This window comes from Lissotriton helveticus, chromosome 3_1 (assembly GCF_964261635.1).
Source record: "Lissotriton helveticus chromosome 3_1, aLisHel1.1, whole genome shotgun sequence".
Lineage (NCBI taxonomy): Eukaryota > Metazoa > Chordata > Amphibia > Caudata > Salamandridae > Lissotriton > Lissotriton helveticus.
The window spans coordinates 1,559,023,742-1,559,095,830 of record NC_136061.1 but is presented as its reverse complement, the minus strand read 5'-3'; positions in this window follow the sequence as shown (position 1 = coordinate 1,559,095,830).

Below are 72,089 nucleotides of genomic sequence, written 5' to 3'. Positions count from 1 at the left end.
TGGTGCAGTGAGCAAGGGACTCACATCTGAGCATACCCTGCCACTCCTATAGTGGCCAAAACGATTCAGAAAAGGGGGTGGTGATGGACAGAGCATCTGAGTTAAACAGAACACTCATACCCAGTCAAAAGATCAGGGCTTGATCCATCACCGTTTTTTAGCTCACTGCACCATCCCAGCTCAGAACCTGGTTATATGCAAATTAGTCTGACCCTGGCCCAGTGCATCATGGGAACAGGGCAGACCAAGCTACCAAGCCAATTCTTTACTGGAAAGGAAACAAGCTTCCGGGGACCGGTTTCTGACATTACAGCCGTCTTCGGCCCGGCTTGCTTGAATCCTGATGGTGCAGTGAGCAAGGGACTCACATCTGAGCATACCCTGCCACTTCTATAGTGGCCAAAACGATTCAGAAAAGGGGTGGTGATGGACAGAGCATCTGAGTTAAACAGAACACTCATACCCAGTCAAAAGATCAGGGCTTGATCCATCACCGTTTTTTAGCTCACTGCACCATCCCAGCTCAGAACCTGGCTATATGCAAATTAGTCTGACCTTGGCCCAGTGCATCATGGGAACAGGGCAGACCAAACTACCAAGCCAATTCTTTACTGGAAAGGAAACAAGCTTCCGGGGACCGGTTTCTGGCATTACAGCCGTCTTCGGCCCGGCTTGCTTGAATCCTGATGGTGCAGTGAGCAAGGGACTCACATCTGAGCATACCCTGCCACTCCTATAGTGGCCAAAACGATTCAGAAAAGGGGGTGGTGATGGACAGAGCATCTGAGTTAAACAGAACACTCATACCCAGTCAAAAGATCAGGGCTTGATCCATTACGTTTTTTAGCTCACTGCACCATCCCAGCTCAGAACCTGGCTATATGCAAATTAGTCTGACCCTGGCCCAGTGCATCATGGGAACAGGGCAGACCAAACTACCAAGCCAATTCTTTACTGGAAAGGAAACAAGCTTACGGGGACCGGTTTCTGGCATTACAGTCGTCTTCGGCCCGGCTTGCTTGAATCCTGATGGTGCAGTGAGCAAGGGACTCACATCTGAGCATACCCTGCCACTCCTATAGTGGCCAAAACGATTCAGAAAAGGGGGTGGTGATGGACAGAGCATCTGAGTTAAACAGAACACTCATACCCAGTCAAAAGATCGGGGCTTGATCCAAAACACGTTTTTTAGCTCACTGCACCATCCAAGCTCAGAACCTGGCTATATGCAAATTAGTCTGACCCTGGCCCAGTGCATCATGGGAACAGGGCAGACCAAACTACCAAGCCAATTCTTTACTGGAAAGGAAACAAGCTTCCGTGGACCGGTTTCTGGCATTACAGCCGTCTTCGGCCCGGCTTGCTTGAATCCTGATGGTGCAGTGAGCAAGGGACTCACATCTGAGCATACCCTGCCACTCCTATAGTGGCCAAAACGATTCAGAAAATGGGGTGGTGATGGACAGAGCATCTGAGTTAAACAGAACACTCATACCCAGTCAAAAGATCAGGGCTTGATCCATCACCGTTTTTTAGCTCACTGCATCATCCCAGCTCAGAACCTGGCTATATGCAAATTAGTCTGACCCTGGCCCAGTGCATCATGGAAACAGGGCAGACCAAACTACCAAGCCAATTCTTTACTGGAAAGGAAACAAGCTTCCGTGGACCGGTTTCTGGCATTACAGCCGTCTTCGGCCCGGCTTGCTTGAATCCTGATGGTGCAGTGAGCAAGGGACTCACATCTGAGCATACCCTGCCACTCCTATAGTGGCCAAAACGATTCAGAAAAGGGGTGGTGATGGACAGAGCATCTGAGTTAAACAGAACACTCATACCCAGTCAAAAGATCAGGGCTTGATCATCACCGTTTTTTAGCTCACTGCACCATCCCAGCTCAGAACCTGGCTATATGCAAATTAGTCTGAACCTGGCCCAGTGGATCATGGGAACAGGGCAGACCAAACTACCAAGCCAATTCTTTACTGGAAAGGAAACAAGCTTCCGGGGACCGGTTTCTGGCATTACATCCGTCTTCGGCCCGGCTTGCTTGAATCCTGATGGTGCAGTGAGCAAGGGACTCACATCTGAGCATACCCTGCCACTCCTATAGTGGCCAAAACGATTCAGAAAAGGGGGTGGTGATGGACAGAGCATCTGAGTTAAACAGAACACTCATACCCAGTCAAAAGATCGGGGCTTGATCCATCACCGTTTTTTAGCTCACTGCACCATCCCAGCTCAGAACCTGGCTATATGCAAATTAGTCTGACCCTGGCCCAGTGCATCATGGGAACAGGGCAGACCAAACTACCAAGTCAATTCTTTACTGGAAAGGAAACAAGCTTCCGGGGACCGGTTTCTGGCATTACAGCCGTCTTCGGCCCGGCTTGCTTGAATCCTGATGGTGCAGTGAGCAAGGGACTCACATCTGAGCATACCCTGCCACTCCTATAGTGGCCAAAACGATTCAGAAAAGGGGGTGGTGAAGGACAGAGCATCTGAGTTAAACAGAACACTCATACCCAGTCAAAAGATCAGGGCTTGATCCATCACCGTTTTTAGCTCACTGCACCATCCCAGCTCAGAACCTGGCTATATGCAAATTAGTCTGACCCTGGCCCAGTGCATCATGGGAACAGGGCAGACCAAACTACCAAGCCAATTCTTTACTGGAAAGGAAAGAAGCTTCCGGGGACCGGTTTCTGGCATTACAGCCGTCTTCGGCTCAGCTTGCTTGAATCCTGATGGTGCAGTGAGCAAGGGACTCACATCTGAGCATACCCTGCCACTCCTATAGTGGCCAAAACGATTCAGAAAAGGGGGTGGTGATGGACAGAGCATCTGAGTTAAACAGAACACTCATACCCAGTCAAAAGATCAGGGCTTGATCCATCACCGTTTTTTAGCTCACTGCACCATCCCAGCTCAGAACCTGGATATATGCGAATTAGTCTGACCCTGGCCCAGTGCATCATGGGAACAGGGCAGACCAAACTACCAAGCCAATTCTTTACTGGAAAGGAAACAAGCTTCCGGGGACCGGTTTCTGGCATTACAGCCGTCTTCGGCCCGGCTTGCTTGAATCCTGATGGTGCAGTGAGCAAGGGACTCACATCTGAGCATACCCTGCCACTCCTATAGTGGCCAAAAACGATTCAGAAAAGGGGGTGGTGATTGACAGAGCATCTGAGTTAAACAGAACACTCATACCCAGTCAAAAGATCAGGGCTTGATCCATCACCGTTTTTTAGCTCACTGCACCATCCCAGCTCAGAACCTGGCTATATGCAAATTAGTCTGACCCTGGCCCAGTGCATCATGGGAACAGGGCAGACCAAATTACCAAGCAATTCTTTACTGGAAAGGAAACAAGCTTCCGGGTACCGGTTTCTGGCATTACAGCCGTCTTCCGCCCGGCTTGCTTGAATCCTGATGGTGCAGTGAGCAAGGGACTCACATCTGAGCATACCCTGCCACTCCTATAGTGGCCAAAACGATACAGAAAAGGGGGTGGTGATGGACAGAGCATCCGAGTTAAACAGAACACTCATACCCAGTCAAAAGATCAGGGCTTGATCCATCACCGTTTTTTTAGCTCACTGCACCATCCCAGCTCAGAACCTGGCTATATGCAAATTAGTCTGACCCTGGCCCAGTGCATCAGGGGAACAGGGCAGACCAAACTACCAAGCCAATTCTTTACTGGAAAGGAAACAAGCTTCCGGGGACCAGTTTCTGGCATTACATCCGTCTTCGGCCCGGCTTGCTTGAATCCTGATGGTGCAGTGAGCAAGGGACTCACATCTGAGCATACCCTGCCACTCCTATAGTGGCCAAAATGATACAGAAAAGGGGGTGGTGATGGACAGAGCATCCGAGTTAAACAGAACATTCATACCCAGTCAAAAGATCAGGGCTTGATCCATCACCGTTTTTTAGCTCACTGCACCATCCCAGCTCAGAACCTGGCTATATGCAAATTAGTCTGACCCTGGCCCAGTGCATCAGGGGAACAGGGCAGACCAAACTACCAAGCCAATTCTTTACTGGAAAGGAAACAAGCTTCCGGGGACCGGTTTCTGGCATTACATCCGTCTTCGGCCCGGCTTGCTTGAATCCTGATGGTGCAGTGAGCAAGGGACTCACATCTGAGCATACCCTGCCACTCCTATAGTGGCCAAAACGATTCAGAAAAGGGGGTGGTAATGGACAGAGCATCTGAGTTAAACAGAACACTCATACCCAGTCAAAAGATCAGGGCTTGATCCATCACCGTTTTTTAGCTCACTGCACCATCCCAGCTCAGAACCTGGTTATATGCAAATTAGTCTGACCCTGGCCCAGTGCATCATGGGAACAGGGCAGACCAAGCTACCAAGCCAATTCTTTACTGGAAAGGAAACAAGCTTCCGGGGACCGGTTTCTGACATTACAGCCGTCTTCGGCCCGGCTTGCTTGAATCCTGATGGTGCAGTGAGCAAGGGACTCACATCTGAGCATACCCTGCCACTTCTATAGTGGCCAAAACGATTCAGAAAAGGGGTGGTGATGGACAGAGCATCTGAGTTAAACAGAACACTCATACCCAGTCAAAAGATCAGGGCTTGATCCATCACCGTTTTTTAGCTCACTGCACCATCCCAGCTCAGAACCTGGCTATATGCAAATTAGTCTGACCCTGGCCCAGTGCATCATGGGAACAGGGCAGACCAAACTACCAAGCCAATTCTTTACTGGAAAGGAAACAAGCTTCCGGGGACCTGTTTCTGGCATTACAGCCGTCTTCGGCCCGGCTTGCTTGAATCCTGATGGTGCAGTGAGCAAGGGACTCACATCTGAGCATACCCTGCCACTCCTATAGTGGCCAAAACGATTCAGAAAAGGGGGTGGTGATGGACAGAGCATCTGAGTTAAACAGAACACTCATACCCAGTCAAAAGATCAGGGCTTGATCCATCACGTTTTTTAGCTCACTGCACCATCCCAGCTCAGAACCTGGCTATATGCAAATTAGTCTGACCCTGGCCCAGTGCATGATGGGAACAGGGCAGACCAAACTACCAAGCCAATTCTTTACTGGAAAGGAAACAAGCTTCCGGGGACCGGTTTCTGGCATTACAGTCGTCTTCGGCCCGGCTTGCTTGAATCCTGATGGTGCAGTGAGCAAGGGACTCACATCTGAGCATACCCTGCCACTCCTATAGTGGCCAAAACGATTCAGAAAAGGGGGTGGTGATGGACAGAGCATCTGAGTTAAACAGAACACTCATACCCAGTCAAAAGATCAGGGCTTGATCCATCACCGTTTTTTAGCTCACTGCACCATCCCAGCTCAGAACCTGGTTATATGCATATTAGTCTGACCCTGGCCCAGTGCATCATGGGAACAGGGCAGAACAAGCTACCAAGCCAATTCTTTACTGGAAAGGAAACAAGCTTCCGGGGACCGGTTTCTGACATTACAGCCGTCTTCGGCCGGCTTGCTTGAATCCTGATGGTGCAGTGAGCAAGGGACTCACATCTGAGCATACCCTGCCACTTCTATAGTGGCCAAAACGATTCAGAAAAGGGGTGGTGATGGACAGAGCATCTGAGTTAAACAGAACACTCATACCCAGTCAAAAGATCAGGGCTTGATCCATCACCGTTTTTTAGCTCACTGCACCATCCCAGCTCAGAACCTGGCTATATGCAAATTAGTCTGACCCTGGCCCAGTGCATCATGGGAACAGGGCAGACCAAATTACCAAGCAATTCTTTACTGGAAAGGAAACAAGCTTCCGGGTACCGGTTTCTGGCATTACAGCCGTCTTCCGCCCGGCTTGCTTGAATCCTGATGGTGCAGTGAGCAAGGGACTCACATCTGAGCATACCCTGCCACTCCTATAGTGGCCAAAACGATACAGAAAGGGGGTGGTGATGGACAGAGCATCCGAGTTAAACAGAACACTCATACCCAGTCAAAAGATCAGGGCTTGATCCATCACCGTTTTTTTAGCTCACTGCACCATCCCAGCTCAGAACCTGGCTATATGCAAATTAGTCTGACCCTGGCCCAGTGCATCAGGGGAACAGGGCAGACCAAACTACCAAGCCAATTCTTTACTGGAAAGGAAACAAGCTTCCGGGGACCGGTTTCTGGCATTACATCCGTCTTCGGCCCGGCTTGCTTGAATCCTGATGGTGCAGTGAGCAAGGGACTCACATCTGAGCATACCCTGCCACTCCTATAGTGGCCAAAATGATACAGAAAAGGGGGTGGTGATGGACAGAGCATCCGAGTTAAACAGAACATTCATACCCAGTCAAAAGATCAGGGCTTGATCCATCACCGTTTTTTAGCTCACTGCACCATCCCAGCTCAGAACCTGGCTATATGCAAATTAGTCTGACCCTGGCCCAGTGCATCAGGGGAACAGGGCAGACCAAACTACCAAGCCAATTCTTTACTGGAAAGGAAACAAGCTTCCGGGGACCGGTTTCTGGCATTACATCCGTCTTCGGCCCGGCTTGCTTGAATCCTGATGGTGCAGTGAGCAAGGGACTCACATCTGAGCATACCCTGCCACTCCTATAGTGGCCAAAACGATTCAGAAAAGGGGGTGGTAATGGACAGAGCATCTGAGTTAAACAGAACACTCATACCCAGTCAAAAGATCAGGGCTTGATCCATCACCGTTTTTTAGCTCACTGCACCATCCCAGCTCAGAACCTGGTTATATGCAAATTAGTCTGACCCTGGCCCAGTGCATCATGGGAACAGGGCAGACCAAGCTACCAAGCCAATTCTTTACTGGAAAGGAAACAAGCTTCCGGGGACCGGTTTCTGACATTACAGCCGTCTTCGGCCCGGCTTGCTTGAATCCTGATGGTGCAGTGAGCAAGGGACTCACATCTGAGCATACCCTGCCACTTCTATAGTGGCCAAAACGATTCAGAAAAGGGGTGGTGATGGACAGAGCATCTGAGTTAAACAGAACACTCATACCCAGTCAAAAGATCAGGGCTTGATCCATCACCGTTTTTTAGCTCACTGCACCATCCCAGCTCAGAACCTGGCTATATGCAAATTAGTCTGACCCTGGCCCAGTGCATCATGGGAACAGGGCAGACCAAACTACCAAGCCAATTCTTTACTGGAAAGGAAACAAGCTTCCGGGGACCGGTTTCTGGCATTACAGCCGTCTTCGGCCCGGCTTGCTTGAATCCTGATGGTGCAGTGAGCAAGGGACTCACATCTGAGCATACCCTGCCACTCCTATAGTGGCCAAAACGATTCAGAAAAGGGGGTGGTGATGGACAGAGCATCTGAGTTAAACAGAACACTCATACCCAGTCAAAAGATCAGGGCTTGATCCATCACGTTTTTTAGCTCACTGCACCATCCCAGCTCAGAACCTGGCTATATGCAAATTAGTCTGACCCTGGCCCAGTGCATGATGGGAACAGGGCAGACCAAACTACCAAGCCAATTCTTTACTGGAAAGGAAACAAGCTTCCGGGGACCGGTTTCTGGCATTACAGTCGTCTTCGGCCCGGCTTGCTTGAATCCTGATGGTGCAGTGAGCAAGGGACTCACATCTGAGCATACCCTGCCACTCCTATAGTGGCCAAAACGATTCAGAAAAGGGGGTGGTGATGGACAGAGCATCTGAGTTAAACAGAACACTCATACCCAGTCAAAAGATCAGGGCTTGATCCATCACCGTTTTTTAGCTCACTGCACCATCCCAGCTCAGAACCTGGTTATATGCAAATTAGTCTGACCCTGGCCCAGTGCATCATGGGAACAGGGCAGACCAAGCTACCAAGCCAATTCTTTACTGGAAAGGAAACAAGCTTCCGGGGACCGGTTTCTGACATTACAGCCGTCTTCGGCCCGGCTTGCTTGAATCCTGATTGTGCAGTGAGCAAGGGACTCACATCTGAGCATACCCTGCCACTTCTATAGTGGCCAAAACGATTCAGAAAAGGGGTGGTGATGGACAGAGCATCTGAGTTAAACAGAACACTCATACCCAGTCAAAAGATCAGGGCTTGATCCATCACCGTTTTTTAGCTCACTGCACCATCCCAGCTCAGAACCTGGCTATATGCAAATTAGTCTGACCCTGGCCCAGTGCATCATGGGAACAGGGCAGACCAAACTACCAAGCCAATTCTTTACTGGAAAGGAAACAAGCTTCCGGGGACCGGTTTCTGGCATTACAGTCGTCTTCGGCCCGGCTTGCTTGAATCCTGATGGTGCAGTGAGCAAGGGACTCACATCTGAGCATACCCTGCCACTCCTATAGTGGCCAAAACGATTCAGAAAAGGAAGTGGTGATGGACAGAGCATCTGAGTTAAACAGAACACTCATACCAAGTCAAAAGATCGGGGCTTGATCCAAAACACGTTTTTTAGCTCACTGCACCATCCAAGCTCAGAACCTGGCTATATGCAAATTAGTCTGACCCTGGCCCAGTGCATCATGGGAACAGGGCAGACCAAATTACCAAGCCAATTCTTTACTGGAAAGGAAACAAGCTTCCGTGGACCGGTTTCTGGCATTACAGCCGTCTTCGGCCCGGCTTGCTTGAATCCTGATGGTGCAGTGAGCAAGGGACTCACATCTGAGCATACCCTGCCACTCCTATAGTGGCCAAAACGATTCAGAAAAGGGGGTGGTGATGGACAGAGCATCTGAGTTAAACAGAACACTCATACCCAGTCAAAAGATCAGGGCTTGATCCATCACCGTTTTTTAGCTCACTGCACCATCCCAGCTCAGAACCTGGCTATATGCAAATTAGTCTGACCCTGGCCCAGTGCATCATGGGAACAGGGCAGACCAAACTACCAAGCCAATTCTTTACTGGAAAGGAAACAAGCTTCCGTGGACCGGTTTCTGGCATTACAGCCGTCTTCGGCCCGGCTTGCTTGAATCCTGATGGTGCAGTGAGCAAGGGACTCACATCTGAGCATACCCTGCCACTCCTATAGTGGCCAAAACGATTCAGAAAAGGGGTGGTGATGGACAGAGCATCTGAGTTAAACAGAACACTCATACCCAGTCAAAAGATCAGGGCTTGATCCATCACCGTTTTTTAGCTCACTGCACCATCCCAGCTCAGAACCTGGCTATATGCAAATTAGTCTGACCCTGGCCCAGTGCATCATGGGAACAGGGCAGACCAAACTACCAAGCCAATTCTTTACTGGAAAGGAAACAAGCTTCCGGGGACCGGTTTCTGGCATTACATCCGTCTTCGGCCCGGCTTGCTTGAATCCTGATGGTGCAGTGAGCAAGGGACTCACATCTGAGCATACCCTGCCACTCCTATAGTGGCCAAAACGATTCAGAAAAGGGGGTGGTGATGGACAGAGCATCTGAGTTAAACAGAACACTCATACCCAGTCAAAAGATCGGGGCTTGATCCATCACCGTTTTTTAGCTCACTGCACCATCCCAGCTCAGAACCTGGCTATATGCAAATTAGTCTGACCCTGGCCCAGTGCATCATGGGAACAGGGCAGACCAAACTACCAAGTCAATTCTTTACTGGAAAGGAAACAAGCTTCCGGGGACCGGTTTCTGGCATTACAGCCGTCTTCGGCCCGGCTTGCTTGAATCCTGATGGTGCAGTGAGCAAGGGACTCACATCTGAGCATACCCTGCCACTCCTATAGTGGCCAAAACGATTCAGAAAAGGGGGTGGTGAAGGACAGAGCATCTGAGTTAAACAGAACACTCATACCCAGTCAAAAGATCAGGGCTTGATCCATCACCGTTTTTTAGCTCACTGCACCATCCCAGCTCAGAACCTGGCTATATGCAAATTAGTCTGACCCTGGCCCAGTGCATCATGGGAACAGGGCAGACCAAACTACCAAGCCAATTCTTTACTGGAAAGGAAAGAAGCTTCCGGGGACCGGTTTCTGGCATTACAGCCGTCTTCGGCTCAGCTTGCTTGAATCCTGATGGTGCAGTGAGCAAGGGACTCACATCTGAGCATACCCTGCCACTCCTATAGTGGCCAAAACGATTCAGAAAAGGGGGTGGTGATGGACAGAGCATCTGAGTTAAACAGAACACTCATACCCAGTCAAAAGATCAGGGCTTGATCCATCACCGTTTTTTAGCTCACTGCACCATCCCAGCTCAGAACCTGGATATATGCAAATTAGTCTGACCCTGGCCCAGTGCATCATGGGAACAGGGCAGACCAAACTACCAAGCCAATTCTTTACTGGAAAGGAAACAAGCTTCCGGGGACCGGTTTCTGGCATTACAGCCGTCTTCGGCCCGGCTTGCTTGAATCCTGATGGTGCAGTGAGCAAGGGACTCACATCTGAGCATACCCTGCCACTCCTATAGTGGCCAAAACGATTCAGAAAAGGGGGTGGTGATGGACAGAGCATCTGAGTTAAACAGAACACTCATACCCAGTCAAAAGATCAGGGCTTGATCCATCACGTTTTTTAGCTCACTGCACCATCCCAGTTCAGAACCTGGCTATATGCAAATTAGTCTGACCCTGGCCCAGTGCATCATGGGAACAGGGCAGACCAAACTACCAAGCCAATTCTTTACTGGAAAGGAAACAAGCTTCCGGGGACCGGTTTCTGGCATTACAGCCGTCTTCGGCCCGGCTTGCTTGAATCCTGATGGTGCAGTGAGCAAGGGACTCACATCTGAGCATACCCTGCCACTCCTATAGTGGCCAAAAACGATTCAGAAAAGGGGGTGGTGATGGACAGAGCATCTGAGTTAAACAGAACACTCATACCCAGTCAAAAGATCAGGGCTTGATCCATCACCGTTTTTTAGCTCACTGCACCCTCCCAGCTCAGAACCTGGTTATATGCAAATTAGTCTGACCCTGGCCCAGTGCATCATGGGAACAGGGCAGACCAAATTACCAAGCAATTCTTTACTGGAAAAGAAACAAGCTTCCGGGGACCGGTTTCTGGCATTACAGTCGTCTTCGGCCCGGCTTGCTTGAATCCTGATGGTGCAGTGAGCAAGGGACTCACATCTGAGCATACCCTGCCACTCCTATAGTGGCCAAAATGATACAGAAAAGGGGGTGGTGATGGACAGAGCATCCGAGTTAAACAGAACACTCATACCCAGTCAAAAGATCAGGGCTTGATCCATCACCGTTTTTTAGCTCACTGCACCATCCCAGCTCAGAACCTGGCTATATGCAAATTAGTCTGACCCTGGCCCAGTGCATCATGGGAACAGAGCAGACCAAACTACCAAGCCAATTCTTTACTGGAAAGGAAACAAGCTTCCGGGGACCGGTTTCTGGCATTATAGCTGTCTTCGGCCCGGCTTGCTTGAATCCTGATGGTGCAGTGAGCAAGGGACTCACATCTGAGCATACCCTGCCACTCCTATAGTGGCCAAAACGATTCAGAAAAGGGGGTGGTAATGGACAGAGCATCTGAGTTAAACAGAATACTCATACCCAGTCAAAAGATCAGGGCTTGATCCATCACCGTTTTTTAGCTCACTGCACCATCCCAGCTCAGAACCTGGCTATATGCAAATTAGTCTGACCCTGGCCCAGTGCATCATGGGAACAGGGCAGACCAAACTACCAAGCCAATTCTTTACTGGAAAGGAAAGAAGCTTCCGGGGACCGGTTTCTGGCATTACAGCCGTCTTCGGCTCAGCTTGCTTGAATCCTGATGGTGCAGTGAGCAAGGGACTCACATCTGAGCATACCCTGCCACTCCTATAGTGGCCAAAACGATTCAGAAAAGGGGGTGGTGATGGACAGAGCATCTGAGTTAAACAGAACACTCATACCCAGTCAAAAGATCAGGGCTTGATCCATCACCGTTTTTTAGCTCACTGCACCATCCCAGCTCAGAACCTGGATATATGCAAATTAGTCTGACCCTGGCCCAGTGCATCATGGGAACAGGGCAGACCAAACTACCAAGCCAATTCTTTACTGGAAAGGAAACAAGCTTCCGGGGACCGGTTTCTGGCATTACAGCCGTCTTCGGCCCGGCTTGCTTGAATCCTGATGGTGCAGTGAGCAAGGGACTCACATCTGAGCATACCCTGCCACTCCTATAGTGGCCAAAACGATTCAGAAAAGGGGGTGGTGATGGACAGAGCATCTGAGTTAAACAGAACACTCATACCCAGTCAAAAGATCAGGGCTTGATCCATCACGTTTTTTAGCTCACAGCACCATCCCAGCTCAGAACCTGGCTATATGCAAATTAGTCTGACCGTGGCCCAGTGCATCATGGGAACAGGGCAGACCAAACTACCAAGCCAATTCTTTACTGGAAAGGAAACAAGCTTCCGGGGACCGGTTTCTGGCATTACAGCCGTCTTCGGCCCGGCTTGCTTGAATCCTGATGGTGCAGTGAGCAAGGGACTCACATCTGAGCCTACCCTGCCACTCCTATAGTGGCCAAAACGATTCAGAAAAGGGGGTGGTGATGGACAGAGCATCTGAGTTAAACAGAACACTCATACCCAGTCAAAAGATCAGGGCTTGATCCATCACGTTTTTTTAGCTCACTGCACCATCCCAGCTCAGAACCTGGCTATATGCAAATTAGTCTGACCCTGGCCCAGTGCATCATGGGAACAGGGCAGACCAAACTACCAAGCCAATTCTTTACTGGAAAGGAAACAAGCTTCCGGGGACCGGTTTCTGGCATTACAGCCGTCTTCGGCCCGGCTTGCTTGAATCCTGATGGTGCAGTGAGCAAGGGACTCACATCTGAGCATACCCTGCCACTCCTATAGTTGCCAAAAACGATTCAGAAAAGGGGGTGGTGATGGACAGAGCATCTGAGTTAAACAGAACACTCATACCCAGTCAAAAGATCAGGGCTTGATCCATCACCGTTTTTTAGCTCACTGCACCATCCCAGCTCAGAACCTGGTTATATGCAAATTAGTCTGACCCTGGCCCAGTGCATCATGGGAACAGGGCAGACCAAATTACCAAGCAATTCTTTACTGGAAAGGAAACAATCTTCCGGGGACCGGTTTCAGGCATCACAGTCGTCTTCGGCCCGGCTTGCTTGAATCCTGATGGTGCAGTGAGCAAGGGACTCACATCTGAGCATACCCTGCCACTCCTATAGTGGCCAAAATGATACAGAAAAGGGGGTGGTGATGGACAGAGCATCCGAGTTAAACAGAACACTCATACCCAGTCAAAAGATCAGGGCTTGATCCATCACCGTTTTTTAGCTCACTGCACCATCCCAGCTCAGAACCTGGCTATATGCAAATTAGTCTGACCCTGGCCCAGTGCATCATGGGAACAGGGCAGACTAAACTACCAAGCCAATTCTTTACTGGAAAGGAAACAAGCTTCCGGGGACCGGTTTCTGGCATTACAGCCGTCTTCGGCCCGGCTTGCTTGAATCCTGATGATGCAGTGAGCAAGGGACTCACATCTGAGCATACCCTGCCACTCCTATAGTGGCCAAAACGATTCAGAAAAGGGGGTGGTAATGGACAGAGCATCTGAGTTAAACAGAACACTCATACCCAGTCAAAAGATCAGGGCTTGATCCATCACCGTTTTTTAGCTCACTGCACCATCCCAGCTCAGAACCTGGCTATATGCAAATTAGTCTGACCCTGGCCCAGTGCATCATGGGAACAGGGCAGACCAAGCTACCAAGCCAATTCTTTACTGGAAAGGATACAAGCTTCCGGGGACCGGTTTCTGGCATTACAGCCGTCTTCGGCCCGGCTTGCTTGAATCCTGATGGTGCAGTGAGCAAGGGACTCACATCTGAGCATACCCTGCCACTCCTATAGTGGCCAAAACGATTCAGAAAAGGGGGTGGTGATGGACAGAGCATCTGAGTTAAACAGAACACTCATACCCAGTCAAAAGATCAGGGCTTGATCCATCACCGTTTTTTAGCTCACTGCACCATCCCAGCTCAGAACCTGGCTATATGCAAATTAGTCTGACCCTGGCCCAGTGCATCATGGGAATAGGGCAGACCAAACTACCAAGCCAATTCTTTACTGGAAAGGAAACAAGCTTCCGGGGACCGGTTTCTGGCATTACAGCCGTCTTCGGCCCGGCTTGCTTGAATCCTGATGGTGCAGTGAGCAAGGGACTCACATCTGAGCATACCCTGCCACTCCTATAGTGGCCAAAACGATTCAGAAAAGGGGGTGGTGATGGACAGAGCATCTGAGTTAAACAGAACACTCATACCCAGTCAAAAGATCAGGGCTTGATCCATCACGTTTTTTAGCTCACTGCACCATCCCAGCTCAGAACCTGGCTATATGCAAATTAATCTGACCCTGGCCCAGTGCATCATGGGAACAGGGCAGACCAAACTACCAAGCCAATTCTTTACTGGAAAGGAAACAAGCTTCCGGGGACCGGTTTCTGGCATTACAGTCGTCTTCGGCCCGGCTTGCTTGAATCCTGATGGTGCAGTGAGCAAGGGACTCACATCTGAGCATACCCTGCCACTCCTATAGTCGCCAAAATGATTCAGAAAAGGGGGTGGTGATGGACAGAGCATCTGAGTTAAACAGAACACTCATACCCAGTCAAAAGATCGGGGCTTGATCCATCACCGTTTTTTAGCTCACTGCACCATCCCAGCTCAGAACCTGGCTATATGCAAATTAGTCTGACCCTGGCCCAGTGCATCATGGGAACAGGGCAGACCAAACTACCAAGCCAATTCTTTACTGGAAAGGAAACAAGCTTCCGGGGACCGGTTTCTGGCATTACAGCCGTCTTCGGCCCGGCTTGCTTGAATCCTGATGGTGCAGTGAGCAAGGGACTCACATCTGAGCATACCCTGCCACTCCTATAGTGGCCAAAATGATACAGAAAAGGGGGTGGTGATGGACAGAGCATCCGAGTTAAACAGAACACTCATACCCAGTCAAAAGATCGGGGCTTGATCCATCACCGTTTTTTAGCTCACTGCACCATCCCAGCTCAGAACCTGGCTATATGCAAATTAGTCTGACCCTGGCCCAGTGCATCATGGGAACAGGGCAGACCAAACTACCAAGCCAATTCTTTACTGGAAAGGAAACAAGCTTCCGGGGACCGGTTTCTGGCATTACAGCCGTCTTCGGCCCGGCTTGCTTGAATCCTGATGATGCAGTGAGCAAGGGACTCACATCTGAGCATACCCTGCCACTCCTATAGTGGCCAAAACGATTCAGAAAAGGGGGTGGTAATGGACAGAGCATCTGAGTTAAACAGAACACTCATACCCAGTCAAAAGATCAGGGCTTGATCCATCACCGTTTTTTAGCTCACTGCACCATCCCAGCTCAGAACCTGGCTATATGCAAATTAGTCTGACCCTGGCCCAGTGCATCATGGGAACAGGGCAGATCAAGCTACCAAGCCAATTCTTTACTGGAAAGGAAACAAGCTTCCGGGGACCGGTTTCTGGCATTACAGCCGTCTTCGGCCCGGCTTGCTTGAATCCTGATGGTGCAGTGAGCAAGGGACTCACATCTGAGCATACCCTGCCACTCCTATAGTGGCCAAAACGATTCAGAAAAGGGGGTGGTGATGGACAGAGCATCTGAGTTAAACAGAACACTCATACCCAGTCAAAAGATCAGGGCTTGATCCATCACGTTTTTTAGCTCACTGCACCATCCCAGCTCAGAACCTGGCTATATGCAAATTAATCTGACCCTGGCCCAGTGCATCATGGGAACAGGGCAGACCAAACTACCAAGCCAATTCTTTACTGGAAAGGAAACAAGCTTCCGGGGACCGGTTTCTGGCATTACAGTCGTCTTCGGCCCGGCTTGCTTGAATCCTGATGGTGCAGTGAGCAAGGGACTCACATCTGAGCATACCCTGCCACTCCTATAGTGGCCAAAATGATTCAGAAAAGGGGGTGGTGATGGACAGAGCATCTGAGTTAAACAGAACACTCATACCCAGTCAAAAGATCGGGGCTTGATCCATCACCGTTTTTTAGCTCACTGCACCATCCCAGCTCAGAACCTGGCTATATGCAAATTAGTCTGACCCTGGCCCAGTGCATCATGGGAACAGGGCAGACCAAACTACCAAGCCAATTCTTTACTGGAAAGGAAACAAGCTTCCGGGGACCGGTTTCTGGCATTACAGCCGTCTTCGGCCCGGCTTGCTTGAATCCTGATGGTGCAGTGAGCAAGGGACTCATATCTGAGCATACCCTGCCACTCCTATAGTGGCCAAAATGATACAGAAAAGGGGGTGGTGATGGACAGAGCATCCGAGTTAAACAGAACACTCATACCCAGTCAAAAGATCAGGGCTTGATCCATCACCGTTTTTTAGCTCACTGCACCATCCCAGCTCAGAACCTGGCTATATGCAAATTAGTCTGACCCTGGCCCAGTGCATCATGGGAACAGAGCAGACCAAACTACCAAGCCAATTCTTTACTGGAAAGGAAACAAGCTTCCGGGGACCGGTTTCTGGCATTACAGCCGTCTTCGGCCCGGCTTGCTTGAATCCTGATGATGCAGTGAGCAAGGGACTCACATCTGAGCATACCCTGCCACTTCTATAGTGGCCAAAACGATTCAGAAAAGGGGTGGTGATGGACAGAGCATCTGAGTTAAACAGAACACTCATACCCAGTCAAAAGATCAGGGCTTGATCCATCACCGTTTTTTAGCTCACTGCACCATCCCAGCTCAGAACCTGGCTATATGCAAATTAGTCTGACCCTGGCCCAGTGCATCATGGGAACAGGGCAGACCAAATTACCAAGCAATTCTTTACTGGAAAGGAAACAAGCTTCCGGGTACCGGTTTCTGGCATTACAGCCGTCTTCCGCCCGGCTTGCTTGAATCCTGATGGTGCAGTGAGCAAGGGACTCACATCTGAGCATACCCTGCCACTCCTATAGTGGCCAAAACGATACAGAAAGGGGGTGGTGATGGACAGAGCAACCGAGTTAAACAGAACACTCATACCCAGTCAAAAGATCAGGGCTTGATCCATCACCGTTTTTTTAGCTCACTGCACCATCCCAGCTCAGAACCTGGCTATATGCAAATTAGTCTGACCCTGGCCCAGTGCATCAGGGGAACAGGGCAGACCAAACTACCAAGCCAATTCTTTACTGGAAAGGAAACAAGCTTCCGGGGACCGGTTTCTGGCATTACATCCGTCTTCGGCCCGGCTTGCTTGAATCCTGATGGTGCAGTGAGCAAGGGACTCACATCTGAGCATACCCTGCCACTCCTATAGTGGCCAAAATGATACAGAAAAGGGGGTGGTGATGGACAGAGCATCCGAGTTAAACAGAACATTCATACCCAGTCAAAAGATCAGGGCTTGATCCATCACCGTTTTTTAGCTCACTGCACCATCCCAGCTCAGAACCTGGCTATATGCAAATTAGTCTGACCCTGGCCCAGTGCATCAGGGGAACAGGGCAGACCAAACTACCAAGCCAATTCTTTACTGGAAAGGAAACAAGCTTCCGGGGACCGGTTTCTGGCATTACATCCGTCTTCGGCCCGGCTTGCTTGAATCCTGATGGTGCAGTGAGCAAGGGACTCACATCTGAGCATACCCTGCCACTCCTATAGTGGCCAAAACGATTCAGAAAAGGGGGTGGTAATGGACAGAGCATCTGAGTTAAACAGAACACTCATACCCAGTCAAAAGATCAGGGCTTGATCCATCACCGTTTTTTAGCTCACTGCACCATCCCAGCTCAGAACCTGGTTATATGCAAATTAGTCTGACCCTGGCCCAGTGCATCATGGGAACAGGGCAGACCAAGCTACCAAGCCAATTCTTTACTGGAAAGGAAACAAGCTTCCGGGGACCGGTTTCTGACATTACAGCCGTCTTCGGCCCGGCTTGCTTGAATCCTGATGGTGCAGTGAGCAAGGGACTCACATCTGAGCATACCCTGCCACTTCTATAGTGGCCAAAACGATTCAGAAAAGGGGTGGTGATGGACAGAGCATCTGAGTTAAACAGAACACTCATACCCAGTCAAAAGATCAGGGCTTGATCCATCACCGTTTTTTAGCTCACTGCACCATCCCAGCTCAGAACCTGGCTATATGCAAATTAGTCTGACCCTGGCCCAGTGCATCATGGGAACAGGGCAGACCAAACTACCAAGCCAATTCTTTACTGGAAAGGAAACAAGCTTCCGGGGACCGGTTTCTGGCATTACAGCCGTCTTCGGCCCGGCTTGCTTGAATCCTGATGGTGCAGTGAGCAAGGGACTCACATCTGAGCATACCCTGCCACTCCTATAGTGGCCAAAACGATTCAGAAAAGGGGGTGGTGATGGACAGAGCATCTGAGTTAAACAGAACACTCATACCCAGTCAAAAGATCAGGGCTTGATCCATCACGTTTTTTAGCTCACTGCACCATCCCAGCTCAGAACCTGGCTATATGCAAATTAGTCTGACCCTGGCCCAGTGCATGATGGGAACAGGGCAGACCAAACTACCAAGCCAATTCTTTACTGGAAAGGAAACAAGCTTCCGGGGACCGGTTTCTGGCATTACAGTCGTCTTCGGCCCGGCTTGCTTGAATCCTGATGGTGCAGTGAGCAAGGGACTCACATCTGAGCATACCCTGCCACTCCTATAGTGGCCAAAACGATTCAGAAAAGGGGGTGGTGATGGACAGAGCATCTGAGTTAAACAGAACACTCATACCCAGTCAAAAGATCAGGGCTTGATCCATCACCGTTTTTTAGCTCACTGCACCATCCCAGCTCAGAACCTGGTTATATGCAAATTAGTCTGACCCTGGCCCAGTGCATCATGGGAACAGGGCAGACCAAGCTACCAAGCCAATTCTTTACTGGAAAGGAAACAAGCTTCCGGGGACCGGTTTCTGACATTACAGCCGTCTTCGGCCCGGCTTGCTTGAATCCTGATGGTGCAGTGAGCAAGGGACTCACATCTGAGCATACCCTGCCACTTCTATAGTGGCCAAAACGATTCAGAAAAGGGGTGGTGATGGACAGAGCATCTGAGTTAAACAGAACACTCATACCCAGTCAAAAGATCAGGGCTTGATCCATCACCGTTTTTTAGCTCACTGCACCATCCCAGCTCAGAACCTGGCTATATGCAAATTAGTCTGACCCTGGCCCAGTGCATCATGGGAACAGGGCAGACCAAACTACCAAGCCAATTCTTTACTGGAAAGGAAACAAGCTTCCGGGGACCGGTTTCTGGCATTACAGTCGTCTTCGGCCCGGCTTGCTTGAATCCTGATGGTGCAGTGAGCAAGGGACTCACATCTGAGCATACCCTGCCACTCCTATAGTGGCCAAAACGATTCAGAAAAGGGGGTGGTGATGGACAGAGCATCTGAGTTAAACAGAACACTCATACCCAGTCAAAAGATCAGGGCTTGATCCATCACGTTTTTTAGCTCACTGCACCATCCCAGCTCAGAACCTGGCTATATGCAAATTAGTCTGACCCTGGCCCAGTGCATCATGGGAACAGGGCAGACCAAATTACCAAGCAATTCTTTACTGGAAAGGAAACAAGCTTCCGGGTACCGGTTTCTGGCATTACAGCCGTCTTCCGCCCGGCTTGCTTGAATCCTGATGGTGCAGTGAGCAAGGGACTCACATCTGAGCATACCCTGCCACTCCTATAGTGGCCAAAACGATACAGAAAGGGGGTGGTGATGGACAGAGCATCCGAGTTAAACAGAACACTCATACCCAGTCAAAAGATCAGGGCTTGATCCATCACCGTTTTTTAGCTCACTGCACCATCCCCGCTCAGAACCTGGCTATATGCAAATTAGTCTGACCCTGGCCCAGTGCATCAGGGGAACAGGGCAGACCAAACTACCAAGCCAATTCTTTACTGGAAAGGAAACAAGCTTCCGGGGACCGGTTTCTGGCATTACATCCGTCTTCGGCCCGGCTTGCTTGAATCCTGATGGTGCAGTGAGCAAGGGACTCACATCTGAGCATACCCTGCCACTCCTATAGTGGCCAAAATGATACAGAAAAGGGGGTGGTGATGGACAGAGCATCCGAGTTAAACAGAACATTCATACCCAGTCAAAAGATCAGGGCTTGATCCATCACCGTTTTTTAGCTCACTGCACCATCCCAGCTCAGAACCTGGCTATATGCAAATTAGTCTGACCCTGGCCCAGTGCATCAGGGGAACAGGGCAGACCAAACTACCAAGCCAATTCTTTACTGGAAAGGAAACAAGCTTCCGGGGACCGGTTTCTGGCATTACATCCGTCTTCGGCCCGGCTTGCTTGAATCCTGATGGTGCAGTGAGCAAGGGACTCACATCTGAGCATACCCTGCCACTCCTATAGTGGCCAAAACGATTCAGAAAAGGGGGTGGTAATGGACAGAGCATCTGAGTTAAACAGAACACTCATACCCAGTCAAAAGATCAGGGCTTGATCCATCACCGTTTTTTAGCTCACTGCACCATCCCAGCTCAGAACCTGGTTATATGCAAATTAGTCTGACCCTGGCCCAGTGCATCATGGGAACAGGGCAGACCAAGCTACCAAGCCAATTCTTTACTGGAAAGGAAACAAGCTTCCGGGGACCGGTTTCTGACATTACAGCCGTCTTCGGCCCGGCTTGCTTGAATCCTGATGGTGCAGTGAGCAAGGGACTCACATCTGAGCATACCCTGCCACTTCTATAGTGGCCAAAACGATTCAGAAAAGGGGTGGTGATGGACAGAGCATCTGAGTTAAACAGAACACTCATACCCAGTCAAAAGATCAGGGCTTGATCCATCACCGTTTTTTAGCTCACTGCACCATCCCAGCTCAGAACCTGGCTATATGCAAATTAGTCTGACCCTGGCCCAGTGCATCATGGGAACAGGGCAGACCAAACTACCAAGCCAATTCTTTACTGGAAAGGAAACAAGCTTCCGGGGACCGGTTTTTGGCATTACAGCCGTCTTCGGCCCGGCTTGCTTGAATCCTGATGGTGCAGTGAGCAAGGGACTCACATCTGAGCATACCCTGCCACTCCTATAGTGGCCAAAACGATTCAGAAAAGGGGGTGGTGATGGACAGAGCATCTGAGTTAAACAGAACACTCATACCCAGTCAAAAGATCAGGGCTTGATCCATCACGTTTTTTAGCTCACTGCACCATCCCAGCTCAGAACCTGGCTATATGCAAATTAGTCTGACCCTGGCCCAGTGCATGATGGGAACAGGGCAGACCAAACTACCAAGCCAATTCTTTACTGGAAAGGAAACAAGCTTCCGGGGACCGGTTTCTGGCATTACAGTCGTCTTCGGCCCGGCTTGCTTGAATCCTGATGGTGCAGTGAGCAAGGGACTCACATCTGAGCATACCCTGCCACTCCTATAGTGGCCAAAACGATTCAGAAAAGGGGGTGGTGATGGACAGAGCATCTGAGTTAAACAGAACACTCATACCCAGTCAAAAGATCAGGGCTTGATCCATCACCGTTTTTTAGCTCACTGCACCATCCCAGCTCAGAACCTGGTTATATGCAAATTAGTCTGACCCTGGCCCAGTGCATCATGGGAACAGGGCAGACCAAGCTACCAAGCCAATTCTTTACTGGAAAGGAAACAAGCTTCCGGGGACCGGTTTCTGACATTACAGCCGTCTTCGGCCCGGCTTGCTTGAATCCTGATGGTGCAGTGAGCAAGGGACTCACATCTGAGCATACCCTGCCACTTCTATAGTGGCCAAAACGATTCAGAAAAGGGGTGGTGATGGACAGAGCATCTGAGTTAAACAGAACACTCATACCCAGTCAAAAGATCAGGGCTTGATCCATCACCGTTTTTTAGCTCACTGCACCATCCCAGCTCAGAACCTGGCTATATGCAAATTAGTCTGACCCTGGCCCAGTGCATCATGGGAACAGGGCAGACCAAACTACCAAGCCAATTCTTTACTGGAAAGGAAACAAGCTTCCGGGGACCGGTTTCTGGCATTACAGTCGTCTTCGGCCCGGCTTGCTTGAATCCTGATGGTGCAGTGAGCAAGGGACTCACATCTGAGCATACCCTGCCACTCCTATAGTGGCCAAAACGATTCAGAAAAGGGGGTGGTGATGGACAGAGCATCTGAGTTAAACAGAACACTCATACCCAGTCAAAAGATCAGGGCTTGATCCATCACCGTTTTTTAGCTCACTGCACCATCCCAGCTCAGAACCTGGATATATGCAAATTAGTCTGACCCTTGCCCAGTGCATCATGGGAACAGGGCAGACCAAACTACTAAGCCAATTCTTTACTGGAAAGGAAACAAGCTTCTGGGGACCGGTTTCTGGCATTACAGCCGTCTTCGGCCCGGCTTGCTTGAATCCTGATGGTGCAGTGAGCAAGGGACTCACATCTGAGCATACCCTGCCACTCCTATAGTGGCCAAAACGATTCAGAAAAGGGGGTGGTGATGGACAGAGCATCTGAGTTAAACAGAACACTCATACCCAGTCAAAAGATCAGGGCTTGATCCATCACGTTTTTTAGCTCACAGCACCATCCCAGCTCAGAACCTGGCTATATGCAAATTAGTCTGACCGTGGCCCAGTGCATCATGGGAACAGGGCAGACCAAACTACCAAGCCAATTCATTACTGGAAAGGAAACAAGCTTCCGGGGACCGGTTTCTGGCATTACAGTCGTCTTCGGCCCGGCTTGCTTGAATCCTGATGGTGCAGTGAGCAAGGGACTCACATCTGAGCATACCCTGCCACTCCTATAGTGGCCAAAACGATTCAGAAAAGGGGGTGGTGATGGACAGAGCATCTGAGTTAAACAGAACACTCATACCCAGTCAAAAGATCGGGGCTTGATCCATCACCGTTTTTTAGCTCACTGCACCATCCCAGCTCAGAACCTGGCTATATGCAAATTAGTCTGACCCTGGCCCAGTGCATCATGGGAACAATGCAGACCAAACTACCAAGCCAATTCTTTACTGGAAAGGAAACAAGCTTCCGGGGACCAGTTTCTGGCATTACAGCCGTCTTCGGCCCGGCTTGCTTGAATCCTGATGGTGCAGTGAGCAAGGGACTCACATCTGAGCATACCCTGCCACTCCTATAGTGGCCAAAACGATTCAGAAAAGGGGGTGGTGATGGACAGATCATCTGAGTTAAACAGAACACTCATACCCAGTCAAAAGATCAGGGCTTGATCCATCACGTTTTTTAGCTCACTGCACCATCCCAGCTCAGAACCTGGCTATATGCAAATTAGTCTGACCCTGGCCCAGTGCATCATGGGAACAGGGCAGACCAAACTACCAAGCCAATTCTTTACTGGAAAGGAAACAAGCTTCCGGGGACCGGTTTCTGGCATTACAGCCGTCTTCGGCCCGGCTTGCTTGAATCCTGATGGTGCAGTGAGCAAGGGACTCACATCTGAGCCTACCCTGCCACTCCTATAGTGGCCAAAACGATTCAGAAAAGGGGGTGGTGATGGACAGAGCATCTGAGTTAAACAGAACACTCATACCCAGTCAAAAGATCAGGGCTTGATCCATCACGTTTTTTTAGCTCACTGCACCATCCCAGCTCAGAACCTGGCTATATGCAAATTAGTCTGACCCTGGCCCAGTGCATCATGGGAACAGGGCAGACCAAACTACCAAGCCAATTCTTTACTGGAAAGGAAACAAGCTTCCGGGGACCGGTTTCTGGCATTACAGCCGTCTTCGGCCCGGCTTGCTTGAATCCTGATGGTGCAGTGAGCAAGGGACTCACATCTGAGCATACCCTGCCACTCCTATAGTTGCCAAAAACGATTCAGAAAAGGGGGTGGTGATGGACAGAGCATCTGAGTTAAACAGAACACTCATACCCAGTCAAAAGATCAGGGCTTGATCCATCACCGTTTTTTAGCTCACTGCACCATCCCAGCTCAGAACCTGGTTATATGCAAATTAGTCTGACCCTGGCCCAGTGCATCATGGGAACAGGGCAGACCAAATTACCAAGCAATTCTTTACTGGAAAGGAAACAATCTTCCGGGGACCGGTTTCAGGCATCACAGTCGTCTTCGGCCCGGCTTGCTTGAATCCTGATGGTGCAGTGAGCAAGGGACTCACATCTGAGCATACCCTGCCACTCCTATAGTGGCCAAAATGATACAGAAAAGGGGGTGGTGATGGACAGAGCATCCGAGTTAAACAGAACACTCATACCCAGTCAAAAGATCAGGGCTTGATCCATCACCGTTTTTTAGCTCACTGCACCATCCCAGCTCAGAACCTGGCTATATGCAAATTAGTCTGACCCTGGCCCAGTGCATCATGGGAACAGGGCAGACTAAACTACCAAGCCAATTCTTTACTGGAAAGGAAACAAGCTTCCGGGGACCGGTTTATGACATTACAGCCGTCTTCGGCCCGGCTTGCTTGAATCCTGATGGTGCAGTGAGCAAGGGACTCACATCTGAGCATACCCTGCCACTTCTATAGTGGCCAAAACGATTCAGAAAAGGGGTGGTGATGGACAGAGCATCTGAGTTAAACAGAACACTCATACCCAGTCAAAAGATCAGGGCTTGATCCATCACCGTTTTTTAGCTCACTGCACCATCCCAGCTCAGAACCTGGCTATATGCAAATTAGTCTGACCCTGGCCCAGTGCATCATGGGAACAGGGCAGACCAAACTACCAAGCCAATTCTTTACTGGAAAGGAAACAAGCTTCCGGGGACCGGTTTTTGGCATTACAGCCGTCTTCGGCCCGGCTTGCTTGAATCCTGATGGTGCAGTGAGCAAGGGACTCACATCTGAGCATACCCTGCCACTCCTATAGTGGCCAAAACGATTCAGAAAAGGGGGTGGTGATGGACAGAGCATCTGAGTTAAACAGAACACTCATACCCAGTCAAAATATCAGGGCTTGATCCATCACGTTTTTTAGCTCACTGCACCATCCCAGCTCAGAACCTGGCTATATGCAAATTAGTCTGACCCTGGCCCAGTGCATGATGGGAACAGGGCAGACCAAACTACCAAGCCAATTCTTTACTGGAAAGGAAACAAGCTTCCGGGGACCGGTTTCTGGCATTACAGTCGTCTTCGGCCCGGCTTGCTTGAATCCTGATGGTGCAGTGAGCAAGGGACTCACATCTGAGCATACCCTGCCACTCCTATAGTGGCCAAAACGATTCAGAAAAGGGGGTGGTGATGGACAGAGCATCTGAGTTAAACAGAACACTCATACCCAGTCAAAAGATCAGGGCTTGATCCATCACCGTTTTTTAGCTCACTGCACCATCCCAGCTCAGAACCTGGTTATATGCAAATTAGTCTGACCCTGGCCCAGTGCATCATGGGAACAGGGCAGACCAAGCTACCAAGCCAATTCTTTACTGGAAAGGAAACAAGCTTCCGGGGACCGGTTTCTGACATTACAGCCGTCTTCGGCCCGGCTTGCTTGAATCCTGATGGTGCAGTGAGCAAGGGACTCACATCTGAGCATACCCTGCCACTTCTATAGTGGCCAAAACGATTCAGAAAAGGGGTGGTGATGGACAGAGCATCTGAGTTAAACAGAACACTCATACCCAGTCAAAAGATCAGGGCTTGATCCATCACCGTTTTTTAGCTCACTGCACCATCCCAGCTCAGAACCTGGCTATATGCAAATTAGTCTGACCCTGGCCCAGTGCATCATGGGAACAGGGCAGACCAAACTACCAAGCCAATTCTTTACTGGAAAGGAAACAAGCTTCCGGGGACCGGTTTCTGGCATTACAGTCGTCTTCGGCCCGGCTTGCTTGAATCCTGATGGTGCAGTGAGCAAGGGACTCACATCTGAGCATACCCTGCCACTCCTATAGTGGCCAAAACGATTCAGAAAAGGGGGTGGTGATGGACAGAGCATCTGAGTTAAACAGAACACTCATACCCAGTCAAAAGATCAGGGCTTGATCCATCACCGTTTTTTAGCTCACTGCACCATCCCAGCTCAGAACCTGGATATATGCAAATTAGTCTGACCCTTGCCCAGTGCATCATGGGAACAGGGCAGACCAAACTACTAAGCCAATTCTTTACTGGAAAGGAAACAAGCTTCTGGGGACCGGTTTCTGGCATTACAGCCGTCTTCGGCCCGGCTTGCTTGAATCCTGATGGTGCAGTGAGCAAGGGACTCACATCTGAGCATACCCTGCCACTCCTATAGTGGCCAAAACGATTCAGAAAAGGGGGTGGTGATGGACAGAGCATCTGAGTTAAACAGAACACTCATACCCAGTCAAAAGATCAGGGCTTGATCCATCACGTTTTTTAGCTCACAGCACCATCCCAGCTCAGAACCTGGCTATATGCAAATTAGTCTGACCGTGGCCCAGTGCATCATGGGAACAGGGCAGACCAAACTACCAAGCCAATTCATTACTGGAAAGGAAACAAGCTTCCGGGGACCGGTTTCTGGCATTACAGTCGTCTTCGGCCCGGCTTGCTTGAATCCTGATGGTGCAGTGAGCAAGGGACTCACATCTGAGCATACCCTGCCACTCCTATAGTGGCCAAAACGATTCAGAAAAGGGGGTGGTGATGGACAGAGCATCTGAGTTAAACAGAACACTCATACCCAGTCAAAAGATCGGGGCTTGATCCATCACCGTTTTTTAGCTCACTGCACCATCCCAGCTCAGAACCTGGCTATATGCAAATTAGTCTGACCCTGGCCCAGTGCATCATGGGAACAATGCAGACCAAACTACCAAGCCAATTCTTTACTGGAAAGGAAACAAGCTTCCGGGGACCAGTTTCTGGCATTACAGCCGTCTTCGGCCCGGCTTGCTTGAATCCTGATGGTGCAGTGAGCAAGGGACTCACATCTGAGCATACCCTGCCACTCCTATAGTGGCCAAAACGATTCAGAAAAGGGGGTGGTGATGGACAGATCATCTGAGTTAAACAGAACACTCATACCCAGTCAAAAGATCAGGGCTTGATCCATCACGTTTTTTAGCTCACTGCACCATCCCAGCTCAGAACCTGGCTATATGCAAATTAGTCTGACCCTGGCCCAGTGCATCATGGGAACAGGGCAGACCAAACTACCAAGCCAATTCTTTACTGGAAAGGAAACAAGCTTCCGGGGACCGGTTTCTGGCATTACAGCCGTCTTCGGCCCGGCTTGCTTGAATCCTGATGGTGCAGTGAGCAAGGGACTCACATCTGAGCCTACCCTGCCACTCCTATAGTGGCCAAAACGATTCAGAAAAGGGGGTGGTGATGGACAGAGCATCTGAGTTAAACAGAACACTCATACCCAGTCAAAAGATCAGGGCTTGATCCATCACGTTTTTTTAGCTCACTGCACCATCCCAGCTCAGAACCTGGCTATATGCAAATTAGTCTGACCCTGGCCCAGTGCATCATGGGAACAGGGCAGACCAAACTACCAAGCCAATTCTTTACTGGAAAGGAAACAAGCTTCCGGGGACCGGTTTCTGGCATTACAGCCGTCTTCGGCCCGGCTTGCTTGAATCCTGATGGTGCAGTGAGCAAGGGACTCACATCTGAGCATACCCTGCCACTCCTATAGTTGCCAAAAACGATTCAGAAAAGGGGGTGGTGATGGACAGAGCATCTGAGTTAAACAGAACACTCATACCCAGTCAAAAGATCAGGGCTTGATCCATCACCGTTTTTTAGCTCACTGCACCATCCCAGCTCAGAACCTGGTTATATGCAAATTAGTCTGACCCTGGCCCAGTGCATCATGGGAACAGGGCAGACCAAATTACCAAGCAATTCTTTACTGGAAAGGAAACAATCTTCCGGGGACCGGTTTCAGGCATCACAGTCGTCTTCGGCCCGGCTTGCTTGAATCCTGATGGTGCAGTGAGCAAGGGACTCACATCTGAGCATACCCTGCCACTCCTATAGTGGCCAAAATGATACAGAAAAGGGGGTGGTGATGGACAGAGCATCCGAGTTAAACAGAACACTCATACCCAGTCAAAAGATCAGGGCTTGATCCATCACCGTTTTTTAGCTCACTGCACCATCCCAGCTCAGAACCTGGCTATATGCAAATTAGTCTGACCCTGGCCCAGTGCATCATGGGAACAGGGCAGACTAAACTACCAAGCCAATTCTTTACTGGAAAGGAAACAAGCTTCCGGGGACCGGTTTCTGGCATTACAGCCGTCTTCGGCCCGGCTTGCTTGAATCCTGATGATGCAGTGAGCAAGGGACTCACATCTGAGCATACCCTGCCACTCCTATAGTGGCCAAAACGATTCAGAAAAGGGGGTGGTAATGGACAGAGCATCTGAGTTAAACAGAACACTCATACCCAGTCAAAAGATCAGGGCTTGATCCATCACCGTTTTTTAGCTCACTGCACCATCCCAGCTCAGAACCTGGCTATATGCAAATTAGTCTGACCCTGGCCCAGTGCATCATGGGAACAGGGCAGACCAAGCTACCAAGCCAATTCTTTACTGGAAAGGATACAAGCTTCCGGGGACCGGTTTCTGGCATTACAGCCGTCTTCGGCCCGGCTTGCTTGAATCCTGATGGTGCAGTGAGCAAGGGACTCACATCTGAGCATACCCTGCCACTCCTATAGTGGCCAAAACGATTCAGAAAAGGGGGTGGTGATGGACAGAGCATCTGAGTTAAACAGAACACTCATACCCAGTCAAAAGATCAGGGCTTGATCCATCACCGTTTTTTAGCTCACTGCACCATCCCAGCTCAGAACCTGGCTATATGCAAATTAGTCTGACCCTGGCCCAGTGCATCATGGGAATAGGGCAGACCAAACTACCAAGCCAATTCTTTACTGGAAAGGAAACAAGCTTCCGGGGACCGGTTTCTGGCATTACAGCCGTCTTCGGCCCGGCTTGCTTGAATCCTGATGGTGCAGTGAGCAAGGGACTCACATCTGAGCATACCCTGCCACTCCTATAGTGGCCAAAATGATTCAGAAAAGGGGGTGGTGATGGACAGAGCATCTGAGTTAAACAGAACACTCATACCCAGTCAAAAGATCGGGGCTTGATCCATCACCGTTTTTTAGCTCACTGCACCATCCCAGCTCAGAACCTGGCTATATGCAAATTAGTCTGACCCTGGCCCAGTGCATCATGGGAACAGGGCAGACCAAACTACCAAGCCAATTCTTTACTGGAAAGGAAACAAGCTTCCGGGGACCGGTTTCTGGCATTACAGCCGTCTTCGGCCCGGCTTGCTTGAATCCTGATGGTGCAGTGAGCAAGGGACTCACATCTGAGCATACCCTGCCACTCCTATAGTGGCCAAAATGATACAGAAAAGGGGGTGGTGATGGACAGAGCATCCGAGTTAAACAGAACACTCATACCCAGTCAAAAGATCGGGGCTTGATCCATCACCGTTTTTTAGCTCACTGCACCATCCCAGCTCAGAACCTGGCTATATGCAAATTAGTCTGACCCTGGCCCAGTGCATCATGGGAACAGGGCAGACCAAACTACCAAGCCAATTCTTTACTGGAAAGGAAACAAGCTTCCGGGGACCGGTTTCTGGCATTACAGCCGTCTTCGGCCCGGCTTGCTTGAATCCTGATGATGCAGTGAGCAAGGGACTCACATCTGAGCATACCCTGCCACTCCTATAGTGGCCAAAACGATTCAGAAAAGGGGGTGGTAATGGACAGAGCATCTGAGTTAAACAGAACACTCATACCCAGTCAAAAGATCAGGGCTTGATCCATCACCGTTTTTTAGCTCACTGCACCATCCCAGCTCAGAACCTGGCTATATGCAAATTAGTCTGACCCTGGCCCAGTGCATCATGGGAACAGGGCAGATCAAGCTACCAAGCCAATTCTTTACTGGAAAGGAAACAAGCTTCCGGGGACCGGTTTCTGGCATTACAGCCGTCTTCGGCCCGGCTTGCTTGAATCCTGATGGTGCAGTGAGCAAGGGACTCACATCTGAGCATACCCTGCCACTCCTATAGTGGCCAAAACGATTCAGAAAAGGGGGTGGTGATGGACAGAGCATCTGAGTTAAACAGAACACTCATACCCAGTCAAAAGATCAGGGCTTGATCCATCACGTTTTTTAGCTCACTGCACCATCCCAGCTCAGAACCTGGCTATATGCAAATTAATCTGACCCTGGCCCAGTGCATCATGGGAACAGGGCAGACCAAACTACCAAGCCAATTCTTTACTGGAAAGGAAACAAGCTTCCGGGGACCGGTTTCTGGCATTACAGTCGTCTTCGGCCCGGCTTGCTTGAATCCTGATGGTGCAGTGAGCAAGGGACTCACATCTGAGCATACCCTGCCACTCCTATAGTGGCCAAAATGATTCAGAAAAGGGGGTGGTGATGGACAGAGCATCTGAGTTAAACAGAACACTCATACCCAGTCAAAAGATCGGGGCTTGATCCATCACCGTTTTTTAGCTCACTGCACCATCCCAGCTCAGAACCTGGCTATATGCAAATTAGTCTGACCCTGGCCCAGTGCATCATGGGAACAGGGCAGACCAAACTACCAAGCCAATTCTTTACTGGAAAGGAAACAAGCTTCCGGGGACCGGTTTCTGGCATTACAGCCGTCTTCGGCCCGGCTTGCTTGAATCCTGATGGTGCAGTGAGCAAGGGACTCACATCTGAGCATACCCTGCCACTCCTATAGTGGCCAAAATGATACAGAAAAGGGGGTGGTGATGGACAGAGCATCCGAGTTAAACAGAACACTCATACCCAGTCAAAAGATCAGGGCTTGATCCATCACCGTTTTTTAGCTCACTGCACCATCCCAGCTCAGAACCTGGCTATATGCAAATTAGTCTGACCCTGGCCCAGTGCATCATGGGAACAGGGCAGACCAAACTACCAAGCCAATTCTTTACTGGAAAGGAAACAAGCTTCCGGGGACCGGTTTCTGGCATTACAGCCGTCTTCGGCCCGGCTTGCTTGAATCCTGATGATGCAGTGAGCAAGGGACTCACATCTGAGCATACCCTGCCACTCCTATAGTGGCCAAAACGATTCAGAAAAGGGGGTGGTAATGGACAGAGCATCTGAGTTAAACAGAACACTCATACCCAGTCAAAAGATCAGGGCTTGATCCATCACCGTTTTTTTAGCTCACTGCACCATCCCAGCTCAGAACCTGGCTATATGCAAATTAGTCTGACCCTGGCCCAGTGCATCATGGGAACAGGGCAGACCAAGCTACCAAGCCAATTCTTTACTGGAAAGGAAACAAGCTTCCGGGGACCGGTTTCTGGCATTACAGCCGTCTTCGGCCCGGCTTGCTTGAATCCTGATGGTGCAGTGAGCAAGGGACTCACATCTGAGCATACCCTGCCACTCCTATAGTGGCCAAAACGATTCAGAAAAGGGGGTGGTGATGGACAGAGCATCTGAGTTAAACAGAACACTCATACCCAGTCAAAAGATCGGGGCTTGATCCATCACCGTTTTTTAGCTCACTGCACCATCCCAGCTCAGAACCTGGCTATATGCAAATTAGTCTGACCCTGGCCCAGTGCATCATGGGAACAGGGCAGACCAAACTACCAAGCCAATTCTTTACTGGAAAGGAAACAAGCTTCCGGGGACCAGTTTCTGGCATTACAGCCGTCTTCGGCCCGGCTTGCTTGAATCCTGATGGTGCAGTGAGCAAGGGACTCACATCTGAGCATACCCTGCCACTCCTATAGTGGCCAAAACGATTCAGAAAAGGGGGTGGTGATGGACAGATCATCTGAGTTAAACAGAACACTCATACCCAGTCAAAAGATCAGGGCTTGATCCATCACGTTTTTTAGCTCACTGCACCATCCCAGCTCAGAACCTGGCTATATGCAAATTAGTCTGACCCTGGCCCAGTGCATCATGGGAACAGGGCAGACCAAACTACCAAGCCAATTCTTTACTGGAAAGGAAACAAGCTTCCGGGGACCGGTTTCTGGCATTACAGCCGTCTTCGGCCCGGCTTGCTTGAATCCTGATGGTGCAGTGAGCAAGGGACTCACATCTGAGCATACCCTGCCACTCCTATAGTGGCCAAAACGATTCAGAAAAGGGGGTGGTGATGGACAGAGCATCTGAGTTAAACAGAACACTCATACCCAGTCAAAAGATCAGGGCTTGATCCATCACGTTTTTTAGCTCACTGCACCATCCCAGCTCAGAACCTGGCTATATGCAAATTAGTCTGACCCTGGCCCAGTGCATCATGGGAACAGGGCAGACCAAACTACCAAGCCAATTCTTTACTGGAAAGGAAACAAGCTTCCGGGGACCGGTTTCTGGCATTACAGCCGTCTTCGGCCCGGCTTGCTTGAATCCTGATGGTGCAGTGAGCAAGGGACTCACATCTGAGCATACCCTGCCACTCCTATAGTGGCCAAAAACGATTCAGAAAAGGGGGTGGTGATGGACAGAGCATCTGAGTTAAACAGAACACTCATACCCAGTCAAAAGATCAGGGCTTGATCCATCACGTTTTTTAGCTCACTGCACCATCCCAGCTCAGAACCTGGCTATATGCAAATTAGTCTGACCCTGGCCCAGTGCATCATGGGAACAGGGCAGACCAAACTACCAAGCCAATTCTTTACTGGAAAGGAAACAAGCTTCCGGGGACCGGTTTCTGGCATTACAGCCGTCTTCGGCCCGGCTTGCTTGAATCCTGATGGTGCAGTGAGCAAGGGACTCACATCTGAGCATACCCTGCCACTCCTATAGTTGCCAAAAACGATTCAGAAAAGGGGGTGGTGATGGACAGAGCATCTGAGTTAAACAGAACACTCATACCCAGTCAAAAGATCAGGGCTTGATCCATCACCGTTTTTTAGCTCACTGCACCATCCCAGCTCAGAACCTGGTTATATGCAAATTAGTCTGACCCTGGCCCAGTGCATCATGGGAACAGGGCAGACCAAATTACCAAGCAATTCTTTACTGGAAAGGAAACAAGCTTCCGGGGACCGGTTTCAGGCATCACAGTCGTCTTCGGCCCGGCTTGCTTGAATCCTGATGGTGCAGTGAGCAAGGGACTCACATCTGAGCATACCCTGCCACTCCTATAGTGGCCAAAATGATACAGAAAAGGGGGTGGTGATGGACAGAGCATCCGAGTTAAACAGAACACTCATACCCAGTCAAAAGATCAGGGCTTGATCCATCACCGTTTTTTAGCTCACTGCACCATCCCAGCTCAGAACCTGGCTATATGCAAATTAGTCTGACCCTGGCCCAGTGCATCATGGGAACAGGGCAGACCAAACTACCAAGCCAATTCTTTACTGGAAAGGAAACAAGCTTCCGGGGACCGGTTTCTGGCATTACAGCCGTCTTCGGCCCGGCTTGCTTGAATCCTGATGATGCAGTGAGCAAGGGACTCACATCTGAGCATACCCTGCCACTCCTATAGTGGCCAAAACGATTCAGAAAAGGGGGTGGTGATGGACAGAGCATCTGAGTTAAACAGAACACTCATACCCAGTCAAAAGATCAGGGCTTGATCCATCACGTTTTTTAGCTCACTGCACCATCCCAGCTCAGAACCTGGCTATATGCAAATTAGTCTGACCCTGGCCCAGTGCATCATGGGAACAGGGCAGACCAAACTACCAAGCCAATTCTTTACTGGAAAGGAAACAAGCTTCCGGGGACCGGTTTCTGGCATTACAGCCGTCTTCGGCCCGGCTTGCTTGAATCCTGATGATGCAGTGAGCAAGGGACTCACATCTGAGCATACCCTGCCACTCCTATAGTGGCCAAAACGATTCAGAAAAGGGGGTGGTAATGGACAGAGCATCTGAGTTAAACAGAACACTCATACCCAGTCAAAAGATCAGGGCTTGATCCATCACCGTTTTTTAGCTCACTGCACCATCCCAGCTCAGAACCTGGCTATATGCAAATTAGTCTGACCCTGGCCCAGTGCATCATGGGAACAGGGCAGATCAAGCTACCAAGCCAATTCTTTACTGGAAAGGAAACAAGCTTCCGGGGACCGGTTTCTGGCATTACAGCCGTCTTCGGCCCGGCTTGCTTGAATCCTGATGGTGCAGTGAGCAAGGGACTCACATCTGAGCATACCCTGCCACTCCTATAGTGGCCAAAACGATTCAGAAAAGGGGGTGGTGATGGACAGAGCATCTGAGTTAAACAGAACACTCATACCCAGTCAAAAGATCAGGGCTTGATCCATCACGTTTTTTAGCTCACTGCACCATCCCAGCTCAGAACCTGGCTATATGCAAATTAATCTGACCCTGGCCCAGTGCATCATGGGAACAGGGCAGACCAAACTACCAAGCCAATTCTTTACTGGAAAGGAAACAAGCTTCCGGGGACCGGTTTCTGGCATTACAGTCGTCTTCGGCCCGGCTTGCTTGAATCCTGATGGTGCAGTGAGCAAGGGACTCACATCTGAGCATACCCTGCCACTCCTATAGTGGCCAAAATGATTCAGAAAAGGGGGTGGTGATGGACAGAGCATCTGAGTTAAACAGAACACTCATACCCAGTCAAAAGATCGGGGCTTGATCCATCACCGTTTTTTAGCTCACTGCACCATCCCAGCTCAGAACCTGGCTATATGCAAATTAGTCTGACCCTGGCCCAGTGCATCATGGGAACAGGGCAGACCAAACTACCAAGCCAATTCTTTACTGGAAAGGAAACAAGCTTCCGGGGACCGGTTTCTGGCATTACAGCCGTCTTCGGCCCGGCTTGCTTGAATCCTGATGGTGCAGTGAGCAAGGGACTCACATCTGAGCATACCCTGCCACTCCTATAGTGGCCAAAATGATACAGAAAAGGGGGTGGTGATGGACAGAGCATCCGAGTTAAACAGAACACTCATACCCAGTCAAAAGATCAGGGCTTGATCCATCACCGTTTTTTAGCTCACTGCACCATCCCAGCTCAGAACCTGGCTATATGCAAATTAGTCTGACCCTGGCCCAGTGCATCATGGGAACAGGGCAGACCAAACTACCAAGCCAATTCTTTACTGGAAAGGAAACAAGCTTCCGGGGACCGGTTTCTGGCATTACAGCCGTCTTCGGCCCGGCTTGCTTGAATCCTGATGATGCAGTGAGCAAGGGACTCACATCTGAGCATACCCTGCCACTCCTATAGTGGCCAAAACGATTCAGAAAAGGTGGTGGTAATGGACAGAGCATCTGAGTTAAACAGAACACTCATACCCAGTCAAAAGATCAGGGCTTGATCCATCACCGTTTTTTTAGCTCACTGCACCATCCCAGCTCAGAACCTGGCTATATGCAAATTAGTCTGACCCTGGCCCAGTGCATCATGGGAACAGGGCAGACCAAGCTACCAAGCCAATTCTTTACTGGAAAGGAAACAAGCTTCCGGGGACCGGTTTCTGGCATTACAGCCGTCTTCGGCCCGGCTTGCTTGAATCCTGATGGTGCAGTGAGCAAGGGACTCACATCTGAGCATACCCTGCCACTCCTATAGTGGCCAAAACGATTCAGAAAAGGGGGTGGTGATGGACAGAGCATCTGAGTTAAACAGAACACTCATACCCAGTCAAAAGATCGGGGCTTGATCCATCACCGTTTTTTAGCTCACTGCACCATCCCAGCTCAGAACCTGGCTATATGCAAATTAGTCTGACCCTGGCCCAGTGCATCATGGGAACAGGGCAGACCAAACTACCAAGCCAATTCTTTACTGGAAAGGAAACAAGCTTCCGGGGACCAGTTTCTGGCATTACAGCCGTCTTCGGCCCGGCTTGCTTGAATCCTGATGGTGCAGTGAGCAAGGGACTCACATCTGAGCATACCCTGCCACTCCTATAGTGGCCAAAACGATTCAGAAAAGGGGGTGGTGATGGACAGATCATCTGAGTTAAACAGAACACTCATACCCAGTCAAAAGATCAGGGCTTGATCCATCACGTTTTTTAGCTCACTGCACCATCCCAGCTCAGAACCTGGCTATATGCAAATTAGTCTGACCCTGGCCCAGTGCATCATGGGAACAGGGCAGACCAAACTACCAAGCCAATTCTTTACTGGAAAGGAAACAAGCTTCCGGGGACCGGTTTCTGGCATTACAGCCGTCTTCGGCCCGGCTTGCTTGAATCCTGATGGTGCAGTGAGCAAGGGACTCACATCTGAGCATACCCTGCCACTCCTATAGTGGCCAAAACGATTCAGAAAAGGGGGTGGTGATGGACAGAGCATCTGAGTTAAACAGAACACTCATACCCAGTCAAAAGATCAGGGCTTGATCCATCACGTTTTTTAGCTCACTGCACCATCCCAGCTCAGAACCTGGCTATATGCAAATTAGTCTGACCCTGGCCCAGTGCATCATGGGAACAGGGCAGACCAAACTACCAAGCCAATTCTTTACTGGAAAGGAAACAAGCTTCCGAGGACCGGTTTCTGGCATTACAGCCGTCTTCGGCCCGGCTTGCTTGAATCCTGATGGTGCAGTGAGCAAGGGACTCACATCTGAGCATACCCTGCCACTCCTATAGTGGCCAAAAACGATTCAGAAAAGGGGGTGGTGATGGACAGAGCATCTGAGTTAAACAGAACACTCATACCCAGTCAAAAGATCAGGGCTTGATCCATCACGTTTTTTAGCTCACTGCACCATCCCAGCTCAGAACCTGGCTATATGCAAATTAGTCTGACCCTGGCCCAGTGCATCATGGGAACAGGGCAGACCAAACTACCAAGCCAATTCTTTACTGGAAAGGAAACAAGCTTCCGGGGACCGGTTTCTGGCATTACAGCCGTCTTCGGCCCGGCTTGCTTGAATCCTGATGGTGCAGTGAGCAAGGGACTCACATCTGAGCATACCCTGCCACTCCTATAGTTGCCAAAAACGATTCAGAAAAGGGGGTGGTGATGGACAGAGCATCTGAGTTAAACAGAACACTCATACCCAGTCAAAAGATCAGGGCTTGATCCATCACCGTTTTTTAGCTCACTGCACCATCCCAGCTCAGAACCTGGTTATATGCAAATTAGTCTGACCCTGGCCCAGTGCATCATGGGAACAGGGCAGACCAAATTACCAAGCAATTCTTTACTGGAAAGGAAACAAGCTTCCGGGGACCGGTTTCAGGCATCACAGTCGTCTTCGGCCCGGCTTGCTTGAATCCTGATGGTGCAGTGAGCAAGGGACTCACATCTGAGCATACCCTGCCACTCCTATAGTGGCCAAAATGATACAGAAAAGGGGGTGGTGATGGACAGCGCATCCGAGTTAAACAGAACACTCATACCCAGTCAAAAGATCAGGGCTTGATCCATCACGGTTTTTTAGCTCACTGCACCATCCCAGCTCAGAACCTGGCTATATGCAAATTAGTCTGACCCTGGCCCAGTGCATCATGGGAACAGGGCAGACCAAACTACCAAGCCAATTCTTTACTGGAAAGGAAACAAGCTTCCGGGGACCGGTTTCTGGCATTACAGCCGTCTTCGGCCCGGCTTGCTTGAATCCTGATGATGCAGTGAGCAAGGGACTCACATCTGAGCATACCCTGCCACTCCTATAGTGGCCAAAACGATTCAGAAAAGGGGGTGGTGATGGACAGAGCATCTGAGTTAAACAGAACACTCATACCCAGTCAAAAGATCAGGGCTTGATCCATCACGTTTTTTAGCTCACTGCACCATCCCAGCTCAGAACCTGGCTATATGCAAATTAGTCTGACCCTGGCCCAGTGCATCATGGGAACAGGGCAGACCAAACTACCAAGCCAATTCTTTACTGGAAAGGAAACAAGCTTCCGGGGACCGGTTTCTGGCATTACAGCCGTCTTCGGCCCGGCTTGCTTGAATCCTGATGGTGCAGTGAGCAAGGGACTCACATCTGAGCATACCCTGCCACTCCTATAGTGGCCAAAAACGATTCAGAAAAGGGGGTGGTGATGGACAGAGCATCTGAGTTAAACAGAACACTCATACCCAGTCAAAAGATCAGGGCTTGATCCATCACGTTTTTTAGCTCACTGCACCATCCCAGCTCAGAACCTGCCTATATGCAAATTAGTCTGACCCTGGCCCAGTGCATCATGGGAACAGGGCAGACCAAACTACCAAGCCAATTCTTTACTGGAAAGGAAACAAGCTTCCGGGGACCGGTTTCTGGCATTACAGCCGTCTTCGGCCCGGCTTGCTTGAATCCTGATGGTGCAGTGAGCAAGGGACTCACATCTGAGCATACCCTGCCACTCCTATAGTTGCCAAAAACGATTCAGAAAAGGGGGTGGTGATGGACAGAGCATCTGAGTTAAACAGAACACTCATACCCAGTCAAAAGATCAGGGCTTGATCCATCACCGTTTTTTAGCTCACTGCACCATCCCAGCTCAGAACCTGGTTATATGCAAATTAGTCTGACCCTGGCCCAGTGCATCATGGGAACAGGGCAGACCAAATTACCAAGCAATTCTTTACTGGAAAGGAAACAAGCTTCCGGGGACCGGTTTCAGGCATCACAGTCGTCTTCGGCCCGGCTTGCTTGAATCCTGATGGTGCAGTGAGCAAGGGACTCACATCTGAGCATACCCTGCCACTCCTATAGTGGCCAAAATGATACAGAAAAGGGGGTGGTGATGGACAGAGCATCCGAGTTAAACAGAACACTCATACCCAGTCAAAAGATCAGGGCTTGATCCATCACCGTTTTTTAGCTCACTGCACCATCCCAGCTCAGAACCTGGCTATATGCAAATTAGTCTGACCCTGGCCCAGTGCATCATGGGAACAGGGCAGACCAAACTACCAAGCCAATTCTTTACTGGAAAGGAAACAAGCTTCCGGGGACCGGTTTCTGGCATTACAGCCGTCTTCGGCCCGGCTTGCTTGAATCCTGATGATGCAGTGAGCAAGGGACTCACATCTGAGCATACCCTGCCACTCCTATAGTGGCCAAAACGATTCAGAAAAGGGGGTGGTGATGGACAGAGCATCTGAGTTAAACAGAACACTCATACCCAGTCAAAAGATCAGGGCTTGATCCATCACCGTTTTTTAGCTCACTGCACCATCCCAGCTCAGAACCTGGCTATATGCAAATTAGTCTGACCCTGGCCCAGTGCATCATGGGAATAGGGCAGACCAAACTACCAAGCCAATTCTTTACTGGAAAGGAAACAAGCTTCCGGGGACCGGTTTCTGGCATTACAGCCGTCTTCGGCCCGGCTTGCTTGAATCCTGATGGTGCAGTGAGCAAGGGACTCACATCTGAGCATACCCTGCCACTCCTATAGTGGCCAAAACGATTCAGAAAAGGGGGTGGTGATGGACAGAGCATCTGAGTTAAACAGAACACTCATACCCAGTCAAAAGATCAGGGCTTGATCCATCACGTTTTTTTAGCTCACTGCACCATCCCAGCTCAGAACCTGGCTATATGCAAATTAATCTGACCCTGGCCCAGTGCATCATGGGAACAGGGCAGACCAAACTACCAAGCCAATTCTTTACTGGAAAGGAAACAAGCTTCCGGGGACCGGTTTCTGGCATTACAGTCGTCTTCGGCCCGGCTTGCTTGAATCCTGATGGTGCAGTGAGCAAGGGACTCACATCTGAGCATACCCTGCCACTCCTATAGTGGCCAAAATGATTCAGAAAAGGGGGTGGTGATGGACAGAGCATCTGAGTTAAACAGAACACTCATTCCCAGTCAAAAGATGGGGGCTTGATCCATCACCGTTTTTTAGCTCACTGCACCATCCCAGCTCAGAACCTGGCTATATGCAAATTAGTCTGACCCTGGCCCAGTGCATCATGGGAACAGGGCAGACCAAACTACCAAGCCAATTCTTTACTGGAAAGGAAACAAGCTTCCGGGGACCGGTTTCTGGCATTACAGCCGTCTTCGGTCCGGCTTGCTTGAATCCTGATGGTGCAGTGAGCAAGGACTCACATCTGAGCATACCCTGCCACTCCTATAGTGGCCAAAATGATACAGAAAAGGGGGTGGTGATGGACAGAGCATCCGAGTTAAACAGAACACTCATACCCAGTCAAAAGATCAGGGCTTGATCCATCACCATTTTTTAGCTCACTGCACCATCCCAGCTCAGAACCTGGCTATATGCAAATTAGTCTGACCCTGGCCCAGTGCATCATGGGAACAGGGCAGACCAAACTACCAAGCCAATTCTTTACTGGAAAGGAAACAAGCTTCCGGGGACCGGTTTCTGGCATTACAGCCGTCTTCGGCCCGGCTTGCTTGAATCCTGATGGTGCAGTGAGCAAGGGACTCACATCTGAGCATACCCTGCCACTCCTATAGTGGCCAAAACGATTCAGAAAAGGGGGTGGTGATGGACAGAGCATCTGAGTTAAACAGAACACTCATACCCAGTCAAAAGATCAGGGCTTGATCCATCACCGTTTTTTAGCTCACTGCACCATCCCAGCTCAGAACCTGGCTATATGCAAATTAGTCTGACCCTGGCCCAGTGCATCATGGGAACAGGGCAGACCAAACTACCAAGCCAATTCTTTACTGGAAAGGAAACAAGCTTCCGGGGACCGGTTTCTGGCATTACAGTCGTCTTCGGCCCGGCTTGCTTGAATCCTGATGGTGCAGCGAGCAAGGGACTCACATCTGAGCATACCCTGCCACTCCTATAGTGGCCAAAATGATTCAGAAAAGGGGGTGGTGATGGACAGAGCATCTGAGTTAAACAGAACACTCATACCCAGTCAAAAGATCGGGGCTTGATCCATCACCGTTTTTTAGCTCACTGCACCATCCCAGCTCAGAACCTGGCTATATGCAAATTAGTCTGACCCTGGCCCAGTGCATCATGGGAACAGGGCAGACCAAACTACCAAGCCAATTCTTTACTGGAAAGGAAACAAGCTTCCGGGGACCGGTTTCTGGCATTACAGCCGTCTTCGGCCCGGCTTGCTTGAATCCTGATGATGCAGTGAGCAAGGGACTCACATCTGAGCATACCCTGCCACTCCTATAGTGGCCAAAACGATTCAGAAAAGGGGGTGGTAATGGACAGAGCATCTGAGTTAAACAGAACACTCATACCCAGTCAAAAGATCAGGGCTTGATCCATCACCGTTTTTTAGCTCACTGCACCATCCCAGCTCAGAACCTGGCTATATGCAAATTAGTCTGACCCTGGCCCAGTGCATCATGGGAACAGGGCAGACCAAGCTACCAAGCCAATTCTTTACTGGAAAGGAAACAAGCTTCCGGGGACCGGTTTCTGGCATTACAGCCGTCTTCGGCCCGGCTTGCTTGAATCCTGATGGTGCAGTGAGCAAGGGACTCACATCTGAGCATACCCTGCCACTCCTATAGTGGCCAAAACGATTCAGAAAAGGGGGTGGTGATGGACAGAGCATCTGAGTTAAACAGAACACTCATACCCAGTCAAAAGATCAGGGCTTGATCCATCACGTTTTTTAGCTCACTGCACCATCCCAGCTCAGAACCTGGCTATATGCAAATTAATCTGACCCTGGCCCAGTGCATCATGGGAACAGGGCAGACCAAACTACCAAGCCAATTCTTTACTGGAAAGGAAACAAGCTTCCGGGGACCGGTTTCTGGCATTACAGTCGTCTTCGGCCCGGCTTGCTTGAATCCTGATGGTGCAGTGAGCAAGGGACTCACATCTGAGCATACCCTGCCACTCCTATAGTGGCCAAAATGATTCAGAAAAGGGGGTGGTGATGGACAGAGCATCTGAGTTAAACAGAACACTCATACCCAGTCAAAAGATCGGGGCTTGATCCATCACCGTTTTTTAGCTCACTGCACCATCCCAGCTCAGAACCTGGCTATATGCAAATTAGTCTGACCCTGGCCCAGTGCATCATGGGAACAGGGCAGACCAAACTACCAAGCCAATTCTTTACTGGAAAGGAAACAAGCTTCCGGGGACCGGTTTCTGGCATTACAGCCGTCTTCGGCCCGGCTTGCTTGAATCCTGATGGTGCAGTGAGCAAGGGACTCACATCTGAGCATACCCTGCCACTCCTATAGTGGCCAAAATGATACAGAAAAGGGGGTGGTGATGGACAGAGCATCCAAATTAAACAGAACACTCATACCCAGTCAAAAGATCAGGGCTTGATCCATCACCGTTTTTTAGCTCACTGCACCATCCCAGCTCAGAACCTGGCTATATGCAAATTAGTCTGACCCTGGCCCAGTGCATCATGGGAACAGGGCAGACCAAACTACCAAGCCAATTCTTTACTGGAAAGGAAACAAGCTTCCGGGGACCGGTTTCTGGCATTACAGCCGTCTTCGGCCCGGCTTGCTTGAATCCTGATGATGCAGTGAGCAAGGGACTCACATCTGAGCATACCCTGCCACTCCTATAGTGGCCAAAACGATTCAGAAAAGGGGGTGGTAATGGACAGAGCATCTGAGTTAAACAGAACACTCATACCCAGTCAAAAGATCAGGGCTTGATCCATCACCGTTTTTTTAGCTCACTGCACCATCCCAGCTCAGAACCTGGCTATATGCAAATTAGTCTGACCCTGGCCCAGTGCATCATGGGAACAGGGCAGACCAAGCTACCAAGCCAATTCTTTACTGGAAAGGAAACAAGCTTCCGGGGACCGGTTTCTGGCATTACAGCCGTCTTCGGCCCGGCTTGCTTGAATCCTGATGGTGCTGTGAGCAAGGGACTCACATCTGAGCATACCCTGCCACTCCTATAGTGGCCAAAACGATTCAGAAAAGGGGGTGGTGATGGACAGAGCATCTGAGTTAAACAGAACACTCATACCCAGTCAAAAGATCAGGGCTTGATCCATCACCGTTTTTTAGCTCACTGCACCATCCCAGCTCAGAACTTGGCTATATGCAAATTAGTCTGACCCTGGCCCAGTGCATCATGGGAATAGGGCAGACCAAACTACCAAGCCAATTCTTTACTGGAAAGGAAACAAGCTTCCGGGGACCAGTTTCTGGCATTACAGCCGTCTTCGGCCCGGCTTGCTTGAATCCTGATGGTGCAGTGAGCAAGTGACTCACATCTGAGCATACCCTGCCACTCCTATAGTGGCCAAAACGATTCAGAAAAGGGGGTGGTGATGGACAGAGTATCTGAGTTAAACAGAACACTCATACCCAGTCAAAAGATCAGTGCTTGATCCATCACGTTTTTTAGCTCACTGCACCATCCCAGCTCAGAGCCTGGCTATATGCAAATTAATCTGACCCTGGCCCAGTGCATCATGGGAACAGGGCAGACCAAACTACCAAGCCAATTCTTTACTGGAAAGGAAACAAGCTTCCGGGGACCGGTTTCTGGCATTACAGTCGTCTTCGGCCCGGCTTGCTTGAATCCTGATGGTGCAGTGAGCAAGGGACTCACATCTGAGCATACCCTGCCACTCCTATAGTGGCCAAAATGATTCAGAAAAGGGGGTGGTGATGGACAGAGCATCTGAGTTAAACAGAACACTCATACCCAGTCAAAAGATCGGGGCTTGATCCATCACCGTTTTTTAGCTCACTGCACCATCCCAGCTCAGAACCTGGCTATATGCAAATTAGTCTGACCCTGGCCCAGTGCATCATGGGAACAGGGCAGACCAAACTACCAAGCCAATTCTTTACTGGAAAGGAAACAAGCTTCCGGGGACCGGTTTCTGGCATTACAGCCGTCTTCGGCCCGGCTTGCTTGAATCCTGATGGTGCTGTGAGCAAGGGACTCACATCTGAGCATACCCTGCCACTCCTATAGTGGCCAAAACGATTCAGAAAAGGGGGTGGTGATGGACAGAGCATCTGAGTTAAACAGAACACTCATACCCAGTCAAAAGTTCAGGGCTTGATCCATCACCGTTCTTTAGCTCACTGCACCATCCAAGCTCAGAACCTGGCTATATGCAAATTAGTCTGACCCTGGCCCAGTGCATCATGGGAACAGGGCAGACCAAACTACCAAGCCAATTCTTTACTGGAAAGGAATCAAGCTTCCGGGGACCGGTTTCTGGCAGTACAGCCGTCTTCGGCCCGGCTTGCTTGAATCCTGATGGTGCAGTGAGCAAGGGACTCACATCTGAGCATACCCTGCCACTCCTATAGTGGCCAAAACGATTCAGAAAAGGGGGTGGTGATGGACAGAGCATCTGAGTTAAACAGAACACTCATACCCAGTCAAAAGATCAGGGCTTGATCCATCACCGTTTTTTAGCTCACTGCACCATCCCAGCTCAGAACCTGGCTATATGCAAATTAGTCTGACCCTGGCCCAGTGCATCATGGGAACAGGGCAGACCAAACTACCAAGCCAATTCTTTACTGGAAAAAAAAGAAGCTTCCGGGGACCGGTTTGTGTCATTACAGCCATCTTCGGCCCGGCTTGCTTGAATCCTGATGGTGCAGTGAGCAAGGGACTCACATCTGAGCATACCCTGCCACTCCTATAGTGGCCAAAACGATTCAGAAAAGGGGGTGGTGATGGACAGAGCATCTGAGTTAAACAGAACACTCATACCCAGTCAAAAGATCAGGGCTTGATCCATCACCGTTTTTTAGCTCACTGCACCATCCCAGCTCAGAACCTGGCTATATGCAAATTAGTCTTACCCTGGCCCAGTGCATCATGGGAACAGGGCAGACCAAACTACCAAGCCAATTCTTTACTGGAAAGGAAACAAGCTTCCGGGGACCGGTTTCTGGCATTACAGCCGTCTTCGGCCCGGCTTGCTTGAATCCTGATGGTGCAGTGAGCAAGGGACTCACATCTGAGCATACCCTGCCACTCCTATAGTGGCCAAAATGATTCAGAAAAGGGGGTGGTGATGGACAGAGCATCTGAGTTAAACAGAACACTCATACCCAGTCAAAAGATCAGGGCTTGATCCATCACCGTTTTTTAGCTCACTGCACCATCCCAGCTCAGAACCTGGCTATATGCAAATTAGTCTTACCCTGGCCCAGTGCATCATGGGAACAGGGCAGACCAAACTACCAAGCCAATTCTTCACTGGAAAGGAAACAAGCTTCCGGGGACCGGTTTCTGGCATTACAGCCGTCTTCGGCCCGGCTTGCTTGAATCCTGATGGTGCAGTGAGCAAGGGACTCACATCTGAGCATACCCTGCCACTCCTATAGTGGCCAAAATGATTCAGAAAAGGGGGTGGTGATGGACAGAGCATCTGAGTTAAACAGAACACTCATACCCAGTCAAAAGATCGGGGCTTGATCCATCACCGTTTTTTAGCTCACTGCACCATCCCAGCTCAGAACCTGGCTATATGCAAATTAGTCTGACCCTGGCCCAGTGCATCATGGGAACAGGGCAGACCAAACTACCAAGCCAATTCTTTACTGGAAAGGAAACAAGCTTCCGGGGACCGGTTTCTGGCATTACAGCCGTCTTCGGCCCGGCTTGCTTGAATCCTGATGGTGCTGTGAGCAAGGGACTCACATCTGAGCATACCCTGCCACTCCTATAGTGGCCAAAACGATTCAGAAAAGGGGGTGGTGATGGACAGAGCATCTGAGTTAAACAGAACACTCATACCCAGTCAAAAGTTCAGGGCTTGATCCATCACCGTTCTTTAGCTCACTGCACCATCCAAGCTCAGAACCTGGCTATATGCAAATTAGTCTGACCCTGGCCCAGTGCATCATGGGAACAGGGCAGACCAAACTACCAAGCCAATTCTTTACTGGAAAGGAATCAAGCTTCCGGGGACCGGTTTCTGGCAGTACAGCCGTCTTCGGCCCGGCTTGCTTGAATCCTGATGGTGCAGTGAGCAAGGGACTCACATCTGAGCATACCCTGCCACTCCTATAGTGGCCAAAACGATTCAGAAAAGGGGGTGGTGATGGACAGAGCATCTGAGTTAAACAGAACACTCATACCCAGTCAAAAGATCAGGGCTTGATCCATCACCGTTTTTTAGCTCACTGCACCATCCCAGCTCAGAACCTGGCTATATGCAAATTAGTCTGACCCTGGCCCAGTGCATCATGGGAACAGGGCAGACCAAACTACCAAGCCAATTCTTTACTGGAAAAAAAAGAAGCTTCCGGGGACCGGTTTGTGTCATTACAGCCATCTTCGGCCCGGCTTGCTTGAATCCTGATGGTGCAGTGAGCAAGGGACTCACATCTGAGCATACCCTGCCACTCCTATAGTGGCCAAAACGATTCAGAAAAGGGGGTGGTGATGGACAGAGCATCTGAGTTAAACAGAACACTCATACCCAGTCAAAAGATCAGGGCTTGATCCATCACCGTTTTTTAGCTCACTGCACCATCCCAGCTCAGAACCTGGCTATATGCAAATTAGTCTTACCCTGGCCCAGTGCATCATGGGAACAGGGCAGACCAAACTACCAAGCCAATTCTTTACTGGAAAGGAAACAAGCTTCCGGGGACCGGTTTCTGGCATTACAGCCGTCTTCGGCCCGGCTTGCTTGAATCCTGATGGTGCAGTGAGCAAGGGACTCACATCTGAGCATACCCTGCCACTCCTATAGTGGCCAAAACGATTCAGAAAAGGGGGTGGTGATGGACAGAGCATCTGAGTTAAACAGAACACTCATACCCAGTCAAAAGATCGGGGCTTGATCCATCACCGTTTTTTAGCTCACTGCACCATCCCAGCTCAGAACCTGGCTATATGCAAATTAGTATGACCCAGGCCCAGTGCATCATGGGAACAGGGCAGACCAAACTACCAAGCCAATTCTTTACTGGAAAGGAAACAAGCTTCCGGGGACCGGTTTCTGGCATTACAGCCGTCTTCGGCCCGGCTTGCTTGAATCCTGATGATGCAGTGAGCAAGGGACTCACATCTGAGCATACCCTGCCACTCCTATAGTGGCCAAAACGATTCAGAAAAGGGGGTGGTAATGGACAGAGCATCTGAGTTAAACAGAACACTCATACCCAGTCAAAAGATCAGGGCTTGATCCATCACCGTTTTTTTAGCTCACTGCACCATCCCAGCTCAGAACCTGGCTATATGCAAATTAGTCTGACCCTGGCCCAGTGCATCATGGGAACAGGGCAGACCAAGCTACCAAGCCAATTCTTTACTGGAAAGGAAACAAGCTTCCGGGGACCGGTTTCTGGCATTACAGCCGTCTTCGGCCCGGCTTGCTTGAATCCTGATGGTGCAGTGAGCAAGGGACTCACATCTGAGCATACCCTGCCACTCCTATAGTGGCCAAAACGATTCAGAAAAGGGGGTGGTGATGGACAGAGCATCTGAGTTAAACAGAACACTCATACCCAGTCAAAAGATCAGGGCTTGATCCATCACCGTTTTTTAGCTCACTGCACCATCCCAGCTCAGAACTTGGCTATGCAAATTAGTCTGACCCTGGCCCAGTGCATCATGGGAATAGGGCAGACCAAACTACCAAGCCAATTCTTTACTGGAAAGGAAACAAGCTTCCGGGGACCAGTTTCTGGCATTACAGCCGTCTTCGGCCCGGCTTGCTTGAATCCTGATGGTGCAGTGAGCAAGGGACTCACATCTGAGCATACCCTGCCACTCCTATAGTGGCCAAAACGATTCAGAAAAGGGGGTGGTGATGGACAGAGCATCTGAGTTAAACAGAACACTCATACCCAGTCAAAAGATCAGGGCTTGATCCATCACGTTTTTTAGCTCACTGCACCATCCCAGCTCAGAACCTGGCTATATGCAAATTAATCTGACCCTGGCCCAGTGCATCATGGGAACAGGGCAGACCAAACTACCAAGCCAATTCTTTACTGGAAAGGAAACAAGCTTCCGGGGAACGGTTTCTGGCATTACAGTCGTCTTCGGCCCGGCTTGCTTGAATCCTGATGGTGCAGTGAGCAAGGGACTCACATCTGAGCATACCCTGCCACTCCTATAGTGGCCAAAATGATTCAGAAAAGGGGGTGGTGATGGACAGAGCATCTGAGTTAAACAGAACACTCATACCCAGTCAAAAGATCGGGGCTTGATCCATCACCGTTTTTTAGCTCACTGCACCATCCCAGCTCAGAACCTGGCTATATGCAAATTAGTCTGACCCTGGCCCAGTGCATCATGGGAACAGGGCAGACCAAACTACCAAGCCAATTCTTTACTGGAAAGGAAACAAACTTCCGGGGACCGGTTTCTGGCATTACAGCCGTCTTCGGCCCGGCTTGCTTGAATCCTGATGGTGCTGTGAGCAAGGGACTCACATCTGAGCATACCCTGCCACTCCTATAGTGGCCAAAACGATTCAGAAAAGGGGGTGGTGATGGACAGAGCATCTGAGTTAAACAGAACACTCATACCCAGTCAAAAGATCAGGGCTTGATCCATCACCGTTCTTTAGCTCACTGCACCATCCAAGCTCAGAACCTGGCTATATGCAAATTAGTCTGACCCTGGCCCAGTGCATCATGGGAACAGGGCAGACCAAACTACCAAGCCAATTCTTTACTGGAAAGGAAACAAGCTTCCGGGGACCGGTTTCTGGCAGTACAGCCGTCTTCGGCCCGGCTTGCTTGAATCCTGATGGTGCAGTGAGCAAGGGACTCACATCTGAGCATACCCTGCCACTCCTATAGTGGCCAAAACGATTCAGAAAAGGGGGTGGTGATGGACAGAGCATCTGAGTTAAACAGAACACTCATACCCAGTCAAAAGATCAGGGCTTGATCCATCACCGTTTTTTAGCTCACTGCACCATCCCAGCTCAGAACCTGGCTATATGCAAATTAGTCTGACCCTGGCCCAGTGCATCATGGGAACAGGGCAGACCAAACTACCAAGCCAATTCTTTACTGGAAAAAAAAGAAGCTTCCGGGGACCGGTTTGTGTCATTACAGCCATCTTCGGCCCGGCTTGCTTGAATCCTGATGGTGCAGTGAGCAAGGGACTCACATCTGAGCATACCCTGCCACTCCTATAGTGGCCAAAACGATTCAGAAAAGGGGGTGGTGATGGACAGAGCATCTGAGTTAAACAGAACACTCATACCCAGTCAAAAGATCAGGGCTTGATCCATCACCGTTTTTTAGCTCACTGCACCATCCCAGCTCAGAACCTGGCTATATGCAAATTAGTCTTACCCTGGCCCAGTGCATCATGGGAACAGGGCAGACCAAACTACCAAGCCAATTCTTTACTGGAAAGGAAACAAGCTTCCGGGGACCGGTTTCTGGCATTACAGCCGTCTTCGGCCCGGCTTGCTTGAATCCTGATGGTGCAGTGAGCAAGGGATTCACATCTGAGCATACCCTGCCACTCCTATAGTGGCCAAAACGATTCAGAAAAGGGGGTGGTGATGGACAGAGCATCTGAGTTAAACAGAACACTCATACCCAGTCAAAAGATCGGGGCTTGATCCATCACCGTTTTTTAGCTCACTGCACCATCCCAGCTCAGAACCTGGCTATATGCAAATTAGTCTGACCCAGGCCCAGTGCATCATGGGAACAGGGCAGACCAAACTACCAAGCCAATTCTTTACTGGAAAGGAAACAATCTTCCGGGGACTGGTTTCTGGCATTACAGCCGTCTTCGGCCCGGCTTGCTTGAATCCTGATGGTGCAGTGAGCAAGGGACTCACATCTGAGCATACCCTGCCACTCCTATAGTGGCCAAAACGATTCAGAAAAGGGGGTGGTGATGGACAGAGCATCTGAGTTAAACAGAACACTCATACCCAGTCAAAAGATCAGGGCTTGATCCATCACCGTTCTTTAGCTCACTGCACCATCCAAGCTCAGAACCTGGCTATATGCAAATTAGTCTGACCCTGGCCCAGTGCATCATGGGAACAGGGCAGACCAAACTACCAAGCCAATTCTTTACTGGAAAGGAAACAAGCTTCCGGGGACCGGTTTCTGGCATTACAGCCGTCTTCGGCCCGGCTTGCTTGAATCCTGATGGTGCAGTGAGCAAGGGACTCACATCTGAGCATACCCTGCCACTCCTATAGTGGCCAAAACGATTCAGAAAAGGGGGTGGTGATGGACAGAGCATCTGAGTTAAACAGAACACTCATACCCAGTCAAAAGATCAGGGCTTGATCCATCACCGTTTTTTAGCTCACTGCACCATCCCAGCTCAGAACCTGGCTATATGCAAATTAGTCTGACCCTGGCCCAGTGCATCATGGGAACAGGGCAGACCAAACTACCAAGCCAATTCTTTACTGGAAAAAAAAGAAGCTTCCGGGGACCGGTTTGTGTCATTACAGCCATCTTCGGCCCGGCTTGCTTGAATCCTGATGGTGCAGTGAGCAAGGGACTCACATCTGAGCATACCCTGCCACTCCTATAGTGGCCAAAACGATTCAGAAAAGGGGGTGGTGATGGACAGAGCATCTGAGTTAAACAGAACACTCATACCCAGTCAAAAGATCAGGGCTTGATCCATCACCGTTTTTTAGCTCACTGCACCATCCCAGCTCAGAACCTGGCTATATGCAAAATAGTCTTACCCTGGCCCAGTGCATCATGGGAACAGGGCAGACCAAACTACCAAGCCAATTCTTTACTGGAAAGGAAACAAGCTTCCGGGGACCGGTTTCTGGCATTACAGCCGTCTTCGGCCCGGCTTGCTTGAATCCTGATGGTGCAGTGAGCAAGGGACTCACATCTGAGCATACCCTGCCACTCCTATAGTGGCCAAAACGATTCAGAAAAGGGGGTGGTGATGGACAGAGCATCTGAGTTAAACAGAACACTCATACCCAGTCAAAAGATCGGGGCTTGATCCATCACCGTTTTTTAGCTCACTACACCATCCCAGCTCAGAACCTGGCTATATGCAAATTAGTCTGACCCAGGCCCAGTGCATCATGGGAACAGGGCAGACCAAACTACCAAGCCAATTCTTTACTGGAAAGGAAACAAGCTTCCGGGGACCGGTTTCTGGCATTACAGCCGTCTTCGGCCCGGCTTGCTTGAATCCTGATGGTGCAGTGAGCAAGGGACTCACATCTGAGCATACCCTGCCACTCCTATAGTGGCCAAAACGATTCAGAAAAGGGGGTGGTGATGGACAGAGCATCTGAGTTAAACAGAACACTCATACCCAGTCAAAAGATCAGGGCTTGATCCATCACGTTTTTTAGCTCACTGCACCATCCCAGCTCAGAACCTGGCTATATGCAAATTAGTCTGACCCTGGCCCAGTGCATCATGGGAACAGGGCAGACCAAACTACCAAGCCAATTCTTTACTGGAAAGGAAACAAGCTTCCGGGGACCGGTTTCTGGCATTACAGCCGTCTTCGGCCCGGCTTGCTTGAATCCTGATGGTGCAGTGAGCAAGGGACTCACATCTGAGCATACCCTGCCACTCCTATAGTGGCCAAAACGATTCAGAAAAGGGGGTGGTGATGGACAGAGCATCTGAGTTAAACAGAACACTCATACCCAGTCAAAAGATCAGGGCTTGATCCATCACCGTTTTTTAGCTCACTGCACCATCCCAGCTCAGAACCTGGCTATATGCAAATTAGTCTGACCCTGGCCCAGTGCATCATGGGAACAGGGCAGACCAAACTACCAATCCAATTCTTTACTGGAAAAAAAAGAAGCTTCCGGGGACCGGTTTGTGTCATTACAGCCGTCTTCGGCCCGGCTTGCTTGAATCCTGATGGTGCAGTGAGCAAGGGACTCACATCTGAGCATACCCTGCCACTCCTATAGTGGTCAAAACGATTCAGAAAAGGGGGTGGTGATGGACAGAGCATCTGAGTTAAACAGAACACTCATACCCAGTCAAAACATCAGGGCTTGATCCATCACCGTTTTTTAGCTCACTGCACCATCCCAGCTCAGAACCTGGCTATATGCAAATTAGTCTGACCCTGGCCCAGTGCATCATGGGAACAGGGCAGACCAAACTACCAAGCCAATTCTTTACTGGAAAAAAAAGAAGCTTCCGGGGACCGGTTTGTGTCATTACAGCCATCTTCGGCCCGGCTTGCTTGAATCCTGATGGTGCAGTGAGCAAGGGACTCACATCTGAGCATACCCTGCCACTCCTATAGTGGCCAAAACGATTCAGAAAAGGGGGTGGTGATGGACAGAGCATCTGAGTTAAACAGAACACTCATACCCAGTCAAAAGATCAGGGCTTGATCCATCACCGTTTTTTAGCTCACTGCACCATCCCAGCTCAGAACCTGGCTATATGCAAAATAGTCTTACCCTGGCCCAGTGCATTATGGGAACAGGGCAGACCAAACTACCAAGCCAATTCTTTACTGGAAAGGAAACAAGCTTCCGGGGACCGGTTTCTGGCATTACAGCCGTCTTCGGCCCGGCTTGCTTGAATCCTGATGGTGCAGTGAGCAAGGGACTCACATCTGAGCATACCCTGCCACTCCTATAGTGGCCAAAACGATTCAGAAAAGGGGGTGGTGATGGACAGAGCATCTGAGTTAAACAGAACACTCATACCCAGTCAAAAGATCGGGGCTTGATCCATCACCGTTTTTTAGCTCACTGCACCATCCCAGCTCAGAACCTGGCTATATGCAAATTAGTCTGACCCAGGCCCAGTGCATCATGGGAACAGGGCAGACCAAACTACCAAGCCAATTCTTTACTGGAAAGGAAACAAGCTTCCGGGGACCGGTTTCTGGCATTACAGCCGTCTTCGGCCCGGCTTGCTTGAATCCTGATGGTGCAGTGAGCAAGGGACTCACATCTGAGCATACCCTGCCACTCCTATAGTGGCCAAAACGATTCAGAAAAGGGGGTGGTGATGGACAGAGCATCTGAGTTAAACAGAACACTCATACCCAGTCAAAAGATCAGGGCTTGATCCATCACGTTTTTTAGCTCACTGCACCATCCCAGCTCAGAACCTGGCTATATGCAAATTAGTCTGACCCTGGCCCAGTGCATCATGGGAACAGGGCAGACCAAACTACCAAGCCAATTCTTTACTGGAAAGGAAACAAGCTTCCGGGGACCGGTTTCTGGCATTACAGCCGTCTTCGGCCCGGCTTGCTTGAATCCTGATGGTGCAGTGAGCAAGGGACTCACATTTGAGCATACCCTGCCACTCCTATAGTGGCCAAAAACGATTCAGAAAAGGGGGTGGTGATGGACAGAGCATCTGAGTTAAACAGAACACTCATACCCAGTCAAAAGATCAGGGCTTGATCCATCACCATTTTTTAGCTCACTGCACCATCCCAGCTCAGAACCTGGCTATATGCAAATTAGTCTGACCCTGGCCCAGTGCATCATGGGAACAGGCAGACCAAATTACCTAGCAATTCTTTACTGGAAAGGAAACAAGCTTCCGGGGACCGGTTTCTGGCATTACAGCCATCTTCGGCCCGGCTTGCTTGAATCCTGATGGTGCAGTGAGCAAGGGACTCACATCTGAGCATACCCTGCCACTCCTATAGTGGCCAAAACGATACAGAAAAGGGGGTGGTGATAGACAGAGCATCCGAGTTAAACAGAACACTCATACCCAGTCAAAAGATCAGGGCTTGATCCATCACCGTTTTTTAGCTCACTGCACCATCCCATCTCAGAACCTGGCTATATGCAAATTAGTCTGACCCTGGCCCAGTGCATCATGGGAACAGGGCAGACCAAACAACCAAGCCAATTCTTTACTGGAAAGGAAACAAGCTTCCGGGGACCGGTTTCTGGCATTACAGCCGTCTTCGGCCCGGCTTGCTTGAATCCTGATGGTGCAGTGAGCAAGGGACTCACATCTGAGCATACCCTGCCACTCCTATAGTGGCCAAAACGATTCAGAAAAGGGGGTGGTAATGGACAGAGCATCTGAGTTAAACAGAACACTCATACCCAGTCAAAAGATCAGGGCTTGATCCATCACCGTTTTTTAGCTCACTGCACCATCCCAGCTCAGAACCTGGCTATATTAAAATTAGTCTGACCCTGGCCCAGTGCATCATGGGAACAGGGCAGACCAAGCTACCAAGACAATTCTTTACTGGAAAGGAAACAAGCTTCCGGGGACCGGTTTCTGGCATTACAGCCGTCTTTGGCCCGGCTTGCTTGAATCCTGGTGGTGCAGTGAGCAAGGGACTCACATCTGAGCATACCCTGCCACTCCTATACTGGCCAAAACGATTCAGAAAAGGGGGTGGTGATGGACAGAGCATCTGAGTTAAACAGAACACTCATACCCAGTCAAAAGATCAGGGCTTGATCCATCACCATTTTTTAGCTCACTGCACCATCCCAGCTCAGAACCTCGCTATATGCAAATTAGTCTGACCCTGGCCCAGTGCATCGTGGGAACAGGGCAGACGAAACTACCAAGCCAATTCTTTACTGGAAAGGAAACAAGCTTCCGGGGACCGGTTTCTGGCATTACAGCCGTCTTCGGCCCAGCTTGCTTGAATCCTGATGGTGCAGTGAGCAAGGGACTCACATCTGAGCATACCCTGCCACTCCTATAGTGGCCAAAACGATTCAGAAAAGGGGGTGGTGATGGACAGAGCATCTGAGTTAAACAGAACACTCATACCCAGTCAAAAGATCGGGGCTTGATCCATCACCGTTTTTTAGCTCACTGCACCATCCCAGCTCAGAACCTGGCTATATGCAAATTAGTCTGACCCTGGCCCAGTGCATCATGGGAACAGGGCAGACCAAACTACCAAGCCAATTCTTTACTGGAAAGGAAACAAGCTTCCGGGGACCGGTTTCTGGCATTACAGCCGTCTTCGGCCCGGCTTGCTTGAATCCTGATGGTGCAGTGAGCAAGGGACTCACATCTGAGCATACCCTGCCACTCCTATAGTGGCCAAAACGATTCAGAAAAGGGGGTGGTGATGGACAGAGCATCTGAGTTAAACAGAACACTCATACCCAGTCAAAAGATCAGGGCTTGATCCATCACCGTTCTTTAGCTCACTGCACCATCCAAGCTCAGAACCTGGCTATATGCAAATTAGTCTGACCCTGGCCCAGTGCATCATGGGAACAGGGCAGACCAAACTACCAAGTCAATTCTTTACTGGAAAGGAAACAAGCTTCCGGGGACCGGTTTCTGGCATTACAGCCGTCTTCGGCCCGGCTTGCTTGAATCCTGATGGTGCAGTGAGCAAGGGACTCACATCTGAGCATACCCTGCCACTCCTATAGTGGCCAAAACGATTCAGAAAAGGGGGTGGTGATGGACAGAGCATCTGAGTTAAACAGAACACTCATACCCAGTCAAAAGATCAGGGCTTGATCCATCACCATTTTTTAGCTCACTGCACCATCCCAGCTCAGAACCTGGCTATATGCAAATTAGTCTGACCCTGGCCCAGTGCATCATGGGAACAGGCAGACCAAATTACCTAGCAATTCTTTACTGGAAAGGAAACAAGCTTCCGGGGACCGGTTTCTGGCATTACAGCCATCTTCGGCCCGGCTTGCTTGAATCCTGATGGTGCAGTGAGCAAGGGACTCACATCTGAGCATACCCTGCCACTCCTATAGTGGCCAAAACGATTCAGAAAAGGGGGTGGTGATGGACAGAGCATCTGAGTTAAACAGAACACTCATACCCAGTCAAAAGATCGGGGCTTGATCCATCACCGTTTTTTAGCTCACTGCACCATCCCAGCTCAGAACCTGGCTATATGCAAATTAGTCTGACCCTGGCCCAGTGCATCATGGGAACAGGGCAGACCAAACTACCAAGCCAATTCTTTACTGGAAAGGAAACAAGCTTCCGGGGACCGGTTTCTGGCATTACAGCCGTCTTCGGCCCGGCTTGCTTGAATCCTGATGGTGCAGTGAGCAAGGGACTCACATCTGAGCATACCCTGCCACTCCTATAGTGGCCAAAACGATTCAGAAAAGGGGGTGGTGATGGACAGAGCATCTGAGTTAAACAGAACACTCATACCCAGTCAAAAGATCAGGGCTTGATCCATCACCGTTCTTTAGCTCACTGCACCATCCAAGCTCAGAACCTGGCTATATGCAAATTAGTCTGACCCTGGCCCAGTGCATCATGGGAACAGGGCAGACCAAACTACCAAGTCAATTCTTTACTGGAAAGGAAACAAGCTTCCGGGGACCGGTTTCTGGCATTACAGCCGTCTTCGGCCCGGCTTGCTTGAATCCTGATGGTGCAGTGAGCAAGGGACTCACATCTGAGCATACCCTGCCACTCCTATAGTGGCCAAAACGATTCAGAAAAGGGGGTGGTGATGGACAGAGCATCTGAGTTAAACAGAACACTCATACCCAGTCAAAAGATCAGGGCTTGATCCATCACCATTTTTTAGCTCACTGCACCATCCCAGCTCAGAACCTGGCTATATGCAAATTAGTCTGACCCTGGCCCAGTGCATCATGGGAACAGGCAGACCAAATTACCTAGCAATTCTTTACTGGAAAGGAAACAAGCTTCCGGGGACCGGTTTCTGGCATTACAGCCATCTTCGGCCCGGCTTGCTTGAATCCTGATGGTGCAGTGAGCAAGGGACTCACATCTGAGCATACCCTGCCACTCCTATAGTGGCCAAAACGATACAGAAAAGGGGGTGGTGATAGACAGAGCATCCGAGTTAAACAGAACACTCATACCCAGTCAAAAGATCAGGGCTTGATCCATCACCGTTTTTTAGCTCACTGCACCATCCCATCTCAGAACCTGGCTATATGCAAATTAGTCTGACCCTGGCCCAGTGCATCATGGGAACAGGGCAGACCAAACAACCAAGCCAATTCTTTACTGGAAAGGAAACAAGCTTCCGGGGACCGGTTTCTGGCATTACAGCCGTCTTCGGCCCGGCTTGCTTGAATCCTGATGGTGCAGTGAGCAAGGGACTCACATCTGAGCATACCCTGCCACTCCTATAGTGGCCAAAACGATTCAGAAAAGGGGGTGGTAATGGACAGAGCATCTGAGTTAAACAGAACACTCATACCCAGTCAAAAGATCAGGGCTTGATCCATCACCGTTTTTTAGCTCACTGCACCATCCCAGCTCAGAACCTGGCTATATTAAAATTAGTCTGACCCTGGCCCAGTGCATCATGGGAACAGGGCAGACCAAGCTACCAAGACAATTCTTTACTGGAAAGGAAACAAGCTTCCGGGGACCGGTTTCTGGCATTACAGCCGTCTTTGGCCCGGCTTGCTTGAATCCTGGTGGTGCAGTGAGCAAGGGACTCACATCTGAGCATACCCTGCCACTCCTATACTGGCCAAAACGATTCAGAAAAGGGGGTGGTGATGGACAGAGCATCTGAGTTAAACAGAACACTCATACCCAGTCAAAAGATCAGGGCTTGATCCATCACCATTTTTTAGCTCACTGCACCATCCCAGCTCAGAACCTCGCTATATGCAAATTAGTCTGACCCTGGCCCAGTGCATCGTGGGAACAGGGCAGACGAAACTACCAAGCCAATTCTTTACTGGAAAGGAAACAAGCTTCCGGGGACCGGTTTCTGGCATTACAGCCGTCTTCGGCCCAGCTTGCTTGAATCCTGATGGTGCAGTGAGCAAGGGACTCACATCTGAGCATACCCTGCCACTCCTATAGTGGCCAAAACGATTCAGAAAAGGGGGTGGTGATGGACAGAGCATCTGAGTTAAACAGAACACTCATACCCAGTCAAAAGATCGGGGCTTGATCCATCACCGTTTTTTAGCTCACTGCACCATCCCAGCTCAGAACCTGGCTATATGCAAATTAGTCTGACCCTGGCCCAGTGCATCATGGGAACAGGGCAGACCAAACTACCAAGCCAATTCTTTACTGGAAAGGAAACAAGCTTCCGGGGACCGGTTTCTGGCATTACAGCCGTCTTCGGCCCGGCTTGCTTGAATCCTGATGGTGCAGTGAGCAAGGGACTCACATCTGAGCATACCCTGCCACTCCTATAGTGGCCAAAACGATTCAGAAAAGGGGGTGGTGATGGACAGAGCATCTGAGTTAAACAGAACACTCATACCCAGTCAAAAGATCAGGGCTTGATCCATCACCGTTCTTTAGCTCACTGCACCATCCAAGCTCAGAACCTGGCTATATGCAAATTAGTCTGACCCTGGCCCAGTGCATCATGGGAACAGGGCAGACCAAACTACCAAGTCAATTCTTTACTGGAAAGGAAACAAGCTTCCGGGGACCGGTTTCTGGCATTACAGCCGTCTTCGGCCCGGCTTGCTTGAATCCTGATGGTGCAGTGAGCAAGGGACTCACATCTGAGCATACCCTGCCACTCCTATAGTGGCCAAAACGATTCAGAAAAGGGGGTGGTGATGGACAGAGCATCTGAGTTAAACAGAACACTCATACCCAGTCAAAAGATCAGGGCTTGATCCATCACCATTTTTTAGCTCACTGCACCATCCCAGCTCAGAACCTGGCTATATGCAAATTAGTCTGACCCTGGCCCAGTGCATCATGGGAACAGGGCAGACCAAACTACCAAGCCAATTCTTTACTGGAAAAAAAAGAAGCTTCCGGGGACCGGTTTGTGTCATTACAGCCATCTTCGGCCCGGCTTGCTTGAATCCTGATGGTGCAGTGAGCAAGGGACTCACATCTGAGCATACCCTGCCACTCCTATAGTGGCCAAAACGATTCAGAAAAGGGGGTGGTGATGGACAGAGCATCTGAGTTAAACAGAACACTCATACCCAGTCAAAAGATCAGGGCTTGATCCATCACCGTTTTTTAGCTCACTGCACCATCCCAGCTCAGAACCTGGCTATATGCAAAATAGTCTAACCCTGGCCCAGTGCATCATGGGAACAGGGCAGACCAAACTACCAAGCCAATTCTTTACTGGAAAGGAAACAAGCTTCCGGGGACCGGTTTCTGGCATTACAGCCGTCTTCGGCCCGGCTTGCTTGAATCCTGATGGTGCAGTGAGCAAGGGACTCACATCTGAGCATACCCTGCCACTCCTATAGTGGCCAAAACGATTCAGAAAAGGGGGTGGTGATGGACAGAGCATCTGAGTTAAACAGAACACTCATACCCAGTCAAAAGATCGGGGCTTGATCCATCACCGTTTTTTAGCTCACTACACCATCCCAGCTCAGAACCTGGCTATATGCAAATTAGTCTGACCCAGGCCCAGTGCATCATGGGAACAGGGCAGACCAAACTACCAAGCCAATTCTTTACTGGAAAGGAAACAAGCTTCCGGGGACCGGTTTCTGGCATTACAGCCGTCTTCGGCCCGGCTTGCTTGAATCCTGATGGTGCAGTGAGCAAGGGACTCACATCTGAGCATACCCTGCCACTCCTATAGTGGCCAAAACGATTCAGAAAAGGGGGTGGTGATGGACAGAGCATCTGAGTTAAACAGAACACTCATACCCAGTCAAAAGATCAGGGCTTGATCCATCACGTTTTTTAGCTCACTGCACCATCCCAGCTCAGAACCTGGCTATATGCAAATTAGTCTGACCCTGGCCCAGTGCATCATGGGAACAGGGCAGACCAAACTACCAAGCCAATTATTTACTGGAAAGGAAACAAGCTTCCGGGGACCGGTTTCTGGCATTACAGCCGTCTTCGGCCCGGCTTGCTTGAATCCTGATGGTGCAGTGAGCAAGGGACTCACATCTGAGCATACCCTGCCACTCCTATAGTGGCCAAAACGATTCAGAAAAGGGGGTGGTGATGGACAGAGCATCTGAGTTAAACAGAACACTCATAACCAGTCAAAAGATCAGGGCTTGATCCATCACCGTTTTTTAGCTCACTGCACCATCCCAGCTCAGAACCTGGCTATATGCAAATTAGTCTGACCCTGGCCCAGTGCATCATGGGAACAGGGCAGACCAAACTACCAATCCAATTCTTTACTGGAAAAAAAAGAAGCTTCCGGGGACCGGTTTGTGTCATTACAGCCGTCTTCGGCCCGGCTTGCTTGAATCCCCATGGTGCAGTGAGCAAGGGACTCACATCTGAGCATACCCTGCCACTCCTATAGTGGCCAAAACGATTCAGAAAAGGGGGTGGTGATGGACAGAGCATCTGAGTTAAACAGAACACTCATACCCAGTCAAAAGATCAGGGCTTGATCCATCACCGTTTTTTAGCTCACTGCACCATCCCAGCTCAGAACCTGGCTATATGCAAAATAGTCTTACCCTGGCCCAGTGCATTATGGGAAGAGGGCAGACCAAACTACCAAGCCAATTCTTTACTGGAAAGGAAACAAGCTTCCGGGGACCGGTTTCTGGCATTACAGCCGTCTTCGGCCCGGCTTGCTTGAATCCTGATGGTGCAGTGAGCAAGGGACTCACATCTGAGCATACCCTGCCACTCCTATAGTGGCCAAAACGATTCAGAAAAGGGGGTGGTGATGGACAGAGCATCTGAGTTAAACAGAACACTCATACCCAGTCAAAAGATCGGGGCTTGATCCATCACCGTTTTTTTAGCTCACTGCACCATCCCAGCTCAGAACCTGGCTATATGCAAATTAGTCTGACCCAGGCCCAGTGCATCATGGGAACAGGGCAGACCAAACTACCAAGCCAATTCTTTACTGGAAAGGAAACAAGCTTCCGGGGACCGGTTTCTGGCATTACAGCCGTCTTCGGCCCGGCTTGCTTGAATCCTGATGGTGCAGTGAGCAAGGGACTCACATCTGAGCATACCCTGCCACTCCTATAGTGGCCAAAACGATTCAGAAAAGGGGGTGGTGATGGACAGAGCATCTGAGTTAAACAGAACACTCATACCCAGTCAAAAGATCAGGGCTTGATCCATCACGTTTTTTAGCTCACTGCACCATCCCAGCTCAGAACCTGGCTATATGCAAATTAGTCTGACCCTGGCCCAGTGCATCATGGGAACAGGGCAGACCAAACTACCAAGCCAATTCTTTACTGGAAAGGAAACAAGCTTCCGGGGACCGGTTTCTGGCATTACAGCCGTCTTCGGCCCGGCTTGCTTGAATCCTGATGGTGCAGTGAGCAAGGGACTCACATTTGAGCATACCCTGCCACTCCTATAGTGGCCAAAAACGATTCAGAAAAGGGGGTGGTGATGGACAGAGCATCTGAGTTAAACAGAACACTCATACCCAGTCAAAAGATCAGGGCTTGACCCATCACCATTTTTTAGCTCACTGCACCATCCCAGCTCAGAACCTGGCTATATGCAAATTAGTCTGACCCTGGCCCAGTGCATCATGGGAACAGGCAGACCAAATTACCTAGCAATTCTTTACTGGAAAGGAAACAAGCTTCCGGGGACCGGTTTCTGGCATTACAGCCATCTTCGGCCCGGCTTGCTTGAATCCTGATGGTGCAGTGAGCAAGGGACTCACATCTGAGCATACCCTGCCACTCCTATAGTGGCCAAAACGATACAGAAAAGGGGGTGGTGATAGACAGAGCATCCGAGTTAAACAGAACACTCATACCCAGTCAAAAGATCAGGGCTTGATCCATCACCGTTTTTTAGCTCACTGCACCATCCCATCTCAGAACCTGGCTATATGCAAATTAGTCTGACCCTGGCCCAGTGCATCATGGGAACAGGGCAGACCAAACAACCAAGCCAATTCTTTACTGGAAAGGAAACAAGCTTCCGGGGACCGGTTTCTGGCATTACAGCCGTCTTCGGCCCGGCTTGCTTGAATCCTGATGGTGCAGTGAGCAAGGGACTCACATCTGAGCATACCCTGCCACTCCTATAGTGGCCAAAACGATTCAGAAAAGGGGGTGGTAATGGACAGAGCATCTGAGTTAAACAGAACACTCATACCCAGTCAAAAGATCAGGGCTTGATCCATCACCGTTTTTTAGCTCACTGCACCATCCCAGCTCAGAACCTGGCTATATTAAAATTAGTCTGACCCTGGCCCAGTGCATCATGGGAACAGGGCAGACCAAGCTACCAAGCCAATTCTTTACTGGAAAGGAAACAAGCTTCCGGGGACCGGTTTCTGGCATTACAGCCGTCTTTGGCCCGGCTTGCTTGAATCCTGATGGTGCAGTGAGCAAGGGACTCACATCTGAGCATACCCTGCCACTCCTATACTGGCCAAAACGATTCAGAAAAGGGGGTGGTGATGGACAGAGCATCTGAGTTAAACAGAACACTCATACCCAGTCAAAAGATCAGGGCTTGATCCATCACCATTTTTTAGCTCACTGCACCATCCCAGCTCAGAACCTCGCTATATGCAAATTAGTCTGACCCTGGCCCAGTGCATCGTGGGAACAGGGCAGACGAAACTACCAAGCCAATTCTTTACTGGAAAGGAAACAAGCTTCCGGGGACCGGTTTCTGGCATTACAGCCGTCTTCGGCCCAGCTTGCTTGAATCCTGATGGTGCAGTGAGCAAGGGACTCACATCTGAGCATACCCTGCCACTCCTATAGTGGCCAAAACGATTCAGAAAAGGGGCTGGTGATGGACAGAGCATCTGAGTTAAACAGAACACTCATACCCAGTCAAAAGATCAGGGCTTGATCCATCACCGTTTTTTAGCTCACTGCACCATCCCAGCTCAGAACCTGGCTATATGCAAATTAGTCTTACCCTGGCCCAGTGCATCATGGGAACAGGGCAGACCAAACTACCAAGCCAATTCTTTACTGGAAAGGAAACAAGCTTCCGGGGACCGGTTTCTGGCATTACAGCCGTCTTCGGCCCGGCTTGCTTGAATCCTGATGGTGCAGTGAGCAAGGGACTCACATCTGAGCATACCCTGCCACTCCTATAGTGGCCAAAACGATTCAGAAAAGGGGGTGGTGATGGACAGAGCATCTGAGTTAAACAGAACACTCATACCCAGTCAAAAGATCAGGGCTTGATCCATCACGTTTTTTAGTTCACTGCACCATCCCAGCTCAGAACCTGGCTATATGCAAATTAGTCTGACCCTGGCCCAGTGCATCATGGGAACAGGGCAGACCAAACTACCAAGCCAATTCTTTACTGGAAAGGAAACAAGCTTCCGGGGACCGGTTTCTGGCATTACAGCCGTCTTCGGCCTGGCTTGCTTGAATCCTGATGGTGCAGTGAGCAAGGGACTCACATCTGAGCATACCCTGCCACTCCTATAGTGGCCAAAAATGATTCAGAAAAGGGGGTGGTGATGGACAGAGCATCTGAGTTAAACAGAACACTCATACCCAGTCAAAAGATCAGGGCTTGATCCATTACCGTTTTTTAGCTCACTGCACCATCCCAGCTCAGAACCTGGCTATATGCAAATTAGTCTGACCCTGGCCCAGTGCATCATGGGAACAGGCAGACCAAATTACCTAGCAATTCTTTACTGGAAAGGAAACAAGCTTCCGGGGACCGGTTTCTGGCATTACAGCCATCTTCGGCCCGGCTTGCTTGAATCCTGATGGTGCAGTGAGCAAGGGACTCACATCTGAGCATACCCTGCCACTCCTATAGTGGCCAAAACAATACAGAAAAGGGGGTGGTGATGGACAGAGCATCCGAGTTAAACAGAACACTCATACCCAGTCAAAAGATCAGGGCTTGATCCATCACCGTTTTTTAGCTCACTGCACCATCCCAGCTCAGAACCTGGCTATATGCAAATTAGTCTGACCCTGGCCCAGTGCATCATGGGAACAGGGCAGACCAAACAACCAAGCCAATTCTTTACTGGAAAGGAAACAAGCTTCCGGGGACCGGTTTCTGGCATTACAGCCGTCTTCGGCCCGGCTTGCTTGAATCCTGATGGTGCAGTGAGCAAGGGACATCTGAGCATACCCTGCCACTCCTATAGTGGCCAAAACGATTCAGAAAAGGGGGTGGTAATGGACAGAGCATCTGAGTTAAACAGAACACTCATACCCAGTCAAAAGATCAGGGCTTGATCCATCACCGTTTTTTAGCTCACTGCACCATCCCAGCTCAGAACCTGGCTATATTAAAATTAGTCTGACCCTGGCCCAGTGCATCATGGGAACAGGGCAGACCAAGCTACCAAGCCAACTCTTTACTGGAAAGGAAACAAGCTTCCGGGGACCGGTTTCTGGCATTACAGCCGTCTTTGGCCCGCCTTGCTTGAATCCTGATGGTGCAGTGAGCAAGGGACTCACATCTGAGCATACCCTGCCACTCCTATACTGGCCAAAACGTTTCAGAAAAGGGGGTGGTGATGGACAGAGCATCTGAGTTAAACAGAACACTCATACCCAGTCAAAAGATCGGGGCTTGATCCATCACCGTTTTTTAGCTCACTGCACCATCCCAGCTCAGAACCTGGCTATATGCAAATTAGTCTGACCCAGGCCCAGTTTATCATGGGAACAGGGCAGACCAAACTACCAAGCCAATTCTTTACTGGAAAGGAAACAAGCTTCCGGGGACCGGTTTCTGGCATTACAGCCGTCTTCGGCCCGGCTTGCTTGTATCCTGATTTTGCAGTGAGCAAGGGACTCACATCTGAGCATACCCTGCCACTCCTATAGTGGCCAAAACGATTCAGAAAAGGGGGTGGTGATGGACAGAGCATCTGAGTTAAACAGAACACTCATACCCAGTCAAAAGATCAGGGCTTGATCCATCACGTTTTTTAGCTCACTGCACCATCCCAGCTCAGAACCTGGCTATATGCAAATTAGTCTGACCCTGGCCCAGTGCATCATGGGAACAGGGCAGACCAAACTACCAAGCCAATTCTTTACTGGAAAGGAAACAAGATTCCGGGGACCGGTTTCTGGCATTACAGTCGTCTTCGGCCCGGCTTGCTTGAATCCTGATGGTGCAGTGAGCAAGGGACTCACATCTGAGCATACCCTGCCACTCCTATAGTGGCCAAAACGATTCAGAAAAGGGGGTGGTGATGGACAGAGCATCTGAGTTAAACAGAACAATCATACCCAGTCAAAAGATCGGGGCTTGATCCATCACTGTTTTTTAGCTCACTGCACCATCCCAGCTCAGAACCTGGCTACATGCAAATTAGTCTGACCCTGGCCCAGTGCATCATGGGAACAGGGCAGACCAAACTACCAAGCCAATTCTTTACTGGAAAGGAAACAAGCGTCCGGGGACCGGTTTCTGGCATTACAGCCGTCTTCGGCCCGGCTTGCTTGAATCCTGATGGTGCAGTGAGCAAGGGACTCACATCTGAGCATACCCTGCCACTCCTAGAGTGGCCAAAACGATTCAGAAAAGGGGGTGGTGATGGACAGAGCATCTGTGTTAAACAGAACACTCATACCCAGTCAAAAGATCAGGGCTTGATCCATCACCGTTTTTTAGCTCACTGCACCATCCAAGCTCAGAACCTGGCTATATGCAAATTAGTCTGACCCTGGCCCAGTGCATCATGGGAACAGGGCAGACCAAACTACCAAGCCAATTCTTTACTGGAAAGGAAACAAGCTTCCGGGGACCGGTTTCTGGCATTACAGCCGTCTTCGGCCCGGCTTGCTTCAATCCTGATGGTGCAGTGAGCAAGGGACTCACATCTGAGCATACCCTGCCACTCCTATAGTGGCCAAAACGATTCAGAAAAGGGGGTGGTGATGGACAGAGCATCTGAGTTAAACAGAACACTCATACCCAGTCAAAAGATCAGGGCTTGATCCATCACCGTTTTTTAGCTCACTGCACCATCCCAGCTCAGAACCTGGCTAAATGCAAATTAGTCTGACCCTGGCAGAGTGCATCATGGGAACAGGGCAGACCAAACTACCAAGCCAATTCTTTACTGGAAAGGAAAGAAGCTTCCGGGGACCGGTTTCTGTCATTACATCCATCTTCGGCCTGGCTTGCTTGAATCCTGATGTTGCTGTGAGCAAGGGACTCACATCTGAGCATACCCTGCCACTCCTATAGTGGCCAAAACGATTCAGAAAAGGGGGTGGTGATGGACAGAGCATCTGAGTTAAACAGAACACTCATACCCAGTCAAAAGATCAGGGCTTGATCCATCACCGTTTTTTAGCTCACTGCACCATCCCAGCTCAGAACCTGGCTATATGCAAATTAGTCTGACGCTGGCCCAGTGCATCATGGGAACAGGGCAGACCAAACTACCAAGCCAATTCTTTACTGGAAAGGAAACAAGCTTCCGGAGACCGGTTTCTGGCATCACAGCCGTCTTCGGCCAGGCTTGCTTGAATCCTGATGGTGCAGTGAGCAAGGGACTCACATCTGAGCATACCCTGCCACTCCTATAGTGGCCAAAACGATTCAGAAAAGGGGGTGGTGATGGACAGAGCATCTGAGTTAAACAGAACACTCATACCCAGTCAAAAGATCAGGGCTTGATCCATCACGTTTTTTAGCTCACTGCACCATCCCAGCTCAGAACCTGGCTATATGCAAATTAGTCTGACCCTGGCCCAGTGCATCATGGGAACAGGGCAGACCCCACTACCAAGCCAATTCTTTACTGGAAAGGAAACAAGATTCCGGGGACCGGTTTCTGGCATTACAGTCGTCTTCGGCCCGGCTTGCTTGAATCCTGATGGTGCAGTGAGCAAGGGACTCACATCTGAGCATACCCTGCCACTCCTATAGTGGCCAAAACGATTCAGAAAAGGGGGTGGTGATGGACAGAGCATCTGAGTTAAACAGAACACTCATACCCAGTCAAAAGATCGGGGCTTGATCCATCACCGTTTTTTAGCTCACTGCACCATCCCAGCTCAGAACCTGGCTACATGCAAATTAGTCTGACCCTGGCCCAGTGCATCATGGGAACAGGGCAGACCAAACTACCAAGCCAATTCTTTACTGGAAAGGAAACAAGCTTCCGGGGACCGGTTTCTGGCATTACAGCCGTCTTCGGCCCGGCTTGCTTGAATCCTGATGGTGCAGTGAGCAAGGGACTCACATCTGAGCATACCCTGCCACTCCTATAGTGGCCAAAACGATTCAGAAAAGGGGGTGGTGATGGACAGAGCATCTGAGTTAAACAGAACACTCATACCCAGTCAAAAGATCAGGGCTTGATCATCACCGTTTTTTAGCTCACTGCACCATCCCAGCTCAGAACCTGGCTATATGCAAATTAGTCTGACCCTGGCCCAGTGCATCGTGGGAACAGGGCAGACGAAACTACCAAGCCAATTCTTTACTGGAAAGGAAACAAGCTTCCGGGGACCGGTTTCTGGCATTACAGCCGTCTTCGGCCCGGCTTGCTTGAATCCTGATGGTGCAGTGAGCAAGGGACTCACATCTGAGCATACCCTGCCACTCCTATAGTGGCCAAAACGATTCAGAAAAGGGGGTGGTGATGGACAGAGCATCTGAGTTAAACAGAACACTCATACCCAGCCAAAAGATCAGAGCTTGATCCATCACCGTTTTTTAGCTCACTGCACCATCCAAGCTCAGAACCTGGCTATATGCAAATTAGTCTGACCCTGGCCCAGTGCATCATGGGAACAGGGCAGACCAAACTACCAAGCTAATTCTTTACTGGAAAGGAAACAAGCTTCCGTGGACCGGTTTCTGGCATTACAGCCGTCTTCGGCCCGGCTTGCTTGAATCCTGATGGTGCAGTGAGCAAGGGACTCACATCTGAGCATACCCTGCCACTCCTATAGTGGCCAAAACGATTCAGAAAAGGGGGTGGTGATGGACAGAGCATCTGAGTTAAACAGAACACTCATACCCAGTCAAAAGATCAGGGCTTGATCCATCACCGTTTTTAGCTCACTGCACCATCCCAGCTCAGAACCTGGCTATATGCAAATTAGTCTGACCCTGGCCCAGTGCATCATGGGAACAGGGCAGACCAAACTACCAAGCCAATTCTTTACTGGAAAGGAAACAAGCTTCCGGGGACCGGTTTCTGTCATTACAGCCATCTTCCGCCCGGCTTGCTTGAATCCTGATGGTGCAGTGAGCAAGGGACTCACATCTGAGCATACCCTGCCACTCCTATAGTGGCCAAAACGATTCAGAAAAGGGGGTGGTGATGGACAGAGCATCTGAGTTAAACAGAACACTCATACCCAGTCAAAAGATCAGGGCTTGATCCATCACCGTTTTTTAGCTCACTGCACCATCCCAGCTCAGAACCTGGCTATATGCAAATTAGTCTGACCCTGGCCCAGTGCATCGTGGGAACAGGGCAGACGAAACTACCAAGCCAATTCTTTACTGGAAAGGAAACAAGCTTCCGGGGACCGGTTTCTGGCATTACAGCCGTCTTCGGCCCGGCTTGCTTGAATCCTGATGGTGCAGTGAGCAAGGGACTCACATCTGAGCATACCCTGCCACTCCTATAGTGGCCAAAACGATTCAGAAAAGGAGCTGGTGATGGACAGAGCATCTGAGTTAAACAGAACACTCATACCCAGTCAAAAGATCAGGGCTTGATCCATCACCGTTTTTTAGCTCACTGCACCATCCCAGCTCAGAACCTGGCTATATGCAAATTAGTCTGACCCTGGCCCAGTGCATCATGGGAACAGGGCAGACCAAACTACCAAGCCAATTCTTTACTGGAAAGGAAAGAAGCTTCCGGGGACCGGTTTCTGGCATTACAGCCGTCTTCGGCTCAGCTTGCTTGAATCCTGATGGTGCAGTGAGCAAGGGACTCACATCTGAGCATACCCTGCCACTCCTATAGTGGCCAAAACGATTCAGAAAAGGGGGTGGTGATGGACAGAGCATCTGAGTTAAACAGAACACTCATACCCAGTCAAAAGATCAGGGCTTGATCCATCACCGTTTTTTAGCTCACTGCACCATCCCAGCTCAGAACCTGGATATATGCAAATTAGTCTGACCCTGGCCCAGTGCATCATGGGAACAGGGCAGACCAAACTACCAAGCCAATTCTTTACTGGAAAGGAAACAAGCTTCCGGGGACCGGTTTCTGGCATTACAGCCGTCTTCGGCCCGGCTTGCTTGAATCCTGATGGTGCAGTGAGCAAGGGACTCACATCTGAGCATACCCTGCCACTCCTATAGTGGCCAAAACGATTCAGAAAAGGGGGTGGTGATGGACAGAGCATCTGAGTTAAACAGAACACTCATACCCAGTCAAAAGAGCAGGGCTTGATCCATCACGTTTTTTAGCTCACTGCACCATCCCAGCTCAGAACCTTGCTATATGCAAATTAGTCTGACCCTGGCCCAGTGCATCATGGGAACAGGGCAGACCAAACTACCAAGCCAATTCTTTACTGGAAAGGAAACAAGCTTCCGGGGACCGGTTTCTGGCATTACAGCCGTCTTCGGCCCGGCTTGCTTGAATCCTGATGGTGCAGTGAGCAAGGGACTCACATCTAAGCATACCCTGCCACTCCTATAGTGGCCAAAAACGATTCAGAAAAGGGGGTGGTGATGGACAGAGCATCTGAGTTAAACAGAACACTCATACCCAGTCAAAAGATCAGGGCTTGATCCATCACCGTTTTTTAGCTCACTGCACCATCCCAGCTCAGAACCTGGCTATATGCAAATTAGTCTGACCCTGGCCCAGTGCATCATGGGAACAGGGCAGACCAAATTACCAAGCAATTCTGTACTGGAAAGGAAACAAGCTTCCGGGGACCGGTTTCTGGCATTACAGCCGTCTTCGGCCCGGCTTGCTTGAATCCTGATGGTGCAGTGAGCAAGGGACTCACATCTGAGCATACCCTGCCACTCCTATAGTGGCCAAAACGATACAGAAAAGGGGGTGGTGATGGACAGAGCATCCGAGTTAAACAGAACACTCATACCCAGTCAAAAGATCAGGGCTTGATCCATCACCGTTTTTTAGCTCACTGCACCATCCCAGCTCAGAACCTGGCTATATGCAAATTAGTCTGACCCTGGCCCAGTGCATCATGGGAACAGGGCAGACCAAACTACCAAGCCAATTCTTTACTGGAAAGGAAACAAGCTTCCGGGGACCGGTTTCTGGCATTACAGCCGTCTTTGGTCCGGCTTGCTTGAATCCTGATGGTGCAGTGAGCAAGGGCCTCACATCTGAGCATACCCTGCCACTCCTATAGTGGCCAAAACGATTCAGAAAAGGGGGTGGTAATGGACAGAGCATCTGAGTTAAACAGAACACTCATACCCAGTCAAAAGATCAGGGCTTGATCCATCACCGTTTTTTAGCTCACTGCACCATCCCAGCTCAGAACCTGGCTATATGAAAATTAGTCTGACCCTGGCCCAGTGCATCATGGGAACAGGGCAGACCAAGCTACCAAGCCAATTCTTTACTGGAAAGGAAACAAGCTTCCGGGGACCGGTTTCTGGCATTACAGCCGTCTTCGGCCCGGCTTGCTTGAATCCTGATGGTGCAGTGAGCAAGGGACTCACATCTGAGCATACCCTGCCACTCCTATAGTGGCCAAAACGATTCAGAAAAGGGGGTGGGGATGGACAGAGCATCTGAGTTAAACAGAACACTCATACCCAGTCAAAAGATCAGGGCTTGATCCATCACCGTTTTTTAGCTCACTGCACCATCTCAGCTCAGAACCTGGCTATATGCAAATTAGTCTGACCCTGGCCCAGTGCATTATGGGAACAGGGCAGACCAAACTACCAAGCCAATTCTTTACTGGAAAGGAAACAAGCTTCCGGGGACCGGTTTCTGGCATTACAGCCGTCTTTGGCCCGGCTTGCTTGAATCCTGATGGTGCAGTGAGCAAGGGACTCACATCTGAGCATACCCTGCCACTCCTATAGTGGCCAAAACGATTCAGAAAAGGGGGTGGTGATGGACAGAGCATCTGAGTTAAACAGAACACTCATACCCAGTCAAAAGATCAGGGCTTGATCCATCACGTTTTTTAGCTCACTGCACCATCCCAGCTCAGAACCTGGCTATATGCAAATTAGTCTGACCCTGGCCCAGTGCATCATGGGAACAGGGCAGACCAAACTACCAAGCCAATTCTTTACTGGAAAGGAAACAAGCTTCCGGGGACCGGTTTCTGGCATTACAGCCGTCTTCGGCCCGGCTTGCTTGAATCCTGATGGTGCAGTGAGCAAGGGACTCACATCTGAGCATACCCTGCCACTCCTATAGTGGCCAAAACGATTCAGAAAAGGGGGTGGTGATGGACAGAGCATCTGAGTTAAAAAGAACACTCATACCCAGTCAAAAGATCAGGGCTTGATCCATCGCCGTTTTTTAGCTCACTGCACCATCCCAGCTCAGAACCTGGCTATATGCAAATTAGTCTGACCCTGGCCCAGTGCATCGTGGGAACAGGGCAGACGAAACTACCAAGCCAATTCTTTACTGGAAAGGAAACAAGCTTCCGGGGACCGGTTTCTGGCATTACAGCCGTCTTCGGCCCGGCTTGCTTGAATCCTGATGGTGCAGTGAGCAAGGGACTCACATCTGAGCATACCCTGCCACTCCTATAGTGGCCAAAACGATTCAGAAAAGGGGGTGGTGATGGACAGAGCATCTGAGTTAAACAGAACACTCATACCCAGTCAAAAGATCGGGGCTTGATCCATCACCGTTTTTTAGCTCACTGCACCATCCCAGCTCAGAACCTGGCTATATGCAAATTAGTCTGACCCTGGCCCAGTGCATCATGGGAACAGGGCAGACCAAACTACCAAGCCAATTCTTTACTGGAAAGGAAACAAGCTTCCGGGGACCGGTTTCTGGCATTACAGCCGTCTTCGGCCCGGCTTGCTTGAATCCTGATGGTGCAGTGAGCAAGGGACTCACATCTGAGCATACCCTGCCACTCCTATAGTGGCCAAAACGATTCAGAAAAGGGGGTGGTGATGGACAGAGCATCTGAGTTAAACAGAACACTCATACCCAGTCAAAAGATCAGGGCTTGATCCATCACGTTTTTTAGCTCACTGCACCATCCCAGCTCAGAACCTTGCTATATGCAAATTAGTCTGACCCTGGCCCAGTGCATCATGGGAACAGGGTAGACCAAACTACCAAGCCAATTCTTTACTGGAAAGGAAACAAGCTTCCGGGGACCGGTTTCTGGCATTACAGCCGTCTTCGGCCCGGCTTGCTTGAATCCTGATGGTGCAGTGAGCAAGGGACTCACATCTAAGCATACCCTGCCACTCCTATAGTGGCCAAAAACGATTCAGAAAAGGGGGTGGTGATGGACAGAGCATCTGAGTTAAACAGAACACTCATACCCAGTCAAAAGATCAGGGCTTGATCCATCACCGTTTTTTAGCTCACTGCACCATCCCAGCTCAGAACCTGGCTATATCCAAATTAGTCTGACCCTGGCCCAGTGCATCATGGGAACAGGGCAGACCAAATTACCAAG